This window comes from Bubalus bubalis, chromosome 4, assembly GCF_019923935.1.
Source record: "Bubalus bubalis isolate 160015118507 breed Murrah chromosome 4, NDDB_SH_1, whole genome shotgun sequence".
Classification (NCBI taxonomy): Eukaryota; Metazoa; Chordata; class Mammalia; order Artiodactyla; family Bovidae; genus Bubalus; species Bubalus bubalis.
Window position 1 is genome coordinate 89,058,295 of NC_059160.1, and position 72,089 is coordinate 89,130,383.

The 72,089-nt window shown below is 41.0% G+C and overlaps 2 protein-coding genes, 1 long non-coding RNA gene and 1 pseudogene across 4 annotated transcripts; 2 read left to right on the forward strand and 2 right to left on the reverse strand.

Moving 5' to 3' along the window:
• Nucleotides 1-1,890: 1,890 nt before the first annotated feature.
• Nucleotides 1,891-4,484, forward strand: LOC102390367 (annotated as a pseudogene).
• A 23,178-nt stretch (nucleotides 4,485-27,662) lies between these two features.
• Nucleotides 27,663-30,094, forward strand: LOC102411151 (olfactory receptor 8S1-like). The gene is made up of 2 exons (XM_006054568.4): nucleotides 27,663-28,507; nucleotides 29,932-30,094. The coding sequence occupies exons 1-2, from the start codon at nucleotides 27,735-27,737 to the stop codon at nucleotides 30,092-30,094; spliced, it is 936 nt and encodes a 311-aa protein (XP_006054630.4). The 5' UTR covers nucleotides 27,663-27,734.
• Nucleotides 30,095-37,222: 7,128 nt separating this feature from the next.
• On the reverse strand, nucleotides 37,223-42,451 carry LOC112584355. 2 transcript variants are annotated; one of them, XR_006550584.2, is made up of 3 exons: nucleotides 38,586-42,451; nucleotides 38,038-38,112; nucleotides 37,223-37,547 (listed from the first exon to the last, which is right to left on the reverse strand). It is a non-coding gene; the product is annotated as an uncharacterized LOC112584355 (long non-coding RNA). The 2 variants fall into 2 exon arrangements; XR_003108546.3 differs by lacking the exon at nucleotides 38,586-42,451 and having other exon boundaries at nucleotides 38,038-38,579.
• A 16,085-nt stretch (nucleotides 42,452-58,536) lies between these two features.
• On the reverse strand, nucleotides 58,537-60,265 carry LALBA (lactalbumin alpha). Its single transcript, NM_001290936.1, is given in 4 exon segments — nucleotides 58,537-58,597; nucleotides 59,103-59,178; nucleotides 59,648-59,806; nucleotides 60,133-60,265. Coding segments are annotated over 4 exon segments (429 nt in total).
• Nucleotides 60,266-72,089: the final 11,824 nt, after the last annotated feature.

The window sequence follows — 72,089 nt, forward strand, 5'->3', positions numbered from 1 at the left end:
AGGGTAGGAATTCCAAGCTTTGAAATAAGAAACCTTAGAACTCATTATATTTTTTCTTTAGAAATTATTGGCCACCCAAGGGTACCTGTTAGATGATGCAACTCTCTGAAACAAGACTAATACAGGGAAGAAATAGCTGGCCCTGGAGAACTCATTCAGATCAGAGCATGCCTCCTTCCTAAGGGCCTCTCCAGGGACCCTTTAGACACTCTCCAAGGTCTAAAGCTGACATAAAGTCCCTCTAGCCATTGTTATTCTGGAGGCAGAGTCAAAAGTCATCCCATTGGACAGAAGGATATAGGAATATTTCCTTGCTCAGAAGCCCCGCCTCTGCATCTTCTAAGGGAAAGTTGAAGGAACCACATGAAGCCTTACTTATATCTGTGGCTTTGCTCCAGTGTTAAAAAGAATGCCATTCAGGTATCCTCCTCTAAGAACATTTCTTGTTAGCCGAAGGAACCCAGGTGAAGAAAAATATCCTTCTCATTCAGCTACATCTTCTCCTAAAACTATCCAATCTGGGAACTTGTGAGTGTACAAGCCACAAATAGTAACTAGATCCTCATTCACCATCCTCTTGAGTTAGCCTCCAAGGGGAGAGAGGCCATCACTTGGTGTTCCTGTGGTCTGGACTAACCCCTCTCACTGTCCATCTTACCAGGTATTCTAGGGAGTCTTTTTTTCTCTGCTCTTTTTTTTACTGTCACATTACTGTCTCTGTGATGCACAGAAGGTGGTTCAAATTTGACTTGGCTTTATCCAAATCCTCTGGTACCAACTCAGAGAATTCATTGTTTCCATAGACTCTAGCGTTAAGTCCTGAGATTACAGTGCAAACAGTGAACATTATAAATGCACAGAAATCCTGGAATGGGAAACTGTTGGAATAACTGATGCGCACAGCCCTCGCCTCCAACTTGAGGGCTTCCTCATGCCTGGCTCCCATGAAACCAGACTATGACTCTGCCACTTCTGTATGGGTTGACACAGAAGGAGAGAAATTTCCATTTAGTACCAGAGATATCCAAGGAAGATTGTCTCCAATGTGTTTTGTTTAAATATTTGTTCATTTTTATTTATTTATTTGGCTGCACTGAGTCTTAGTTGTGACACTCAAGATCTTAAATTTTCGTTTTGAGGTATGGGGGATTTTTAGTGGTGCTGTGAGAACACTTAGTTGAGGCAGGTGGGATCTAGTCACCTGACCAAGGTTTGAGCCTTGGCTGCCTGCATTGGGAGGGCAGCGTCTCAGCCATTGGCCCATTAGGGAAGTTCATCCGCGTTCTTCAGAATTTCTAAGATGGTATGGACTTTAGAAACCATCTAAAGTTTTCCAAGACTGTTTTTTTTTTTAAATAAGAAGTGCAAATGACTTGTTCATGAACTTACAGTGAGAGAGAAAGGTCCTGTGCCACCATCAACTGCCACAATACTTCTATTAATCATTCAACATGCATCGTGGACTACCAGTCAGATGGCTGGCCAAAATCTTTATTGCTTACTCACTATGCCTGTGAGGCTTCCTGTGGTTTGAACTCTGTTGCTTTTGTAACGAGAACAGCACTTCTCAGTGCTCTGGAGACTATTTCCACTCCCTTTGTTTCCTTCTTCAGTCTGAATAATGTCCTTTCTCTTCTCCTTCCTTTCTAGGTTTGATTCTCTACACTCTTCCTTCTCACCTTCTCCACCTTATCCAATAGATTATTGCCCTGAGCTGGGCAGGGTTGATGAGATCTGACATGGCTAGGTTGTCCCTGCCACACGAACTGTCCTTGGTCAGTCCTAAAGCTTTATTCATGACACCTCATTCCCAGCCATGCTCTGAGACTATTAGCACCCTGGAACATTCTTTTCTGTTCTTGTCCCTCTGAAGGGAATCTCTAATGCTCCATGGAAGTTGGGAACACAACCAGAGTCACTGTGTTTGTTCTCCAAGGACTATCCAACAACCCTCAGATCTAGGCAGTACTCTTTGTAACATTCCTGGTGATTTACCTCCTGACTCTCATAGTGAACCTGCTGATGCTGCTGGTGATCAGGACTGACTCCCATCTCCACACCCCCATGTACTTCTTCCTCAGTCACCTCTCCTTCCTGGATGCTTTCTATGCTTCAGTCATTGTGCCTAAGCTGCTAGAGAACCTGCTTTCCAAGCAGAAGACTATATCCCTCCTAGAGTGTTTCACCCAGATCTCCTTGGTCATATTTTCAGGGGGCACTGAAACCTGCCTCCTTTCAGTCATGGCCTATGATCGGTACCAGGCTGTGTGCCACCCGCTGTCATATGTGGTGACTATGAACAAGAAGATATGTACTGGCCTCGTGGGAGCCTCCTGGGCCATAGGAATGGGGACTGGCCTACTTAACACCATCCTCCTGGCTCAGCAGGATTTCTGTGGCCCCAACCTCATCCGCAGTTTTGCCTGCGAGTTTCCTCCAGTGCTCCTGTTGGCCTGTTCTGACCCCTACATGAGCGTTGCCTCCATCCTGACCACCATGGTGGTCCTGGGCCTTGGCACCTTTGTCCTAGTGCTGGTTTCTTACACTCATATCATCACGACAGGCTTGGGGATCGACTCTGCCTCAGGTCAGAACAAGATCTTCTCTACCTGCTCATCTCATGTTCTTGTGGTCACCATCTTTTACGGTTCAGGAATTTTCAGGTATGTCATTGTTACACCTCCGAAATGTAAATGCAGGATATTTGTCACTCTAACGTAACCTTGATCTACAGAACAAAACATTGCAAAGTAGCAGGAAAAGAGTTGTACTGGAATTTCAGAAGTCCTGGGTCCTATTTATGGCTCTTTTGTGGACTAGATGTGTGAATTATAAAACATCCATTGTCTTTCTGAGAGTTGAATTTTCACACAGTTAAGCTCAATTTTAATATGTGCTGCTGCTAAGTCGCTTCAGTCGTGTCCGACTCTGTGCGACCCCATGGACTGCAGCCTACCAGGCTTCTCCGTCCATGGGATTCTCCAGGCAAGAATACTGGAATGGGTTGCCATTTCCTTCTCCAAATTTTAATATGTATTACATCACAAAAGAAATATTATTAACCTCATTTTCCATTTAGAAACCTGAGTTTCCAAAGTAACCAAGTACTTTATCAAAGTTGCCGGAACAAGCTAGGAATCAAATCAAACTATAAAACAAGTCTCACCGACTTGAAACCTCCACCCCTTTTCTACCAAGTTTCTCTCAAACATAAACAGCTGTAGTTGATGAATCCTCATTCCCAGGAAACAAAGTAACCAATGGCCTGTGCTCTTTCCAAGTGAACTGGAGATGGATTTGCACAAGTTACTCCATACTTTCTTCATCTGGTTGTTACTTGGAGAGAAGTCAGGAGTGGGAAAGGATAAGGAATGATCTAGAAGAGTTCACTTGAGCCTGAGAGCAAATCTCTCCAGCTTTCTTTGTCTCAGTTTCCTCATTTGCCATAAAGATATAATAAAGTTACTCCCACCCGCTTCACAGAAATGTTTGGAGGAATAAACTAAAAGATTAAAAATTAGAATAAAATGAGTATCTTTTTTAACTAAGCATGCAAAACCCACAAAGAAAATGGCACAATTGCAAAAAAAAAATAAAATTTAATGCTTCTTTGGGAAATACTCCTTGTGACACTTAAGATACACTAAAAATTTTAGTGTTACTATTTTGGATTCATATCTCATGCTGAACACATATTTATCTTTCATTTTTATTACATAGCTTGGGTTATTTTCTAAGCCAAAGACAAATGTGCTTAAAAGGACAAATGATTGTTCCACTAAGCATTAGAAAAATAATGTGCTGTGATTTGGGGGTATTTCTCAGAGTCATAAATGTTAGGAAAATGATAGCATTATTGGACTAGCATTTAGTTTTGTAAGGAACAATCATCACAAGATTGGAACATGCATATATAGGGAAAAGAAGAGGGAAAAAAATCCTCATATTATCATCATAACTATTAAGGAAAGTCACTTTGAAAACTGTGAAGTGCTACAGAAATGCCTGAAATTTTCTTTAGTTCTAGTCTAACCTGTACCATTTGATATGCTCAAGAACTTCCTTTTTCTTTGGAAACTCCTCTAACATTTTGCATAATATCACTCTTGTATGGAGGCATTTGAAGGCAAAAATAACTGACTTCTCACTAATAATACAGCCATGTCTAGTTGATAGTTGATAATACAGACATTTCGAGTTGATAGTTGACTCAGCTCTGGGACCCTCTGGGCCAGTCTGGGATGGGATGGACTTTGGCTGGCAATGGCATTGTGGCCACTGTCCTGAGCTCATTTTATTCCTTTGTGCAATTCCCTTCAAGGTACATGACTCCAGCTTCTGGCTCAGCCCTGGAGCAAGTGCTATCCATGCAGTACAGTGTGGTGACCCCACTACTGAACCCCCTTATCTACAGTCTGAAGAACCAGGAGGTGAAGGCAGCTCTTAAGAGGATGCTGGCCAGGAAGCCCAGGCTCACCTTCTAAGCCAGGCTCTACTGCCTCCTCGTAATCGAGGAAAAAGTCAAGAGAAGGAAGAGGAGATAGAGAGCTTCACTTTTAAGCTATCTCAGCATGAATTCTTCTCCACAACAGAAGCCTTAGTTCCTCTGACCCCTGTGCCCTCATCCAGTCAAGCAGGATGGGGAAACCTCCACAGAACTGATGGCACTCCTCCACAGATGACCCAGTCACCACACAGGAAAATCTTCTCAAAAACCATACAGAGGAATTCTCAAAAAACTAAAAACAGAACCACCCTATGCCCCAGCAATTCCACTTCTGGGAATATATTCAAAGGATATGAAAATACTAACTTAAAAAGATATCTACACACCCATGTTCATAGCAGCATTATTTACAACAGTCAACATATGGAAAAGAATCTAGGTTTTCTTAATGGGTGAATGGATAAAGAAGGCATGGAAAAGCAACTGAGTATTATCCAGCCATAAAAATGAGGAAATTCTACCGTTTGTGACAACATGGATGGACACTGAAGGCATTATACTCAGGGAAATAAGTCAAAGAAACACAAACACTGTATGATCTCACGTGCAGAACCTAGGGAGAAACCAAACTCACAGAAAACAAACATGTAGTTGTCAGGAGTGCAAAGTAGGAAGAAACGGAATTGGAGGAAGGTGATAAAAAGTACAAATTTTCAGTGTAAGGTAAGTACTAGGGATGTAAGTACAACATAATGACTAATTATCACCACTGTATGATACACAGGAAATATGTTAAGAGTAAATCCTAAGAGTTCTCATCACAAGGAAAAAAGTTTTTGTCTTTTGTTTTGCTTTTGCTTTTCTGTTTTTTATATATTTATTTTTTGGACATGATGGACTTTTTAGGAATAGAAAAGAGTTATATTTGAGTCCCAGTGAGGACTGTAGCCCAGGAGACAGCTTCTCAGATAACTCTGGGAAACTGCTCAGTGGAATCTTTTTTTTTTTTTTTTGAATAGTAATATAACTTATCGGAGCACAGAACATACGTCAAACGTGACAGGGGTGTATTCCTTCAAGTTTCCAAAAGAGAGAAGTTTAGTAAATATAGAGTGAGACAGCATGAAGGTCATGTCTGGAAATGGAACCTTATCTTTCAGGGAATGTTAATATGGATGTCATAAGGAGAGAGATTTTTATCCTTGTCTTCATAACAGACATTCTTTCTTTACCTTAATGATTGAAGCAGATATGCTGTGTATGGCTGACAGGCTCGCCACATAAAATTCAGGCTGAACAATGTATTAGTCCAAATGACTTCCCCAAAACTCAATGTGTGAAAATTTTCTCCATCAGAGGGAATCTTCAGGTTTTCCCAGTTTGGAGTTTTGTGATGATGGATATTAACTGAACCTATTGTCATACTCATTTATATATGTATGTCAGAACCTCCTGCTATATGCCTTGAAATTATACAGACTTATACAGTAATTTACGTCAGTTATCTCTCCATAAAACTGGAGGTCGGGAGAGTAAAGATTATCTTCACAGATCCCCAGCCGTCTCCACAGCTATTGCTTTCCCCTCTCATTTCCTGCCTATTCAGCCCCTCCCTTTTGCCTTGCTCTCACTCCTTTACTTTGTCTATAGACAAAGTTGAAATCTGACCACTAGAAAATTTACCACTTGCTTTCGGGAGAATTCCATCTTAGTAGTGAGAGCCAGCTCCTCCTTTGTTCCCATACTGAAAACTCCCTGCCAAAACCTACAGCTCCAGAGAAACTTGATTTCACAAAAGGCAGAGGAACCAGAGATCAAATTGCCAGCATCCACTGGATCATCAAAAAAGCAAGAGAGTTCCAGAAAAACATCTATTTCTGCTTCATTGACTATGCCAAAGCCTTTGACTGTGTGAATGACAATAAACTAGGGAAAATTCTTAAAGAGATGGGGATACCAGACCACCTGACCTGCCTCTTAAGAAACCTGTATGCAAGTCAGGAAGCAACAGTTAGAACTGGACATGGAACAACAGACTAGTTCCAAATAGGAAAAGGAGTACGTCAAGGCTGTATATTGTCACCCTGCTTATTTAACTTCTATGCAGAGTACATCATGAGAAATGCTGGGCTGGAAGAAGCACAAGCTGGAATCAAGATTTCTGGGAGAAATATCAATAAACTCAGATATGCAAATGACACTACCCTTATAGCAGAAAGTGAAGAAGAACTAAGGAGCCTCTTGATGGAAGTGAAAGAGGAGAGTGAAAAAGTTGGCTTAAAGCTCAACATTCAGAAAACTAAGATTGTGGCATCTGGTCCTGTCACTTCATGGCAAATAGATGGGGAAACAGTGGAAACAGTGGCTGACTTTATTTTGGGGGGCTCCAAAATCACTGCAGATGGTGATTGCAGCCATGAAATTAAAAGACGCTTACTCCTTGGAAGGAAAGTTATGACCAACCTAGACAGCATATTAAAAAGCAGAGTCATTACTTTGTCAACAAAGATCCGTCTAGTCAAGGCTATAGTAATGTATGGATGTGAGAGTTGAATCATAAAGAAAGCTGAGCACCGAAGAATTGATGCTTTTGAACTGTGGTGTTGGAGAAGACTCTTGAGAGTCCCTTGGACTGCAAAGAGATCCAACCAGTCCATCCTAAAGGAGATCAGTCCTGGGTGTTCATTGGAAGGACTGATGTTGAAGCTGAAACTCCAATATTTTGGTCACCTGATGCGAAAAGCTGACTCATTTGAAAAGACCCTGATGTTGAGAAAGATTGAAGGCAGGAGGAGAAGAGGACGACAGGTTATGAGATGGTTAGATGGCATCACCGACTCAATGGACATGAGTTTGGGTGAATTCTGGGAGTTGGTGATGGACGAGAGGCCTGGCGTGCTGTGGTTCATGGGGTCACAAAGAGTCGGACACGACTGAGCAACTGAACTGAACTGAAAGTAGAACATAGGAAACAGTAAATCCTCCATAACTATTTGTTGATTATGGAGTGAATGAAGGAATGAACGGTGGATCAGTCTGAGGAGTCCTTTCTCTTGTATGATCTTAGGATATAGAAGGGACTATCTACCTGTAAGCCTTGGAATATAGCAGACCAAGGTATGATATTTAGCAATCAGACAGAAACACATGGCATAAAAGGTCTTACAGAGTTCTGTCTCATCGCATTCATTTTAAACAAGGAACTAATATCCAGAAAGTTAATGTACACTGAAGTTGAAGTTATTAAAATAAAAAAATTTACCTAAATAAATAAATAAAATTTTAAAATGAAGTGTAAGTCTTGAGAGCAAAACCATGTCTAAGCCTTCCATATTCCCAGTGTCTAATAGGTCCTGTCACTTAATTGGCTAACAATTAGAGTGCAAAAAAAAAAAAAAATGAATAAGAGAGAAGGAACATATGAAAAGAAACATTTAATTTTGTTTAGTAAAATTGCTGCCTTCACAACAATACAGATGTCAGAGGAAAGTAGCATGGAGGAGAGATTGGGATAGAAAGGAAGAAAAAGGGTCCATATTTTGAGACATCATCCTGGGTGTTCCTCCCAAAAGCTCGCTGAAACCTGTGCACTGTGAGAACCCCTGACTTGAATCTCTCCACCACCCACCTGAGCCTGGACCACTTCAGATGCTTGACTGGTGTTCAGGCCTAAAGGAAGAAGTGGTTGGAGAAAGCAGAACAAATGTTCAGCTTCTACCCCATCTCCCCTTCAGCTCCAAAGAGTTCTCAGAAAGACAACAGCAATTGTTCCATCCAGATACTGACAGGTCAACATCAGCCAAGACCACTTTCATGCCAGCTCTCTGAATTCTATCTCTTCTTGATCCTTTGACCCTCAGGCTAAGATCCCCTCCTCAGTTGTCAGTTCCCTTCAGCAAAGCCCTCTGAAAATCATGGCCTCATATGAAGTACACGCCCAGGGGAAATTTCCAAGATGAGGATATTTCTCTGTAGATGAAGGCCAAGGATGTAGAGCCGAGCAAAACAGTCCCAGCTTCAGCTGCATTTCCCATTTGGAGAAGCTTATGCTTTACATTTTCCAGAGCATATGCCTTCTTGAGGCTGAAACTGAGGCAAAGTTCAGTAGATGTGTGAGATCAGTGGGAGGAAGGGCCATTCAATCCTGTCTTCACATACAACCCAACCACATACAGGGATTATTCCTACAACCCTGTAGACTTGGAGGAAAGTCTTTTACCCCATGACTAGGGAGGGAAATTATACAGTACCCTCTGGGAGATGTGTTACATTATGTTCAAATTCAGACTAAAATCGTAGGATGAATACCAAGTTATTTCTTGAGACTTACTTGTCATTAAGTATAGGAGAGGGATGTCCTGCCCACCATTTGCCCAGCCCTATATGTCCCTACACAGGCTATGGGGCCTTCATTAGGGAGCTGCTGGGCTCTGAGACAAGAGGAATATGGTCTAAATGCCAAAACTCCAGTGGGTATATAGGGTAAGAAGAGGGAATTAGAAAATATAACTTGGCTAATACAGAAATGGGCAATTTAAATTGAAGCTTTGGAATACTTGCTTTGGAATGTCGAAGCAGGAAGAGATCTCAGAAAAATGACTAGACCAAAACCTTCATTTAATAATGAGGAAACTGAGCCACAGAGGCAGAGATGACTTGCCCGGCTTTGGCCCACCAATGAGAAGCAGAAACAGATTTAGGACTCAAATCTCCTGATTACCCTTCTTTTGCATTTCTCATAATCAAATTAGAATAAAGTTCTGCAATCATCCTCCTTAATGATCAAACAAGAAGTAGCAGTAATGAAATTGAGTCCCAACAACAAGGCCCCAGGGGGTCCAGATTCTTCCATTGCTCAGCTCTCCTCCTCTATTGTTTTCAGAAAGAGTTCCTCTCACAGCAATTTGTGAAAGGTATTTTCTTATCTCAGAGGTAAGGAAATAACTCAAACCCCCTTCAAGTCATTCATTTCAAATACTTTGAGCTCCTGCCCTGGCTGTCTTTTTCCCATCACACATCTCTACTTGTCAGAATCCCACACCAATACTGCAAAGCAAACTGAAATGTCACTGTTACTCCCCTCATGAATCTTTCCTTGAGTGCTTTTTCCCACAGCTCCCCCACCAAATATAAATTATCTTCCCTCTTACGAACACTCAGGGCACATTTCTAATCTCTCTCATGATATTTATGACACTATAGCTTGCATTTTAATTAATTCTTAATGTTTATCTTATCTTCCCTACTATTCCTTGAGGAAGGAGATGATTTCAGCCAACTTTAGATCCCTTCCATCTAAGGTGGAGATGATGGAATTCCAGCTGAGCTATCTCAAATCCTAAAAGAAGGTGCTGTTAAAGTGCTGCACTCAATATGTCAGCAAATATGGAAAACTCAGCCGTCACCACAGGATTCGAAAAGGTCAGCTTTCATTCCAATCCCAATGAAAGGCAATGCCAAAGAATGTTCAAACTACTATAAAATTTTGCTCATTTCACATGCTAGTAAGGTTATGCTCGAAATTCTTCAAGCTAGGTTTCAGCCGTAGGTGAACTGAGAATTTCCAGATGTACCTGCTGGTTTAGAAAAGGCAGAGGAGCCAGAGATCAAATGGTCAACATTCACTGAATCTTGAGAAAGCAAAGGGATTCCAGAAAACCATCTACTTCTGCTTCATTGATTACGCTAAAGCCTTTGACTATGTGGAACACAAAAAACTATGGAAAGTTCTTAATGAGATGGGAATACCAGATCACCTTACCAGTCTTCTGAGAAACCTGTATGCAGGTCAAGAAGCAACAGTTAGAACCAGACATGGAACAACAGATTGGTTCAAAATTTGGAAAGGAGTACATCAAGTCTGTATATTGTTACCCTGCTTATTTAATTTCTATACAGAGTACATCATGTGAATTGTTGGGCTGGGTGAATCACAAACTGGAATCAAGATTGCCAGGAGAAATATCAACAATCTCAGATACGCATATGATATCACTCTAATGGCAGAAAATGAAGAGGAACTAAAGAGTTTGTTTATGGAGTAAAAGAGGAGAGTGAAAATACTGTCTTAAAACTCAACACTCAAAAGACTAATATCATAGCATTTGTCCCATCACTTCATGGCAAACAGATGGGGAAAAGTGGAAGTATGACAGGTTTTATTTTATTGGGCTCCAAAATCACTGCAGACAATGTCTGCAGCCATGAAATTAAAAATCGCTTGCCAACCTAGATGTCCATCAACAGATGCATGGATAAAGAAGCTGTGGTACATATATACAATGGAATACTGCTCAGCCATAAAGAGGAATGATGCACATGAATTATTTCTAATAAGAGGGACAAACTTAGAGCCTATTGTACAGAGTGAAGTAAGTCAGAGAAATATAAACATCATATACTGACACATATATATATGGACTCTAAAAAGATGGTACTGATGAATTTATTTTCAGGGCATCAGTGGAGAAACAGACATAGAGAACAGACCTATGGATATGGGGGGAGGGGAGGAGGGAGAAGATGAGATGTATGGAGAGAGTAACATGGAAACTTACAATACCATATGTAAAATAGATAGCCAATAAGAATTAGCTGTGTGACTCAGGGAAGTCAAACAGGGACTCTGTGACAGGCTGAAGGGAGGGGTGGGAAGGGAAATGGGAAAGAGGTTCAGGAGGGAGGGGACATGGGTGTACCTCTGGCTGATTCTTGTTGATGTGTGACAGAAAACCACAAAATTTGGTAAAACAATTATCCTTCAATTAAAATTTTTTTAAGTTGCTTGCTCCTTGGAAGGAAAGCTATGACAAACCTAGACAGTATATTAAAAAGCAGAAACATTACTTTCTGCCACCAAAGGTCCATATATTCAAAGCTATGGTTGTTCCAGGAGTCATGTATGGATATGAGAGTTGGACCATAAAGAAACCTGAGCGTTGAAGAATTGATGCTTTTTAATTGTGGTGCTGGAGAAGACTCCTGAGAGTCCCTTGGACTGCAAGGATATCAAACCAGTCAATCCTAAAGGAAATCAACCCTGAATATCCATTGGAAGAACTGATACTGAAGCTGAAGCTCAACCCTTTGGCCACTGATGTGAAGAACCGACTCATTGGAAAAGACCCTGATGCTGGGAAAGATCGAAAGCAAAAAGAGAAAGGGGAGGTGAAGGATGAGATGGTTAGATAACATCACCAACTCAATGGACATGAATTTGAGCAAACATCAGGAGACAGGGGAACAGAGGGGCTTGGCATGCTGCAGTCCATGGGGTCACAAAGAGTTAGATACTTCATATCAACTGAACAACAACACTGGAATCTATTTGTAACCTCCACCATATTATCATAAGAGATTTGATACTACTATCATCAGGATCATACCTGAATGGCCTAGTGGTTTTCCCTACTTTCTTCAATTTAAGTCTGAATTTTGCAATAAGGAGTTCATGATCTCAGCCACAGTCAGCTCTAGGTCTTGTTTTTGCTGACCATATAGAGCTTCTCCATCTTAAGCTGCAGAGACTATAATCAATTTCAGTATTGACCATCTGGTGATGTCCATGTATAGAGTTGTCTTGTGTTGTTGGAAGGAGCTGTTTGCTATAACCAGTGGGTTCTCTTGGCAAAACTTTGCCCTGCCCACTTTGTACTCCAAGGCCAAACTTGCCTGTTACGCCAGGTCTCTCTTGACTATCTACTTTTGCATTTCAATCCCTTATGATGAGAAGGACTTTTTTTTTTTTTTTGGTGTTAGTTCTAGAAAATCTTGTAGGTCTTCATAGAACCATTCAACTTAAGCTTCTTTGGCTCTAGTGTTGGCACATTAACTTGGATTACTGTGATGTTGAATGGTTTGCCTTGGAAAGGAACTGAGATCATCCTGTCGTTTTTAAGACTGCATCCAAGTACTGCATTTCAGGCTCTTTTGTTGACTATGAGAGCTACTCCATTTCTTCTAGGGAATTTTGCCCACAATAATAGATATAATGGTCATCTGAATTAAATTCACCCATTCCTGTTCATTTTAGTTCACTGTTTCCTAAAACGTTGATGTTCACTCTTGCCACATCCTGCTTCAGTTCAGTCGCTCAGTCATGTCCAACTCTTTGCGACCCCATGAATCACAGCACGCCAGACCTCCCTGTCCATCACCATCTCCTGGAGTTCACTCAGACTCACATCCATCGAGTCAGTGATGCCATCCAGCCATGTCATCCTCTGTCATCCCCTTCTCCTCTTGCCCCCAATCCCTCCCAGCATCAGAGTCTTTTCCAATGAGTCAACTCTTCGCATGAGGTGGCCAAAGTACTGGAGTTTCAGCTTTAGCATCATTCCTTCCAAACAATACCCAGGGCTGATCTCCTTTAGAATGGACTGGTTGGATCTCCTTGCAGTCCAACGGACTCTCAAGAGTCTTCTCCAACACCACAGTTCAAAAACATCAATTCTTCAGCACTCAGCTTTCTGCACAGTCCAACTCTCACATCCATACATGACCACTGGAAAAACCATGGCCTTGACTAGACGGACCTTTGTTGGCAAAGTGATGTCTCTGCTTTTCAATATGCTACCTAGCTTGGTTGACCATGTCCAATTACCTTGATTCATGGACGTAACATTCCAGGTCTCTATGCAATATTGCTCTTTATAGCATTGGACTTTACTTTCACCACCAGACACACACACAACTGTGCACCATTTCTGCTTTGGCCCAGCTCTCTTTCTGGACCTATTTTTCTACTCTTCCCCAGTGGTATATTGGACACATTCTGACCTAGGAGGCTCATCTTCTGGTGTCATATCTTTTTGCCTTTTTATACAGTTCATGGGGTTCTCAAGGCAAGAATACTGAAGTGGTTTGCCATTCCCTTCTCCAGTGGACCACGTTTTGTCATAGCTTCATTGAGTTACACAAGTCCCTTTGCCACAATACTGTGATCCATGTGATCATTTTGGTTAGCTTTCTGGGATTGTGGTTTTTATCCTGGAGGCTGTGGGATTGTAGTTCTTGTTTCTTCTGACTGCCTTCTGATGGATGAGAATTCAAGGCTTATGCAAGCTTCCAGGATGGGAGGGACTGGCTGTGTAGAAAGCTGAATCTTCTGGCGGGCAGAGCTATGCTCAGGAAAATTTTCGTCTAATTGCCTGCTGATGGGTGGGGTTGTGCTCCCTCCCTGTTAGTTGTTTGGCCTGAGGCAACTCAGTCTACAGAGTCTACAGGCTCTATGAAGTGAAGTCGCTCAGTCGTGTCCGACTCTTTGCGACCCCATGAACTGTAGCCTACCGGGCTCCTCTGTCCAAGGGATTTTCCAGGCATGAATACTGGAGTGGGTTGCCATTTCCTTCTCCAGGGGAACTTCCCAACCCAGGGATTGAACCTGGATCTCTCTCATTGTAGGCAGACGCTTTACCATCTGAGCCACAAGGGAAGCCCACAGGCTCTATAGTAGGGCTATTGGAGAACTTCAAGAGGACTTATGCCAACACATGCCTCCCAGGACTATTGCTGCCAGTGCCCCAGTCCCCAAGGCAGGCCACTGTTGACCCACACCTCTGCACGAGCTCCTCAAACATTCACAGGCAGGTCTGGCTCAGTCTCCTCTGTGGTCACTACTTTTTTCCCCTGGATCCTGACATACACAAGGTTTTGTTCATGCCCTCCAAGAGCCTCTGTTTCCCCCAGTCTAGTGAAAGTTCTGTAATCAAATCCTGCTGCCCTTAAAAGTCAGATTCCCTGGGGATTCTCAGTCCCTTTGTCAGATCATCAGGCTAGGAAGCCTGACATAGAGCTCAGAACTTTCACAACAGTGTGAGAACTTCTTTGGTATTATTATTCTCCAATTTGTGGGCCGCCCACCTGACTGGCATAGGATTTGATTTTAACTTGATTACACCCCTCCTAAAGTCTCATTTTGGCTTCTCCTTTCTCTTTGGGTATAAAGTATCTTTTTTTTGGTGGGTTCTTCCTGTATCATACATACAGCCTCTTCCTGTATCATAATATTTTACAAGACTCCTTGTGTTCCTCCTTCGGCCTCCTTCCTCGCAGGCTTGCCCTGGGCTCCTACTCAGTCTCTGCCAGCTTTTCCTGGTTCTCCTTGAGCTCCCTACTGCAGGCTCTAACCACCACTGTCGCTACCACCAATCAGCTGCCCAGCTGAGCACATCCAGCTTCAATCATGTGTGAAGTAAGCATGTTCCTGGCTGAGGCTGCTCACATGTCCACACGTTCCTGGCTGATCTTAAGAATGAGCACATACACATAGGTCACAGGAGAAGCCCAGCAGAAAGTCAAATCCAGAGCATCCCAACTTTGAATATGCTCTTTCGTACCTAATAGAGCACCTAATGTACCTCTCAAACATAACAGACTTGCTTCTTAAGACACTAAAAAAAAATACAAACTTATTTTTTGTAGTGGGAAGTTGGAGGTAACTGGTCAGTTAGGAAATCCGTTTTAGAAAGATAAAGGCTTAAGCTATTACAAAAGAGATCCCAAAATAGTGTATCTAACAAAATGAAAGATTATTTTTCTCTTAATCCCAGACATGTACTTGAGAGTCCAGAGTGAAAAATCCAAGTTCCTTCTATATTGTTCTTTGTTATCTCCTAGGGACATTTCATGCAAATATGGGCACAATAAAGGACAGAAATGGTATGGACCTAACAGAAGCAGAAGATATTAAGAAGAGGTGGTGAGAATACACAAAACAACTGTACAAAAAAGATCTTCATGACCCAGATAATCACGATGGTGTGATCACCAACCTAGAGCCAGACATCCTGGAAGGCGAAACCAAGTGGGCCTTAGGAAGCATCACTATGAACAAAGCTAGTGGAGGTGATGGAATTCCAGTTGAGCTATTTCAGATCCTAAAAGATGATGCTGTGAAAATGCTGCACTCAATATGCCAGCAAATTTAGAAAACTCAGCGGTGGCCACAGGACTGGGAAAGATCAGCTTTCATTCCAATCCCAAAGAAAGGCAATGCCAAAGAATGCTCAAAATACCTCACAATTGCACTCATCTCACATGAAAGTAATGCTCAAAATTCTCCAAGCTAGGCTTCAACAGTACCTGTACCGTGAACTTCCAGATGTTCAAGCTGGATTTAGAAAAGGCAGAGGAACCAGAGATCAAATTGCCAACATCTGTTGGATCATTGAAAAAGCAAGAGTGCTCCAGAAAAATATCTACTTCTGTTTAATTGACTATGCCAAAGCCTTTGACTATGTGGACCACAACAAACTGTGGAAAATTCTTAAAGAGATGGGAATACCAGACCACCTGACCTGCCTTTTGAGAAATTTGTATGCAGGTCAGGGAGAAACAGTTAGAACTGGACATGAAACAACAGACTGGTTCCAAATAGGAAAAGCTGTATACATCAAGGCTGTGTATTGTCATCCTGCTTATTTAACTTATATGCAGAGTATATCATGAGAAATGCTGGGATGGATGAAGCACAAACTGGAATCAAGATTGCCAGGAGAAATATCAATAACCTCAAATATGCAGATAACACTACCCTTATGGCAGAAAGTAAAGAAGAACTAAAGAGCCTCTTGATGAAAGTGAAAGAGAAGAGTGAAAAAGTTGGCTTAAAGCTCAACATTCAGAAAACGAAGATCATGGCATCTGGTCCCATCACTTCATGGCAAATAGATGGGGAAACAGTGGAAACAGTGGCTGACTTTATTTTGGGGTCTCAAAATCACTGCAGGTGGTGACTGCAGCCATGAAATTAAAAGATGCTTGCTCCTTGGAAGAAAAGTTATGAACAACCTAGACAGCTTATTAAAAAGCAGAGACATTACTTTGCCAACTAAGTTTCATCTAGTCAAAGCTTTGGTTTTTCCAGTAGTCATGTACGGATATGAGAGGTGGACTATAAAGAAAGCTGAGCGCCAAAGAGTTGATGCTTTTGAACTGTAGTATTGGAAAAGACTCTTGAGAGTCCCTTGGACTGCAAGGAGATCCAACCAGTCCATCCTAAAGGAAAACAGTCTTGAGTATTCATTGGAAGGACTGATGTTGAAGCTGAAACTCCAATACTTTGGCCACCTGATGTGAAGAGCTGACTCATTTGAAAAAACCCTGATGCTGAGAAAGGTTGAAGGCAGAAGGAAAAGGAAATGACAGAGGATGAGATGGTTGGATGGCATCACTGACTCAATGGACATGAGTTTGAGTAAACTCCAGGAATTGGCATCGGACAGGGAGGCCTGGCATGCTGCAGTCCATGGGGTCACAAAGAGTTGGACATGACTGAGCGACTGAACTGAACTGATCTCCTAGGGATTTATTCAGTCAACCATCATTAGGTCCTTATCCATGGCAAAGACTGATAATGGCTCTTCAATACCTATCCTTCCCTTCTTCCTTTGAACAGGTCCATGTTTTAGATGCTTGACTGTTCGTGTAGCATAGAGATCACGTTTTTCAGTCCATGTGGTCAAAGATGGATAATAGTCAATGAGTTGATTATTGTTGAAGCTGGATAATGGATGCAGAATTATTACAGTATTCTTTTTATTTTATATATGTCTAAATTTTTCCATAACAAAAAGTTTTAATCACAGTTTAAAAAAGTTTAAGATTTTTTTCCTTTTTTAATTGAAGGTAGATGATTTAAAATATTGAGTTAATTTCTGCTGTACATAAAAAAACTTCAGAGGGAGGAGCTAAGATGGTGGAGGAGTAGGACAGGGAGAACACTTTCTCCCCCACAAATTGATCAAAAGAACATTTAAATGCCGAGTAAATTCCACAAAACAACTTCTGAATGCCGGCAGAGGACATCAGGCACCCAGAAAAGCAACCCAAGTCTTCGAAAAGAGGTAGGAAAAAATATAAAAGACACAAAAAGAGACAAAAGAGGGAGGGACGGAGTTCCATCCCGGGAAGGGAGTCTTAAAAAGAGAGAAGTTTCCAAACACCAGGAAACCTTCTCACTGCCGAATCTGTGCCGAGCCTTGGAAGCACAGAGGGCAACATAACAGGGAGGAAAAATAAATAATCAATTAAAACCCGCAGATTACGAGCCCTACAGTAACTCCCCCAGTGGAGAAGCAGCGCAGACGCCTGCACACGCCACTAGCAAGTGGGGGCTGGGCAGGGAGGCGCGGCGCGGGCTGCATCGCTTAGAGTAAAGATCTGGCCTGAATACCCCGAGTGCTATCTGAACGAAATAATGTGGGTTAGCAAACCAGACTGTGGGATATCTACCACGCGAAAAGCCAGCCCTAACCTAAGACACCGCCAGGCCCGCACACGGAACAAAGGACTGAACAGAGATAGTCAGCGGCAGACCATCCCCCTCTGGTGACAGGCAGTCAGAGCCGGAAGGGGGCAATCGCAGCCCCAGAGAGACATTATCTATAAAACTGTAAGCAGGCTTCTTTGCTAACTAAGACTTCTTGGGTGTCTGGACGGTCAACATCCACCTGAGAAGGTGCGCTGGTTGTACACCTAGATAACCGAGCAGCGGGGAGGCGATAAGTCGCAGCAATTACGCTCGCCAAACACCTCATCACCTGAGCTGTTCAGACCTGGGAAGGGCACAAAACGCAGGCCCAACCGAGTCTGCGCCTCTGAGGACTACCCGAGTGCCTGAACCTGAGCGGCTTGGACCTGGGAGGTGCAAGCAGCCCAGGGCCGGCCACGGATAGTTCCCAGCGGATCAACCTAGAGCCTGAGCAGTGTGGACAGGGAGGCTACACGCGCCGTGAGCAGGGGCAGACCCAGTGTGGCTGAGGCACTGCGAGCACATGCCAGTGTTATTTGTTTGCAGCATCCCTCCCTCCCCACAGTGGGACTGAACAAGTGAGCCTAAAAAAAAAAAAAAAAAAGTGTCCTCCACCGTCCCCTTTGTGTCAGGGTGGAAACCAGACACTGAAGAGACCAGCAAACAGAAGAAGCTATAACAGAGGGAACCGCCTTGGAAGCTACAGGCAATAGATTAAAACCCTGTGGTTAGTACCGTCTACATTGGAAGGGGCCTATAGATCTTGAGAAGTATAAGTTGGACCAAGGAACTAGCCGAAAATGAACTGAACCCACAATACCCACAACAAAACCAGAGAAAGTCCTAGATATATTTTTACTATTTTTACGATCATTCTTTCTTTTTTTTTTAATTTTTTAAAAAATTTTAAGTCCTCTATTATTCCTTTAATTTTCACTTTTATAACCTACTATTACTTTGCAAAAAAAAAAAAAGACCCTATTTTTTTAAGCAAACTTCATATATATATTTTTTATAATTTTTTTGACCTTGTTTTTTTTTCTTCTTCTTTTCTTTAACATTGTATTTTTGAAATTCCAAACTGTACTCTAGATTTTTAATTTTAGCTTTTGGTATTTGTTATCAATTTTGTACCTATTTTTTATAATTTTTGTGACTTTTTTCTCTCTCTTTCTTTCTCTTCTTCGTTTATATAACATTGTATACCTGAAATTCCAAACTCTACTCTAGATTTTTAGTTTATGCTTTTTGGTATTTGTTATCAATTTTGTACCTATATTTTCTTTATAATTTTTGCAACTTTGTTTGGTTTTGTTTCTTTTTTTTCTCTCTTTCTTTTTCTTCTTCTTTTTTTTAACATTGTATTTTTGAAATTCCAAACTCCACTCTAGATTTTTAACTTTTGCTTTTTGGTATTTGTTATCAATTTTATACCTATATTTTCTTTATAATTTTTGCGACTTTGTTTTTGTTTGTTTTTTTTCTCTCTTTCTTTTCCTTCTTCTTTTCTTTAACATTGTATTTTTGAAATTCCAAACTCTACTCTAGATTTTTAATTTTTGCTTCTATGTATTTGTTACCAATTTTGTACCTTTAAGAACCCAATCTTCAGTACCCATTTTTCACTAGGGAGAAAGATCACTGGCTTGACTGCTCTCTCTCCCTTTGGACTCTCCTTTTTCTCCACCAGGTCGCCTGTGTCTCCTCCCTAACCCCTCTCTACTCTACCCAACTCTGTGAATTTCTGTGTGTTCCAGATGGTGGAGAACACTTAGGGAACTGATTACTGGCTGGATCTGTCTCCCTCCTTTTCACGCCCCCCTTTTATCCTCCTGGCCACCTCTGCCTCCTTCCTCCTTCTTCTCTTCTCTGTATAACTCCATGAACATCTCTGAGCGGTCCAGTCGTGGAGTGCACATAAGGAAGTGATTACTGGCTAGTCCACTCTCTCCTCTATTGATTCCACCTCATCTCATTCGGGTCACCTCTAACTCCCTCCTTCCTCTTCTTTTCTCCATGTAACGCTGTGAACCTCTCTGGGTGACCCTCACGGTGGAGAAACTTTTCATCTTTAACATAGATGTTTTATCAACGGTGCTGTATAGAAGGAGAAGTTTTGAAACTACTGTAAAAATAAGACCGATAACTGGAAGCAGGAGGCTTAAGTCCAAACCCTAACTCCAGGGGACTCCTGACTCCAGGGAACATTAATTTACAGGAGCTCATCAAACGCCTCCATACCTACACTGAAACCAAGCACCACACAAGGGCCAACAAGTTCCAGGGCAAGACATACCAAGCAAATTCTCCAGCAACAAAGGAACACAGCCCTGAGCTCCAAGATACAAGCTTCCCAAAGTCACCCCAAAACCATAGACATCTCAAAACTCATTACTGGACACTTCATTGCACTCCAGAGAGAAGAAATACAGCTCCACCCACCAGAACATCGACACAAGCTTCCCTAACCAAGAAACCTTGACAAGCCACCTGTACAAACCCACACACAGCGAGGAAACGCGACAATAAAGAGAACTCCACAAACTATCAGAATACAGAAAGGACACCCCAAACTCAGCAATTTAAACAAGATGAAGAGACAGAGGAATACCCAGCAGATAAAGGAACAGGATAAATGCCCACCAAACCAAACAAAAGAGGAAGAGATAGGGAGTCTACCTGATAAAGAATTCTGAATAATGATAGTGAAATCTTGAAATCAAAATGGAATCACAGATAAATAGCCTGGAGGCAAGGATTGAGAAGATGCAAGAAAGGTTTAACAAGGACCTAGAAGAAATAAAAAAGAGTCAATATATAATGAATAATGCAATAAATGAAATTAAAAACACTCTGGAGGCAACAAATAGTAGAATAACAGAGGCAGAAGATAGGATTAGTGAATTAGAAGATAGAATGGTAGAAATAAATGAATCAGAGAGGATAAAAGAAAAACAAATTAAAAGAAATGAGGACAATCTCAGAGACCTCCAGGACAATATTAAATGCTACAACATTCGAATCATAGGGGTCCCAGAAGAAGAAGACAAAAAGAAAGACCATGAGAAAATACTTGAGGAGATAATAGTTGAAAACTTCCCTAAAATGGGGAAGGAAATAATCACTCAAGACCAAGAAACCCAGAGAGTCCCAAACAGGATAAACCCAAGGCGAAACACCCCAAGATACGTATTAATCAAATTAACAAAGATCAAACACAAAGAACAAATATTAAAAGCAGCAAGGAAAAAACAACAAATAACACACAAGGGAATTCCCATAAGGATAACAGCTGATCTTTCAATAGAAACTCTTCAAGCCAGGAGGGAATGGCAAGACATACTTAAAGGGATGAAAGAAAATAACCTACAGCCCAGATTATTGTACCCAGCAAGGATCTCATTCAAGTATGAAGGAGAAATCAAAAGCTTTACAGACAAGCAAAAGCTGAGAGAATTCAGCACCACCAAACCAGCTCTCCAACAAATACTAAAGGATCTTCTCTAGACAGGAAACACAAAAACAGTGTATAAATTCGAACCCAAAACAATGAAGTAAATGGCAACGGGATCATACTTATCAGTAATTACCTTAAACGTAAATGGGTTGAATGCCCCAACTAAAAGACAAAGACTGGCTGAATGGATACAAAAACAAGACCCCTACATATGTTGTCTACAAGAGACCCACCTCAAAACAGGGGACACATACAGACTGAAAGTGAAGGGCTGGAAAAAGATTTTCCATGCAAATAGGGACCAAAAGAAAGCAGGAGTAGCAATACTCATATCAGATAAAATAGACTTTAAAACAAAGGCTGTGAAAAGAGACAAAGACGGTCACTACATAATGATCAAAGGATCAATCCAAGAAGATATAACAATTATAAATATGTATGCACCCAACACGGGAGCACCGCAGTATGTAAGACAAATGCTAACAAGTATGAAAGAAGAAATTAACAATAACACAATAATAGTGGGAGACTTTAATACCCCACTCACACTTATGGATAGATCAACTAAACAGAAAATTAACAAGGAAACACAAACTTTAAACGATACAATAGACCAGTTAGACCTAATTGATATCTATAGGACATTTCATCCCAAAACAATGAATTTCACCTTTTTCTCAAGCGCACATGGAACCTTCTCCAGGATAGATCACATCCTGGGCCATAAAGCTAGCCTTGGTAAATTCAAAAAAATAGAAATCATTCCAAGCATCTTTTCTGACCACAATGCAGTAAGATTAGATCTCAATTACAGAAGAAAAACTATTAAAAATTCCAACATATGGAGGCTGAACAACACGCTGCTGAATAACCAACAAATCACAGAAGAAATCAAAATTTGCATAGAAACGAGTGAAAATGAAAACACAACAACCCAAAACCTGTGGGACACTGTAAAAGCAGTCCTAAGGGGAAAGTTCATAGCAATACAGGCATACCTCAATAAACAAGAAGAAAGTCAAATAAATAAGCTAACTCTACACCTAAAGCAACTAGAAAAGGAAGAAATGAAGAACCCCAGGGTTAGTAGAAGGAAAGAAGTCTTAAAAATTAGGGCAGAAATAAATGCAAAAGAAACAAAAGAGACCATAGTAAAAATCAACAAAGCCAAAAGCTGGTTCTTTGAAAGGATAAATAAAATTGACAAACCATTAGCTGAACTCATCAAGAAACAAAGGGAGAAAAATCAAATCAATAAAATTAGAAATGAAAATGGAAAGATCACAACAGACAACACAGAAATACAAAGGCTCATAAGAGACTACTATCAACAATTATATGCCAATAAAATGGACAACGTGGAAGAAATGGACAAATTCTTAGAAAAGTACAACTTTCCAAAACTGGACCAGGAAGAAATAGAAAATCTTAACAGACCCATCACAAGCACGGAAATTGAAACTGTAATCAAAAATCTTCCAGCAAACAAAAGCCCAGGTCCAGACGGCTTCACAGCTGAATTCTACCAAAAATTTAGAGAAGAGCTAACACCTATCCTGCTCAAACTCTTCCAGAAAATTGCAGAGGAAGGTAAACTTCCAAACTCATTCTATGAGGCCACCATCACCCTAATACCAAAACCTGACAAAGATCCCATGAAAAAAGAAAACTACAGGCCAATATCACTGATGAACATAGATGCAAAAATCCTTAACAAAATTCTAGCAATCAGAATCCAACAACACATTAAAAAGATCATACACCAGGACCAAGTGGGCTTTATCCCAGGGATGCAAGGATTCTTCAATATCCGCAAATCAATCAATGTAATACACCACATTAACAAATTGAAAAATAAAAACCATATGATTATCTCAATAGATGCAGAGAAAGCCTTTGACAAAATTCAACTACCATTTATGATAAAAACTCTCCAGAAAGCAGGAATAGAAGGAACATACCTCAACATAATCAAAGCTATATATGACAAACCCACAGCACACATTATCCTCAATGGTGAAAAATTGAAAGCATTTCCTCTAAAGTCAGGAACAAGACAAGGGTGCCCACTTTCACCATTACTATTCAACATAGTTTTGGAAGTTTTGGCCACAGCAATCAGAGCAGAAAAAGAAATAAAAGGAATCCAAATTGGAAAAGAAGAAGTAAAACTCTTACTGTTTGCAGATGACATGATCCTCTACATAGAAAATCCTAAAGACTCCACCAGAAAATTACTAGAACTAATCAATGATTATAGTAAAGTTGCAGGATACAAAATCAACACACAGAAATTCCTTGCATTCCTATACACTAATAATGAGAAAACAGAAAGAGAAATTAAGGAAACAATTCCATTCACCATTGCAACGGAAAGAATAAAATACTTAGGAATATATCTACCTAAAGAAACTAAAGACCTATATATAGAAAACTATAAAACACTGGTGAAAGAAATCAAAGAGGACACTAATAGATGGAGAAATATACCATGTTCATGGATTGGAAGAATCAATATAGTGAAAATGAGTATACTACCCAAAGCAATTTATAGATTCAATGCAATCCCTATCAAGCTACCAACGGTATTCTTCACAGAGCTAGAACAAATAATTTCACAATTTGTATGGAAATACAAAAAACCTCGAATAGCCAAAGCGATCTTGAGAAAGAAGACTGGAACTGGAGGAATCAACCTACCTGACTTCAGGCTCTACTACAAAGCCACAGTCATCAAGACAGTATGGTACTGGCACAAAGACAGAAATATAGATCAATGGAACAAAATAGAAAGCCCAGAGATAAATCCACACACATATGGACACCTTATCTTTGACAAAGGAGGCAAGAATATACAATGGATTAAAGACAATCTCTTTAACAAGTGGTGCTGGGAAATCTGGTCAACCACTTGTAAAAGAATGAAACTAGAACACTTTATAACACTATACACAAAAATAAACTCAAAATGGATTAAAGATCTAAATGTAAGATCAGAAACTATAAAACTCCTAGAGGAGAACATAGGCAAAACACTCTCTGACATACATCACAGCAGGATCCTCTATGACCCACCTCCCAGAATATTGGAAATAAAAGCAAAAATAAACAAATGGGACCTAATTAAACTTAAAAGCTACTGCACATCAAAGGAAACTATTAGCAAGGTGAAGAGACAGCTTTCAGAATGGGAGAAAATAATAGCAAATGAAGCAACTGACAAACAACTAATCTCAAAAATATACAAGCAACTCCTACACCTCAATTCCAGGAAAATAAATGACCCAATCAAAAAATGGGCCAAAGAACTACATAGACATTTCTCCAAAGAAGACATACAGATGGCTAACAGACACATGAAAAGATGCTCAACATCACTCATTATCAGAGAAATGCAAATCAAAACCATTATGAGGTATCATTTCACACCAGTCAGAATGGCTGCGATCCAAAAGTCTACAAGCAATAAATGCTGGAGAGGGTGTGGAGAAAAGGGAACCCTCTTACACTGTTGGTGGGAATGCAAACTAGTACAGCCACTATGGAGAACAGTGTGGAGATTCCTTAAAAAACTGGAAATAGAACTGCCTTATGATCCAGCAATCCCACTGCTGGGCATATGCACTGAGGAAACCAGAAGGGAAAGAGACACATGTACCCCAATGTTCATCGCAGCACTGTTTATAATAGCCAGGACATGGAAGCAACCTAGATGCCCATCAGCAGATGAATGGATAAGAAAGCAGTGGTACATATACACAATGGAGTACTACTCAGCCATTAAAAAGAACACATTTGAATCAGTTCTAATGAGGTGGATGAAACTGGAGCCTATTATACAGAGTGAAATAAGCCAGAAAGAAAAACACCAATACAGTACACTAACACATATATATGGAATTTAGAAAGATGATAACAATAACCCTGTATACGAGACAGCAAAAGAGACACTGATGTATAGAACAGTCTTATGGACTCTGTGGGAGAGGGAGAGGGTGGGAAGATTTGGGAGAATGGCATTGAAACATGTATACTATCATGTATGAAATGAGTCGCCAGTCCAGTTCGACAATACTGGAGGCTTGGGGCTGGTGCACTGGGACGACCCAGAGGGATGGTATGGAGAGGGAGAAGGGAGGAAGGTTCAAGATGGGGAACACGAGTATATCTGTGGCGGATTCATTTTGATATTTGGCAAAACGAATATAATATTGTTAAGTTTAAAAATAAAATTAAATTTAAAAAAAACTTCAGCTATGCAATATATATATTTATTTTTTATATTCTTTTCCATCATGGTTTATGACAGTATATTAACAATACTTACCTGTGCTACACAGTAGGACCTTGTTGTTTATTCATTTTATACATACTCCTTTGCAACTGCTAACCCAAAACAGTTTTATGATTTTTAATCTATTTGGATTTTTTTTGAATTGCAATAAATAAAATAATTAATTTTGAATAACATAATAAAATTGTATTTTCTCTTGCTATCATGAAAATATCTTTAGTATACTTTTTTAATTTTATAATACCTAAAATATCTTTTCTCCTATTATATATATTATCATTATATTTCTATATCATAAATATTATTTAAAATTGAAAGAAAAAGAGGACATTCTTGGTGGTGCAATGCATGGGAGTCTGCCTGCCAATGAAGGGGACATGAGTTCTATCCCTAGTCCAGGATATTCCGCATGACAGGGAGCAACTCAGTTCCTGCACCACAACTTCTGAGTATTCATTCTAGAGCCTGCAAGCCACACAGCAATGAAGAGTAGCCCCCACTCAGTACATATAGACAAAGCACACACTCAGCAAGAGACCCACTGCAACTGAAAATAAATTTGAACAAATGAATGTATATGTATTTTTTTTTAACTTAACAGAAAGAGAAGGAAAGAAAGGAGGGAGGGAAGAGGAGAAGGAATTCCAACATTTAGAACTAAGAAAACTTAGGACTCTCTCTATATTTTTATTTTTAGAAATTATTGGCCACCCATGGGTAACTCTTGGATGATGCAACTCACTGAAACAAGAATAACACAGAGAAGGAATGTTGGCCCTGGAGAACTCATTCAGATCAGAGCAGACCTCCTGTTTAAGGGCCTCTCCAGGGACCACCAACACTCTCCAAGGTCTAGAGCTGAAATCAAGTCCCTCTGGTCATTGTTATTTTAGAGGCAAAGTCAAGAAAACTTCCCCTTGGACAGAAGGACTATAGGAATATTTCCTTGCTCAGAAGCACCACCTCTGCATCTTCTAAAGGAAGGACAAAGCTCAGGGAAGCTCATGAAGCCCTAGCCATATCGGTGGCTTTTGCTCCAGTGTTGGAAAGAATGACATTCAGGTGCCCTCAACTGAGAGCATCTCTTGTTGGCCTAGGGAGCCCAGGTGAAGACAAACATTATTCTCATTCAGCTCTATCTTATCTTAAAACTATCCGTTCTGAGAACCCATGACTGTACAAGGCATAAACAGAGATCATATTCTCATTTATCGCCCTCCTGAGTCACCGTTCAAGGGGAGAGAAGTGAATATTGTAACTTGCTTTGCTCTATACTAAATGCACTAACTCCCCGCTTAGCCACATGTTCTAGGCGGCCTTTTATCTCTCCTCTTTTTTTCTTTTACCATCTCTGTGATGCACAGAAGGTGCTCCAAATCTGATTTGGCTTCATCCAAATCCTCTAGTACCAACTCATAGAATAGCACAGTCTTCATGGAATCTCATGTTAAGCACAGAGATGACAGTGCAAACAGTGGACATTATAAATTCACAAAAATCCTGGAACGGGAAGCCCTTGGAGTCACTGCAGTACACAACTCTTGTCTCCCATTTGAGGGCTTCCTTCTACCAGGTTCCTGTGAAATGAGGCTACTACTGTGCTGCTTCTGCTTATGTTGACACAAGAGGGGGGAAATTTCCATTTAGTACCAGAGAAATCCGAAGAAGATTATCCTCCATTCCTTAGAATTTCTAAGCTGGAAAGAACTTTAGAAACCATCTAGTTTTCCTAGATTATTCTTTAATGAGAAACCCAAGTTACTTATTCATGAACTTATAGTGACAGAGAAAGCTTCTGTGCATCAACAGCTGTCACAGTACCTCTGCCAGTCATTCAAACGTGCATCATAGACTATCAGCCAGATGACCAGTCAATATCTTTATTGCTTACTCACTATGCCAGTGAGCCTTCCAGTTGTTTGAACTTTGTTCCTTTTGAAACTGGAGAATGACAGTTCTCAGTGCGTTGGCGTCTATTTTCATTCCCTTCATTTCCTTCTCCAGCCTGAATAATCTCTTTTCTCTTCTCCTTTCTTTTTAGGTTTGATTCTCTACGTATTTCTTTCCCATTTTACATCTCCACCTTAGCCAATAGATTACTGCCCTGAGCTGGGTGGCATGATGAGGTCTGACATGGCAAGGTTGCCTCTGCTACACAATCCATCCTGGGTCAGCCCTGAAGCTTTATTCATAGCATCTCATCTCCAGACATTCTCTGAGACTCATAGCACACTGGAACATTCTTTTCTGTTCTTGTCCCTCTGAAGGGAATCTCTAATGCTCCATGGAAGTTGGGAACACAACCAGAGTCACTGTGTTTGTTCTCCGAGGACTATCCAACAACCCTCAGATCCAGGCAGTACTGTTTGTAACATTCCTGGTGATTTACCTCCTGACCCTCACAGGGAACCTGCTGATGCTGCTGGTGATCAGGACTGACTCCCACCTCCACACCCCCATGTACTTCTTCCTCAGTCACCTCTCCTGCCTGGATGCTTTCTATTCCTCAGTCATTGTGCCTAAGCTGCTAGAGAACCTGCTTTCCAAGTGGAAGACTATATCCTTCCTTGAATGTTTCACCCAGATCTCTTTGGTCATATTTTCTGGGGCCACTGAAGCTTGCCTCCTTTCAGTCATGGCCTATGACCGGTACCAGGCTGTGTGCCGCCCGCTGATGTATGTGGTAACTATGAACAAGAAGGTGTGTGCTGGCCTGGCGGGAGCCTCCTGGGCCATAGGAATGGGGACTGGCCTGCTTAACACCATCCTCCTGGCTCAGCAGGATTTCTGTGGCCCCAACCTCATCCGCAGTTTTGCCTGCGAGTTTCCTCCAGTGCTCCTGTTGGCCTGTTCTAACCCCTACATTAGCGTTGCCTCCATCCTGACCACCATGGTGGTCCTGGGCCTTGGCACCCTTGTCCTACTCCTGGGATCCTACACCCATATCATCATGACAGCCTTGGGGATCAACTCTGCCTCAGGTCAGAATAAGATCTTTTCTACCTGCTCATCTCATTTTCTTGTGGTCACCATTTTTTATGGCTCAGGAGTTTTCAGGTATGTCATTGCTATACCTCCAGAATGTGGAAGTAGGATATTTTTCACTTGAAATTAATGGTGATCTGTAGAACAGAGCACTGCAAAGTAGTAAGAAAAGAACTGCACAAGAATTCAGAAGTCCTGAGTTCTAGTTCTGGCTCTGCTGTGTGGAGTATTAAAAATTTATTTTCTTTCCGAGACCTCAGTTGTCTAACTCTGAAAAATAAGCTTATACAAGGACTAAAGGATTTCCTAATTTCATTAACCTATGTTTTGGGAGTTTTGGAAGGGAATCAGAGAGACCTTAGTAGGCTTTTATTCAGAGTTTGACAAAATATATATATAATATATTGTACTTGAAACAGATGCCATTTCTCTTTCCTACTGAAAGATGATGATCCAAAGCCTATTTGTCCTATAACTATTAATTAGGCAGCTACTTACAATGACTGCTTTGCACAATCAAGATCAATGTTAGTATGTGTCATAGCACAAGGTAAATGTTATTAACTCATTTTCGGATTTAAAAAAACTGAGTTTCAGGAGTAACCAGGTGCTTTATCAAAGTTGCCTGAACAAGCTAAGAATGGAGGCAAAATATAAACTGAGTCTCACTGGCTTGAAAACCTCAAGCTCTTTTCTACCACCTTTCTCTCAAACATAAACAGCTCTAGGCAATGAGCCCTTGCTTCCCAGGAGATAGAGTCACTAGTGGCCTGTGCTCTCTACTAGTGAATCTGGAGATGGATTTGCACAATTAGTCTTACCATTATTGGATTCATTATCATTTAGCATTCATATCGTGCTAAACACAGTTTTATCTTTCACTTTATTTACAGATCTTAGCTTCTTTTCTAAGCCAAAGGTGCTAAATGTGCTAAAACGGACAAATGTTTGTTCCACTGAGCATTAGAAAAAAAATGTGCTGTCATTCTGGGGTAATTCCAAGAGCCATAAATGTTGGGGAAAATAACAGCATTATTGGACTAGCATATAGTTTTGTAAGGAACAATCATGACAAGATGGGAACATACAGTTGTACATATTAAAAAAAAAAAGAAGAGAAAACATTCTTCATATTCTCAACATAACTACTAAGGAAAGACACTTTGAAAAGTATGAAGTACTATAGAAATGTGTGAAATCATTTTTAGTTCTATTCTAACCTGGATCACTTCATATACTGCAGAACTTCCTTTTTCTCCTGAGGGCAGCTTCTATAATGTTCGGCATAAGATCACTCATGTATGGAGGTATTTGAAGGCAGAAATGACTGACTTCTCATGATAATACAGTCATTTCTAGATGCTTCTACCAGTGATAGCTAATTCAACCCAGAGGACCCTCTTTGCAGAGTCTGGGATGGGATAGACCCTGGCTGCCTACAGCCATGTGTCTGTTGTCCTGAGCTCATTTTATTTCTTTGTGCAATTCCCTTCAAGGTACATGACTCCAGCTTCTGGCTCAGCCCTGGAGCAAGTTCTATCTGTGCAGTACAGTGTGGTGACCCCACTACTGAACCCCCTTATCTACAGTCTGAAGAACCAGGAGGTGAAGGCGGCTCTTAGGAGGATGCTGGCCAGGAAGCCCAGGCTCACCTTCTAAGCCAGGCTCTACTGCCTCCTCATAATAAGAGGAAAAGTCATGGGAAAGAAGAGGAGATAGAGAGCTTCATTTCTAAGATATCTCAGCATGAATTCTTGTCCCAAATGGAAGTCTTAGTTCCTCTGACCCTTGTGCCCTTCCCTAGTCAAGCAAGATGGATAAACCTCCACAGAATTGATGGCATCCATCCACAGATGACCCAGTCACTACACAAGAAAATTTTCTCAAAAACCATATAGAGGAATTCTCAAAAAGTGAAAAATAGAACCACCAAATGTCCCAGCAACTCCACTTCTGGGAATAGAGCCAAAGGAAATGAAAATACTAACTCGAAAAGATATACGCAAGTACGTCTGTGGTGATCCAGTGGTAAAGAATCTGCCTTGCAATGCAGGGGACATAGGTTCAATCCCTGGTCAGGGAACTAAGATCCCACATACAGAGGAGCAACTAAGTCAACGAGCTACAGCTACTGAGCCTGCACACTCTAGAGCCCATGAAACCAGGCCCCTCAAGAAGCCTTTGGAGGGCAGTGAGAGAAGCCTGTGTGGGGCAACTAAATACACCCACAGCCACCTCAGCTAGAGAAATTTTGCACACCTCCATGAACCTAGGGGCCACAGCAAAGACCCAGCACAGCCAATAAGTAAATAAATAATAAATATCTTTTTAAAATATATGAGCTCCCATGTTGATACATGCATGCTCAGTCACATCTGACTCTGTGCGACCCTATGGATGGACTGTAGCCCTCCAGGCTCCTCTGTCCATGGGATTACCCACCCAAGAATACTGGAGTGGATTGCCATTTCCTCCTCCAAGAGATCTTCACAACCCAGGGATCAACCCCCTGTTTCCTGTGCCTCCTGCATTGCAGGCAAATTCTTTATCACTGAGCCATGCAGGAAGTCCCAAGTTCATAGCAGCATTATTTACAGTACCCAAGACATGGAAAGAACCTAGGTGTTCATTAATGGATGAATGGATTAAAAAAAGGTATGGATAAAGCAATGGAATATTATTCAGCCTTAAAAATGAGGAAATTATACCACTTGTGACAACATGGAAGTTCCTTGAAGGCATTATGCTGAGTGAAATGGGTCAGACATAGAAAGACAAACGCAATATGATGTCACATACATGTGGAACCTAGTGGTCAACCAAACTCATAGAAAAAGATATCAGACGTGTAGTTATCAGGAGTGGAGGGTGGGAGGAAGGTGATCAAAAGGTACAAATTTCCAGTGTAAAATAAGTACTAGGGATGTACACAACATGATGACTATAATTAACACCACTGTATGATATACAGGGAATCTGTTAAGAGAGTAAAGCCTAAGAGTTCTCATCACAAGGAGAAAAGATCTTCCTCTTTCTTCTTTCTTTTCTTTATATGATATCTTTATGAGCACTTCCCTGGTGGCTCAGACGGTAAAGCGTCTGCCTACAATGTGGGAGACCCAGGTTCAATCCCTGGGTCAGGAAGATCTCCTAGAGAAGGCAATGGCACCCCACTCCAGTATTCTTGCCTGGAAAATCACATGGATGGAGGAACCTGGTAGGCTACAGTCCACGGGGTCACAAAGAGTCGGACACGACTAAGCGACTTCACTTTCACTTTTATGAGATGATGGGAATTTTTTTAGGAATAGAGGAGTTTTATTTGAGCCAAATTTAGGGTTATAGCCCAGGAGACAGCCTCTCATATAATTCTGAGAAATTTCCCCACTGAAGCATGATTTTTAGCATGATCATCTACCTTAACAGAACAAAGAACATACATCAAACAAGACAGGGGTATATTCCTCAAGTGTCCAAAAACAAACAGGTATAATCCATATAGAGTGAAACAGCAGGACCCTAGTGTCTGGGAATGGAACCATATTTTTGAGGATGTTAATATGGATGTCATGTGAAGGGAGTTTGTTATCCTTATTTTCAAAACAGACATTCTTTATCTCAGTGGTTAGAACAGATATTCTCTGCGAGTTTGACAGACTGTTCTGGTTCAACAAAATTCAGGCTGAATCATGTATGGGCCAAAAATACTTCCCCTTACCTCAATGTGTAAAAATATTCTGCATCAGAGAGAACTCTCAGGATTTTCCCAATTAGTTGTTTTGAGATGATGCATATTAATTAAACCTATTGCAATGCATATATATATATACACATATATGTATATATACATATATATACATGTACACATATGTGTGTGTGTGTGTGTGTGTATATATATATATGCATGTGTGCTCAGTCGCTTCAGTCGTGTTCAACTCTTCGCAAGCTTATGGACTGTGGCCCACCAGGCTCCTCTGTCCACGGGATTCTCCAGGCAAGAATACTGCTGTGGATTGCCATTTCTTCCTCCAATATATATATCTGTAAAATGATCATGCTGTATGCCTAGAATTTACACATTAATTTATGTCAATTGCTGCTGCTGCTGCTAAGTCGCTTCAGTCGTGTCCGACTCTGTGCAACTCCATAGATGGCAGCCCACCAGGCTCCCCCGCCCCTGGGATTCTCCAGGCAAGAACACTGGAGTGGGTTGCCATTTCCTTCTCCAATGCATGAAAGTGGAAAGCGAAAGTGAAGTCGCTCAGTCATGTCCGACTCTTAGTGATCCCATGGACTGCAGCCCACCAGGCTGCTCCGTCCATGGGATTTTCCAGGCAAGAGTACTGGAGTGGGGTGCCACTGCCTTCTCCGTTATGTCAATTATCTCTCCCGAAAACTAGAGGGAAAAGGTAAAAAAGGTCTTTACAATTCCATCAGCCATTTCACAGCTTTTGCTTTTTCTCCCATTTCTTGCCCTTCCCACACCTCCTCTTTGCCTCTCCCTCACTTGTTTTACTTTTATCTATGCACAAAGTAGAAATATGACCACTAGTAAATATCCCACTTCATTCCAGGAGAGTCCCATCTCAGTACCGAGACCTTCTTTGTTCCCATACCAAAAACTGCCTGGCAAAATCTAAAGCTCCAGAGTAACTTGGAAAGAAATGAAATAAAATCAGTGTGTCTCCTCTTGTCTTTGTCCTTAATAAGTAACACATGGAGTAGAACATAGCAAATAGTAAATCTTCAATAACTATTTGTTGATTACAGAGTGAATGAAGGAATGAATAGTGGACCTGTGTGAGGAGTCCATTCTCTTATATGGTCCTAGGAAATAGGAGGGACGATCCACCTCTAAGGACTTTCTAGGTGGCACTGGTAGTAAAGTCAATGCAGGAGGCATAGGAGATGTGGGTTCAACACCTGGGTTGGGAAGATTCCCCTGTAGGAGGACATGGCAACTGACTCCAGTATTCTTGCCCAGGGAATTACATGAACAGAGGATCCTGGCAGGCTACAGTCCTTAGTGTCAGAAAGAGACACAATTGAGCAACTTAGCACATATCCTCCTTTAAAACCTTGTCTAACAGATTCTGTATCTCCAATATTTAGAATGTTCTGTTAGTGTTAATGAAGTGTGAAAGTATTTCAGTCCTGTCTGACTCTTTGCAACCCCCATGGGCTATACAGTCTATGGAATTCTTCAGGCCAGAATACTGGAGTGGGTAGCTTTTCTCTTCTCCAGGGGATCTTTCCAACCCAGGGATCAAACCCAGGTCTCCCTCATTGGAGGTGGATTCTTTACCAGCTGGGCTATAAGGGAATAGTGTGCAAAGAATGAATGAGAGAGAAGGGAGTGAGAGAAGGAGCATATGAAAAAAAAAAATGTGTGTCCTTCATGACAATACGGATGTCAGAGGGAAGTACTATAGGAGAGATCGGGATCCAAAGAGATAAGAGTCCAAATTTGGGTTCACCACCCAAGGTCATCATCACAAGAGCTTGCATGTGCACTCTGACCCCCTACCCAGAGCCTCTCCATCACCTATCTGAGCCTGGACCATTTCAGATCCCTGACTTGGTTCAAGACCTGTTCCAGGTGTAGAGGAAGGAGAAGGAGTTAGAGTATGCAGAACAAATGCTCAACTGCCACCCCATCTCCCATTCAGCTCTCAAGAGAGTTCTCAGAAATACAACAGCAATTGTTCTACCGAAAAACTGACAGGTCACGTCAGCCAAGACTGCTTCCATGCAGGCTCCCCGGCTTCTATCTGTTCTTGATCCTTTTACCCTCAAGCTAAGATCCTCTCTGCAATTGTCTGTTTCCTTCAGCAAAGCCCTCTGAAAATCATGGCCTCATAATGTGGTACACTCACAGGGGAAATTTCCAAGATGAGGCTTGGAAATTTGGAATGAGGCCTTGGAAATGAGGCTTCCTCTCCTTTCTCTGGAGAGGAAGGCTAGGGATGTGGAACTGAGCCAAACAGTCCAGCTTCAGCGGCATTTCTGCTCTGTACACTTGGTGGAGCTGGTCCTTTACATTTTCCAGAGCATATGCCTTCCTGAGGATGTAACTAAGGCAAAATAATAGTAGATGTGTGAGATCAGTGGAGGAATGCCGTTTAATCCTGCCCTCACACACACAAACACACACAGGGATTATTCCTAAAACCCTGTTGACTTGGGGGAAAGCCTTTTGTCCCATAATTAGGGAAGGAGGAGCATGGGAATACACTGGGTTCAAATTCAAACTAAAATTATGTGATGAATACCAAGTTGTTTCCTGAGTCTTAGTTTTCATTAAGAATGGGAGAGGAATGTCCTATTCCCCCCTTGCCTAGCACTATATGTCCCTAAACAGGCTATGGGGACTTTATTAGGGAGCTGCTGGGCTCTGAAACAAGAGAAATATGGTCTGAATGCCAAAAGCCCTATTGCATATATAGGGTAGGAAGAGGGAATTAGAAAATATAACTTGTCTAATACAGAAATGGGGTATAAATTGGAGTTTTGGTAGGCTGGATTGTCAAAGCAGGAAAAGCTCTCATAAAAATCACTAGACCAAAACCTTCATTTAAAAATGAGGATAGTGAGCCACAGAGACAAAGATGACTTGCCGAGGTTTAGACCATCAGTAAGAAGCAGAAACAGACTTTAGGGCTCATATCTCCTGCTTCTCCATCTTTCACATTCCTTATAATCAAATTAGAATAAAGCGCTGCAAACATCCTTCTGTAAATCAGAGAAGTAGCAAGGATGAGTAATACTGTGCAGGGTCCCAACCAAAAGGCCCCAAGTGTCCAGATTCTTCAGTTACCAAGCTGTTCTTATCTATTCTTTTTATTTATTTTTATTAATTAATTTTTATTGCAGTATAGTTGCTTTAAAATATTGTATTAGTTTCTACTTCATAGCAAAGTAATCAACCCTACATACACATATATCACTTCCCTTTGTGATTTCACCCCCATTCAGGATACCACAGTGCATTAATTGGAGTACCCTGTACTAACAGTATGTTCCCATCAGTTGTCTATTTTGTACACAGTATCCAAAGTGTTTATGTGTCAACCCCAATCTCCCAATTCCTCCCACCCTACCCCTTTCTCCCTTGAGCTCCATACATTCGTTCTCTAAGTCTCTATTTCTGCTTTGGAAATGTTGCAGTGAAAAGGAAAAAAAGAGGAATGAGTTTTTTTTTTCTTTCTCTTTCCTGAGAACAAAGAAGATAAAGAGAACAGTGAGCAGGACTGAACATTCCTAGTGTTTTGTTTTTTTCACTTTAACTGCTCCTAATTCTGCGTGTCTATAACTAAGTTTGTGTTTCTGCCCCTAACTGCAGGAGCTACACTTTGCACCTATTTTCCTTTGTCTCTATGCTCAATACATACTGTATATGGTGTTTACCCTTACAACACCCTTCCTCTTGTAGTTAAATATTAGAAAGAAGGCCACAGAGCCACTGAACTGCTACACTCAATTACTGCGTTACAGATGGCAGCCTATGGCTGCTTTTGACAAGATGCTAAAATCCTTGCTCCTCATCAAAGATTCCTGACTGGGAACCCTCATCTTACATAAGCCTCTAGACTCTTCATGGAGTGTGAGGCATGAATCTTCACGCCTCACAGTTCCTGAGGCATGAACCTACTATATTCCCCCCTCCACCAGTTGAGAATTAAATCAACTCTGTATTTCCAAACTCTGTCTCCATATTTTTTATTCAGCTTTGGTGGGCAGAGAAAGCCAAGATTTTGGCCAGCAACAGAAATAAGGTCATCTATACCATTTTTCTAGATGACAAACACATGAGAAGATGCTTAACGTCACTATTTACTAGAAAACTACTGTGAGGTATACCATTACACACGTCAGAATGGCCATCATCAAAAAATCTACAAACAATAAGCACTGGAGAGGGTGTGGAGAAAAGAGAAACTCTTGCACTGTTGGGGCTAATGTAAATTGATAGAGCCACTGTGGAAAACAATATGGAGTTTCCTTAAAAAACTAAAACTGGACCTACCATATGACCCAGCAACCCCACTCCTAGGCGTATATCCAGAGAAAATCATAATTCAAAAAGACACATGCACCCCTATGTTCATAGCCACAGTATTTACATAGCCAGGACATGGAAGCAACCTAAATTTGTATCAACAGAGAAACAGATAAAGAAGATATGGTAGATCTAGAAGGTAACCAATTTGTGAAGGGTATTTTCTTATCTTAGGGGTAAGGAAGTACCTCAACCCCCCTCAAGTCACCTATTTCAGATTCTTGGAGCCCCTGCTCTTCCTGTCCTTTTCCCACTCTGCATCTCTACCTATTAAAATCCCACCAATACTTAAAAACAAGCTTAAATTCACTCTTGTCATGAATCTTTTCTTGAGCCCTTTTGCTCACAGCCTCCCACCAAATATAAGTTATCTTTCCTCTTACCAATACTCAGGGCACATTTCTAACCTCTCTCATAATATTAATGATACTATATCTTGTATTATAAATATTCGTTAATGTTTATCTTATGATTCCTACTAGTCCATGAGGAAAGTGATGTTTTTAGCCAGCTTTAGATCCCCTCCAAAGTTCTTTGAATTATGCTAGGTGATCAATAAAACTTGGTTGAATTGAATTGATACAGAAAGGAATCTCCATCTTTGAGATGTTGTAAGTTCAGCCTATTTCCTCTCTGGTAGAGATGAAGGTGGCTGTGACCCTTGGCCATCTCTGCCTTTCACCCCATTTCCTCCCTCTCCCTCCAGGAAGAAAATAACAACCAGCCACTCAAAATCAAGCCCTTTATTTAGAACACAGGACACTGTTGTAGTGAAAGTGCCACTGGGGGCACTGAGCAAGAGTCAAAAGTCTCAGAGCACTGTTTACGGATCCCTGGAGAATAGTCCTTGTATGTCCAACAACATCACTAGAGGGCCCAGGCTCAGAGACAAATCCGCTTCAAGGCAGTACAAAGAAGCAAAATGAGGTAGCCAAAGGGCAGAGGAATTTCAGGAACAGAAAGACGGCAAAAGCAGCAAAGACAGCAGGTGTTCACAACTTCTCACAGAGCCACTGATCCAGCTTCTCAGAACAGAGTGCTTTATGGACCAACCTGATCATGAAGAAGGAGACAAGGATTTTAGCTCAAACTCCCAATCAGTTTTATCCCCAGGAGGGCTGAGGTGGAAGTGTGGGTGAAAATTATAGACACAGACATTCCTAGCCAGGTGGCAATGGACACTGAGCCACCTAGTGGAATAAGGTCCATTTTCTTAAACTCCAAGAAAATTGTAGGGCAGTGGTAACAAGGGTTTGTCTTAGAGCTTAGGACTAAACAAGTCAAATTAGATGTTCAAGTCCAGGTGAAGGAAATCCTGGGACTCAGCCTTTTATTAAGGAATCCTTGTTAGGAAAATTGCTAAACAGTGGTGGAGTAAGGGGGGCTTGAAAATTGGAAACCTGAGTCAGCTTGATGAGTTTTGTTTTGCAAACTATATTGTAGCTTAAAACCAGGAAATAGAGAGAAAGGGGTATGGTGCTGGGACTAAAGGGCTGAGAAGAGGGAGAGGAAGTGTAAAATAGAAAATAGAATGGAGACTCACCATAGTTAATTCCTACTTTATCCAGAATCTTCTTGACACACAGAATGTCATCAGTAAGGTCATCATCCAGGAACTCTGGCAGGAGTTATAGGTGGAAAAAAATGAGAGAGCTAAGTATTACCCAGTAAGATAATGAGTTTCCCTCTTCCCTGGTCCTTCTCTCAACCAGAGGCTTAAGCCTGTTTTCCTTTTATGTGAGCAATCCAATACAGTAATGCCTTCCCCTCGGTAAAGACTCCCTTCCCTTCTCTGAGGCATCTCTGGAGGAATTATCAACTTCATCAGCCAACTTCCCCTGAAAATGCAGAGTATTAGACTTCAAGATCCCCAAACAACTCAGATCATCTATCCATGAACTTTAAGGGACTGTCTGGGGATTTGATGATAATGAAAATTTCTAACAGCCTCTTAATATTATCAGTTCAAGTCCCACACTTGATGTAGAGTCCTAGGCAATGAAACCAGAGGTGCGCTTGACACCAAAAAAAGAATTTATCCCAGAAGTAGGCAGTCTTAAAAAAGAAAATCAAAGTTGGCTGCTGTCTCACTGTATTTCACTATGCACACTATTTGCTGAACGCATGGTAGGCAAGATGTGAGCTGGGAAGATGGAAGAAAACTGTAGGAGCTGTAGGAACTGCAGACACGTTTGTTCTCTCCTGGCTGGCACAGCAGCTGCAGCAGCAGACACACTCTATTCTCTCCTCTCATGGTTGATCCAGCAACATAACCATAGGCAGTCACACAGAGCCATAAGGCGGCCTCAAGGACTTCTCAGATGGTGTTTCTATAGGCATATCACACAAAGTAGCCCATGACCAAGTGAGTACCTCGTGACATGCTGTAAATTATCTCAGCTGTTACATAGCCATGTATTTACCAAATGTGGGGCGAGAGAGCCTGACCACCATCTTGGCTAATTTGCTCCCTCCCTACAGATACTCACACTTCCCATTTTTACATGTTAATACAAAAAACACTGAATAAAACACTATGAGACTGGAATAAAGATATACATAGAGATGAATGAAATTGAAGGGAGATCACAGAAATAAACCCACCCATCTATGGTGAACTCATTTTAGACAACAGTCCACAACATTAAATTGGGGGGAAAATGATGTTTTCAACAAACAGTGCTAGGCAATTGGTTATCCACATGCATAGCAATGAAATTGGACCCTCTCCTCCTTCCACATACAAAATGTAACCCAAAATACATAAAAGGCTTAAATGTAAGAAGTGAAATTACAGTCAACATCCAATATCCACAGGGTTCACATTTATAGAGTTCATTTAAAGCATACAGAATTTAAGAAAATATTTAGACATTATATATCTGATAAATCATTATCCAAAGTATCTCAAGCATGTTTACAACTCACCAACACAAAGACCAAAAAAGCAATTATAATAATGGATAAATGACTTCAATAGACTGTTCTCCACACAAGTCATACAAATGGTCACCGAACCATAAAAACATGTCAAAGATCATTAGTCATGATGGAGATGCAAATTAAAACCGCAATGCAGCAACTCCTTCATATATTCTAAAATGGTTAAAATAAAGAAATTTAAAAATAACAATGGTTCACAACAATGTAAAGAAATTGGAACCTTCAAACATTACTTGTAAAAATAGAAAAGGGTGAGACCTACATTTGCAATGTGATGTGTTAGCCTCTCATTCACGTCTGACCCTTTGGGACCCTATGGGCTGTATTTCATCAGGTTCTTCTGCCCATGGAAATCTCCAGGCAAGAATACGGGAGTGGGTAGCCAATCCCTTCTCCAGGGAATCTTCCCAACCCAGGGATCAAACTCAGGTCTCCTGCAATGCAGGCAGATTCTTTACCATCTGAGAAGATGGGCTTACCACCAGGGAAGTCCACATTTACAATATAAATATATAATTAGTATATTGTTCAACAACTCCATCCTAGAAATATACCCCAAAGAATTGATAACAGGTGTACACATATATTGACAGCAGCACTGTTCACAATAGCAACAGGCGGAAACAACGCAAAAGTCCATCAGCAGGTAAATGAATAAACAAAATTGTGTAGGTCTGCAAACAGACGTATTATTCAGCATAGAGGGAGTAAAATAAAAGAATAAAGTCTCTATGAAAAACAGTATGGCAGTTCTTCAAAAGCTTAAATATAAAATTAACATATGACCACGAATTTCACATCAGGGTACATACATAAAAGTTGAAAGCAGGGACTGGAACAGATATGGGTACACTCATACTCATAGCAGCATTAACCACAAGAGCAAAAGGAAGAAGCAACCCAAGTGTCCATCAGTAAATGAATGGATAACCTAAATGTGGCATTCACAAAGGAATATAATTCAGCCTCAAAAACAAAGGAAATATCAACACATGCTACAATATTAACCTTAAAGTCTTTATGATAAGTGAAATAACCCTGTCACAAAATTACAAAAATGTATGAATCCACTTGCATGAGATATCCATAGAAGTCAAAGACAGAAAGTAGAATGTCACTGCCAGGGACTCCGGGAATTAGTGTTTAATAGCTACAGAGTTTCACTAGTGAAAATTGGAATGCTCTGAATGTGCTTGTTGGGGATATGGTTGAACAACAATGTGAATGTAATTAATCCCAAAGAACTGTATATTTAAAATGGCTTGAATAGTAAATGTTTGTATATTTAGGCACAATGAAATAAATGAAAGAAATACTGATACATGTTACAACATGGATGAACGTTGAAAACACCCCATGTGAAAGAAGCCATACAGGAAGGACATCAGTGTTGCGGATGACCTGGATGTGATAGAAACAGTGGGATTTTTATAGGTAGAATCTACACCATCTCCTGCAGGAGACCCAGAGCCACGTCAGAAACCAAGGAGTGCCTGCTTTTATAGGAAATCCAGAGTCAGGTCAGGGGCCAAGATCCTCGCAGATTATTGCAGATTATTGTCCTCTGCAGCTGCTCCTGCAGAGGACACAGAGCCAGGTCAGAAACCAACACGGGGCAGGTTGAACCTGCTCTTGCTCTTGCAGGAGACGCAGACCAGGTCAGCATATAGAACTCCTCATGGAGAAGCTGCTCCTGCCCTGCATTAGACCCAGAGCCATATCAGGAACCTTCACCCCTGAAGACTGAAAACTGCTCCTGCAGAAGACCCATGTGGATTCACCAGTGCTGCAGGGGAACCTGCTCTGGCTCCTGCAGGAGACTCTGGGCCAGGTCAGGAGCCAGTGCCCTTGTGGGTTGAACTGCACCTCTGTAGGAGACCCAGAGCCATTTCAGGAATCAACACCCTCAAGGGCAGATTTGGATCTGCAGCCACCATCACTTCCGATACACAACGTCAACCCGCTCCCTCACCCAAACTTTACTTTCCGTCTCCGGTCATTGTTTGTGTTACAGTTTTTATTGTTTTGTCTTTCATGTTATTTACAGCATTGTACATTTTGTGTTTTAAGTTTATAACAATACAATTTAAGCCTTTTTAATATTGCCATTTAGGAGCATTAAATGCACTCATGATACTGTGCAACCATCACCGCTGCCTAGTTACTAGTTTCTACATTTTATTCCCCAAATAAAACCCTATATCCAAAGAATGCAGCTCCCAATTCCTCCTCCCCCAGACTCTGACAACCATAATCCTCTTTCTTTCTCTGTTTCTTTTTTTAACTCAGTTTATTTGTTTTTGGCTGCCCTGAGCGTTCATTGCTGTACGGGCTTTCTCCAGCTGCAGCACATGGGGGCTACTCTTCGTTGTGATGCACAGGCATCTTATTTCAGTGACTTCTCTTGTGGAGCACAGGCCCTAGGGCTTGCAGGCTTCAGTAGCTGCGGCACACAGGCTCTGTAGTGTGGCTTGTGGGCTGTAGAGCACAGACTCAGTAGTTGTGGTGCTCAGACTTAGTTGCTCCTTGGCATATGTAATCTTCACGGACCAGGTAATCACACCAGTGTCCCCTGCATTGACAGAATCTTATCCACTGTACCACCAGGGAATTCCTCTTTCTCTGTTTCTTTACCTATTGTCGATGTTTCCTATAAATGAAATGATTAAAAATGTGGCTTTTTGTGTCTGTCCACATATTTTGAGAAATAACTGATTAATTTTTATTTTTATTTTTATTTTTATCTGAAATAACATTTTTGTTACTTGAAAGAGGAATTCAGATGCATTACAGATGAGATGTACAAAATGAGATTTTAAACATAGGAAATATGGGCATAATTCCCATAATCCCCATATGGGGATACACACTGCTGTTCTAAGTGACACCAAATGATATGATGCATACTACTACTACTACTAAGTCGCTTCAGTCGTGTCCGACTCTGTGCGACCCCCTAGACCGCAGCCCACCAGGCCCCCTCGTCCCTGGGATTCTCCAGGCAAGAACACTGGAGTGGGTTGCCCTTTCCTTCTCCAATGCATGAAAGTGAAAAGTGAAAGTGAAGTCACTCAGTCGTGTCCGACTCTTCGCAACCCCATGGACTGCAGCCCACCAGGCTCCTCCGTCCATGGGATTTTCCAGGCAAGAGTACTGGAGTGGGGTGCCATTGCCTTCTCCGGATATGATGCATCAGATCAGATCAGTCGCTCAGTAGTGTCCGACTCTGTGACCCCATGAATTGCAGCATGCCAGGCCTCCCTGTCCATCACCAACTCCCGGAGTTCACCCAGACTCACGTCCATTGAGTCAGCGATGCCATCCAGCCATCTCATCCTCTGTCGTCCCCTTCTCCTCCTGCCCCCAATCCCTCCCAGCATCAGAGTCTTTTCCAATGAGTCAACTCTTCGCATGAGGTGGCCAAAGTACTGGAGTTTCAGCTTTAGAATCATTCCTTCCAAAGAAATCCCTGGGCTGATCTCCTTCAGAATGGACTGGTTGGATGTCCTTGCAGTCCAAGGGACTCTCAAGAGTCTTCTCCAACACCACAGTTCAAAAGCATCAATTCTTCGGCGCTCAGCCTTCTTCACAGTCCAACTCTCATATCCATACATGACCACTGGAAAAACCATAGCCTTGACTAGACAGACCTTTGTTGGCAAAGTAATGTCTCTGCTTTTCAATGTGCTATCTTTAGTAGACTTTTATTCAGTGTTGGACAAAAAAAGTAAATACATCATCCTTAAAACATGCCATTTCTCTTTCCTACTGGAAGATGATGTCTCCAAAGCTTATTTGTACTGTAACTATTGATTAGCTAGTTACTATACTACAGCTGCTTTACACAATCAAGATCAATTTTAGTATGTATCACACCACAAGATAAACATTATTAACCTCATTTTCCAAAAGAACACCGAGTTTCAGGAGTAACCAGGTACCTTACAAAAGCTGCCAGAACCGGCTAGGAATGGAGCCAAAATATAAACTAAGGCTCACTGACTTGGAACCTCAAGCTCTTTTCTACCGTGTTTCTCTCAGACACAAACAGCTCTAGCTGATGGGTCCTTGCTCCCAGGAAACAGAGTAACTAACGGCCTGTGCTCTCTAATAGTGAACTGGAGATGTATTTGCACAAATTGCCCTGAACTTTCCTCACCTGGTTGTTACTTGGTGAGAAGTAAGGGGTGGAAAATGATAAGGTCCAGGAGAGCCCACCTGTCCTGAAGACAAAACTCTTCAGCTCTCTTTTTCTCAGTTTCCTCGTATGCCATAAGGGGAATGATAAGACTTCTTCCAACCACTTCACAAAAATGTTAGGAGGGACAAATTTAAAAATAAAAATGACAGTAAAATGAGTATCTTTTTTAACCAAGTACATAAAACCCACAAAGATCATTCCAGTGATAATGACACAATTGCAAAAATAAAATTTGAATGCTTCTTTCAAAAATACTCACAATGACACTTAACAATGTACACCCATGAGGAGAAGACAATGGCACCCCACTCCAGTACTCTTGCCTGGCAAATCCCATGGACAGAGGAGCCTGGTAGGCTACAGTCCCTGGGGTCACTAAGAGTCGGACACGACTGAGCGACTTCACTTTCACTTTTCACTTTCATGCATTGGAGAAGGAAATGGCAACCCACTCCAGTGTTCTTGCCTGGAGAAACCCAGGGACGGGGGAGCCTGGTGGGCTGCCGTCTATGGGGTCGCACAGAGTCGGACGCAACTGAAGCGACTTAGCAGCAGCAGCAGCAACATACACCCACAATTTTAATCTTACTATTTTGGATTCATATCTCATGCTAGATACATTTGTATCTTTCACTTTATTTACAAAGCTTGGCTTCTTTTCCAAGCCAAAGACAAGTACGCTAAAAAGGACAAAATTTTGGTCCACTAAGCATTATAAAAATAATGGGCTGTGATTCTGAGGTAATTCCCAGAGCCATAAATGGTAGGAAAAAAATGACAACTTTATTAGACTATCATATAGTTTTTTTAGGAACAATCATCACAAGATAAGAACATGCAGTTGTATATATAGGGAAAAGAAAAGGCAAAAATCCTCAAATTATCATCATAACTACTAAGCAAAGACACTTTGAAAACTGTGAAGTGCTATAGAAGTGCATTACATTTTTTTTTTTAGTTTTATTCTAACCTGTAGCACTTAATATGCTGCAGAACTTCCTTTTTCTCCAGGGCTATGCTAAGTCACTTCAGTCATGTCCGACTCTGTGCAACACCATAGACGGCAGCCCACCAGGCTCCCCCGTCCCTGGGATTCTCCAGGCAAGAACACTGGAGTGGGTTGCCCTTTCCTTCTCCAATGCATGAAAGTGAAAAGTGAAAGTGAAGTCAAGTCGCTCAGTCGTGTCCGACTCTTAGCGACCCCATGGATTGCAGCCTAACAGGCTCCTCCGTCCATGGGATTTTCCAAGCAAGAGTACTGAAGTGGGGTGCCATTGCCATTCCTCTAATGTCTTGCATGTGATCACCCATGTATGGAGGCATTTGAAAGCAGAAATGACTGACTTCTCACTGATAATAGTCATTTCTAGATGCTTCTACCACTGATAGCTGACAATCCTGAGGACCATCCTTGCAGAATCTGGGATGAGATGGACCCTGACTGCCCAACAGCATTGTTGCCTTTGTCTGGACCTCATTTTATTCCTTTGTGCAATTACCTTCAAGGTACATGACTCCAGCTTCCGGATCAATCCTGGAGCAAGTCCTATCCTTACAGCACAGTGTGGTGACCCCACTACTGGACCCCCTTATCTACAGTCTGAAGAACCAGGAGGTGAAGGCAGCTCTAAGGAGGATGCCGGCCAGGAAGCCTAGGCTTACCTTCTAAGCCAGGCTCTACTGCCTCCTCATAACAGGAGGAAAATAGCAGGAAAAGTCATGAGAAAGAAGAGGAGACAAAAAGACTTCGCTCCTAAGCTATCTCAGCATGAGTTCTCCTCCACAACAGAAGTCTTTGTTTGTCTGATCCCTGTGCCCTCCCCCAGTCAAGCAAGATGGGGAAACCTCTAGAGAACTAATGGCACGCATCCACAGGGGACCCAGTCACTGCACAAGAAAATCTTCTCAATAAACATATGGAGGATCTTTGAGAAACTGAAAATAGAACCAACATATGATCCAGCAATTCTACTTCTGGGAGTATATCCAAAGTAAATGAAAATATTAACTCAAAAAGATATCTACAACCACCCATGTTCATAGTAGCATTATCTACAATAGCCAACACATGGAAAGATCCTATGTTTTCTTAATGGATGAATGGATAAAGAAGGCACAGATAAAGCAGTGGAATATTATTCACCCATAAAAATGAGGTGATTCTACCATTCATGATAACATGGATTGACATTGAAAACATTATGCTGGTTTGTCAATTTTATTTATCCTTTCAAAGAACCAGCTTTTGGCACCTCCCAGAATATTGGAAATAAAAGCAAAAATAAACAAGTGGGACCTAATTAAACTTAAAAGCTTCTACACAACAAAGGAAACTATAAGCAAGGTGAAAAGACAGCCTTCAGAATGGGGGAAAATAATAGCAAATGAAGCAACTGACAAACAACTAATCTCAAAAATATAAAAGCAACTCCTACAGCTCAATTCCAGAAAAATAAATGACCCAGTCAAAAAATGGGCCAACAGCAATCAGAGCAGAAAAAGAAATAAAAGGAATCCAAATTGGAAAAGAAGAAGTAAAGCTCTCACTGTTTGCAGATGACATGATCCTCTACATAGAAAACCCTAAAGACTCCACCAGAAAATTACTAGAACTAATCAAAGACTATAGTAAAGTTGCAGGATATAAAATCAACACACAGAAATCCCCTGCATTCCTATACACTAATAATGAGAAAATAGAAAGAGAAATTAAGGAAACAATTCCATTCACCATTGCAATGGAAAGAATAAAATACTTAGGAATATATCTACCTAAAGAAACTAAAGACCTATATATAGAAAACTATAAAACACTGGTGAAAGAAATCAAAGAGGACACTAACAGATGGAGAAATATACCATGTTCATGGATTGGAAGAATCAATATAGTGAAAATGAGTATACTACCCAACGCAATTTATAGATTCAATGCAATCCCTATCAAGCTACCAACGGTATTCTTCACAGAGCTAGAACAAATAATTTCACAATTTGTATGGAAATACAAAAAACCTCGAATAGCCAAAGCGATCTTGAGAAAGAAGAATGGAACTGGAGGAATCAACCTACCTGACTTCAGGCTCTACTACAAAGCCACAGTCATAAAAACAGTATGGTACTGGCACAAAGACAGAAATATAGATCAATGGAACAAAATAGAAAGCCCAGAGATAAATCCACACACATATGGACACCTTATCTTTGACAAAGGAGGCAAGAATATACAATGGATTAAAGACAATCTCTTTAACAAGTGGTGCTGGGAAATCTGGTCAACCACTTGTAAAAGAATGAAACTAGAACACTTTCTAACACCATACACAAAAATAAACTCAAAATGGATTAAAGATCTAAATGTAAGATCAGAAACTATAAAACTCCTATAGGAGAACATAGGCAAAACACTCTCTGACATACATCACAGCAGGATCCTCTATGACCCACCTCCCAGAATATTGGAAATAAAAGCAAAAATAAACAAATGGGACCTAATTAAACTTAAAAGCTTCTGCACATCAAAGGAAACTATTAGCAAGGTGAAAAGACAGCCTTCAGAATGGGAGAGAATAATTGCAAATGAAGCAACTGACAAACAACTGATCTCGAGAATACACAAGCAACTCCTACAGCTCAACTCCAGAAAAATAAATGACCTAATCAAAAAATGGGCCAAAGAACTACATAGACATTTCTCCAAAGAAGACATACAGATGGCTAACAAACACATGAAAAGATGCTCAACATCACTCATTATCAGAGAAATGCAAATCAAAACCACTATGAGGTACCATTTCACACCAGTCAGAATGGCTGCGATCCAAAAGTCTACAAGCAATAAATGCTGGAGAGGGTGTGGAGAAAAGGGAACCCTCTTGCACTGTTGGTGGGAATGCAAACTAGTACAGCCACTATGGAGAACAGTGTGGAGATTCCTTAAAAAACTGGAAATAGAACTGCCTTATGATCCAGCAATCCCACTGCTGGGCATACACACTAAGGAAACCAGAAGGGAAATAGACACATGTACCCCAATGTTCATCGCAGCACTGTTTATAATAGCCAGGACATGGAAGCAACCTAGATGTCCATCAGCAGATGAATGGATAAGAAAGCAGTGGTACATATACACAATGGAGTATTACTCAGCCATTAAAAAGAATACATTTGAATCAGTTCTAATGAGGTGGATGAAACTGGAGCCTATTATACAGAGTGAAGTAAGCCAGAAAGAAAAACACCAATACAGTATATTAATGCACATATATGGAATTTAGAAAGATGGTAACAATAACCCTGTGTACGAGACAGCAAAAGAGACACTGATGTATAGATCAGTCTTATGGACTCTGCGGGAGAGGAGAGGGTGGGGAGATTTGGGAGAATGGCATTGAAACATGTGTAATATCATGTATGAAATGAGTCGCCAGTCCAGGTTCGATGCACGATACTGGATGCTTGGGGCTGGTGCACTGGGACGACCCAGAGGGATGGTATGGGGCGGGAGGAGGGAGGAGGGTTCAGGATGGGAAACACATGTATACCTGTGGCAGATTCATTTTGATATATGGCAAAACCAAAACAATATTGTAAAGTTTAAAAATTAAATTAAATTAAAAAAAAGAAAAGAAAACATTATGCTGGGTGAAATGTCAGACAAATGCAATATGATCTCCCTTATTCGCAGAACAATGGGAAAAATCAAACTCATAGAAAACAAATGGTCATCAGAGGTAAAGGGGTGGGAAGAAGAGGGTTTGGAGGAAGGTGATCATAAGGTGATCATAAAATTTCCAGTGTAACATAAGCACTAGGGATGTGATGGACAATATGACTCTAGTTAACACCATTGTATGATATATAGAAAATCTGTTAAGAGAGTAAATATTAGGGATTTACATCACTAGGAGTAAAGTTTCCCTTTTTTTACTTCTTTGTTTCTTTATACTTATTTTTATAAGATAATTGATTTTTTTAGATATAGAAAAGAGTTATATTTGAGTCACATTGAGAACTATAGCCCAGAAGACAGCCTCTCAGATAACTCTGAGAAACTGCTCCGTTGAACCATTATTTTTTGCATAGTCATTTACATTACCAGAACACAGAACATACATCAAATGTGACAGGGGTGTATTCCATCCAGTTTCCAAAAGACACAGGTTAAGTATATAGACAGAGAGACAGCAGTGTTAACAGGGAAGAGTCAGTTTTGATTCTTCCATGCTGTATCTGTTTCCTTGGCCACTTTTATTATTATAATCACACATAATGGCCAGCCTCAGAAAATCCTGCCCCTCAACCTTACTGTTCAGCTCAAGTGCCTTTGTTCAGAACCCTGTCCACCTTAGATGACAGGAAGGGAGAAATTAATACACGTCCCTGCCTAAGACTTGCCAATCTAGGAGGTACTTACAAGGTTAAATGGCCTTTTTGTTTCCTCATCTCCCCCATCTCTGATCCATAAAAGAACTTGGCATCCAGACTCCAACAATATGGTTATTTTGAGACATTATTCTACCAAGACATCCTTTTGGTCAGCCAGCTTTCTGAATGAAGTTGTATTCCTTGCCTTAACACCTCGTCTCTCAGATTCATTGGCCTATTGTGCAGCGAGCAGAGCAAGCTTGGACTCTTTTTAACAGCAGGACCCTAGTGTCTAGGAACGGAACACAATCTTTCAGGGAATGTTAACATGGATGTCCTGAGAATGGAGTTTCTTTATCCCTATCTTCAAAACAGACATCCTTTACCTTAATGATTGAAGCAGACGTGCTGTACATGTTTACAAGCTGTTCAGGTTCACACAAAATTCAGGTTGAACCGTGTATGAGCCAAAATGACTTCCCCATACCTCAATGTGTGAAAATTTTCTCTATCAAAGGTAACTTTCAGGATTTTCTCAATTAGGAGTTTTGAGATGAATAATATTGACTGAACCTATTGCAATATTCATTTATATATGTATATCCAACCATCCTGCTCTACATCTTGCACTTATACAGATTTATGCAGTAATGTATGTCAGCTGTCTCTCCAATAATCTGGGGGTGGGTGGGGAAATAAAGAATATCTTCACAGCTCTACCAGCCATTTCCACAACTATTGCTTTTCCTTTTCATTGCTTACCCTTTTGACCTTCCCCTTTTGCCTCTCCCTCAATCGTTTACTTTTGTCTATGCACAAAGTAGAAATCTGACCACTAGCAAATTTACCACTTCATTCTGGAAGAGTCCCATCTTAGTACTGAGACCCAGCTCCCCCTGTGTTCCCATACCAAATACTGCCTGACAAAATCTAGAGGTCCAGAGTAACTTGGAAAGAAATGAAAATCAGTATATCTCCTCCTGTCTTTGTCCTTAACTATCAAAACCTAAAGTAGTCCAGGTTCGATGCACGATACTGGATGCTTGGGGCTGGTGCACTGGGACGGCCCAGAGGGATGGAATGGGGAGGGAGGAGGGAGGAGGGTTCAGGATGGGGAACACATGTATACCTGTGGCGGATTCATTTTGATATTTGGCAAAACTAATACAGTTATGTAAAGTTTAAAAATAAAATAAAATTTAAAAAAAAAATTTCATAGTAAAAAAAAAAAAAAAAAAACCTAAAGTAGAACATAGCAAATAGCAAATGCTCAGTAACTATTTGTTGATTATGGAGTGAGTGATGGAATGAATGGTGGATCTGTCTGAGCAGTCCTGTCTCTTACATGATCCTAGGAAACAGCACTGGGACGACACAGAGGGATGGTATGGGGAGGGAGGAGGGAGGAGGGTTCAGGATGGGGAACACATGTAGACCTGTGGTGGATTCATTTTGATATTTAGCAAAACTAATACAATTATGTAAAGTTTAAAAATAAAATAAAATTTTTTTAAAAAGTTAAAAAAATAAATAAATAAATGGGCACATTACATGTTAGTCATATAACTCATGCTAGGAGTATTTAGGGGAGAAGGATCTGTCATAAGGAACAGATGACAAACGCATAAAAATGTATGCATTTCAAGGCTAGTCATAGGATTATTATCTATAATAATAAAAAAATGGGAAACCTAAAAAAATAAAAATAAAGTGTAAGTCTTGGAAAATAGAAGACAGAGCTGTGATATTTAGCAATCACACAGAAACACAGGACTTAAAAGGTCTTATTGAGTTCTGGCTCATCACATCCATTTTAAACAAGGAACTAATATTCAGAAAGTTAATATACACTGAAGTTGAAGTTTAAAATAAACACGTTCACCTAAATAAATAAATAAAATTTTAAAATAAAGTGTAAGTCTTGACAGCAAAGCCCAGATTCTGTATCCCCAGTGTCTAGTAGATCCTATCACTTAATTGACTCTCAATTAGTGTGCAAAATAAAAAAGAATGAATGAGATTGAAGGGAGTGAGAGAAGGAATATATGAAAAAATCATTTAATTTTGTCCAGTAAAATTCCTGCCTTCATGACAATATAGATGTCAGAGAAAAGTAGCATGGAGGAGAGATCAGGACAGAAAGGGAGAAAAAAGTCCATATTTTGGGACACCAACCTGGGTCACCCTCACAGAGCTCACTGAATTGTGTGCAGTCTGGCCACCCTGCCCTGAGTATAAGAAAAAAAAGCTGAGCATAAAAACTACCACCCACCTGAGCCCAGATCACTTCAGATCTCTGTCTGCTTCAAGATCTGTTCCACAGGGTAGAAAACCCAGAAATAAGCCCATGCAACCTATGGCCAATTAATCTATGACAGCGGAGGCAAGACTACACAATGTTAGAAAGACAGTCTCTTCAACAAATGGTGCTGGGGAAACTGGACAGCCACATGTAAAAAAAAAAAAATTAAATTATTCCTTAACTCCATACACAAAAATAAGCTCAAAATGGATTAAAGAGCTAAAGGTGAGACCAGACACAATTAAACTCTTGGAGGAAAACACAGGCAGAACACTCTCTGACATAAATCACAGCAAGAGCTTTTTTGATCCATCTCCTAGAATAACAGAAATAACAACAAAAATATACAAATGGGACCTACTTAAACTCAAAAGGTTTTACACAGCAAAGAAAACAAAAAACAAAACAAAAAGACAACCCACAGACTGGGAGAAAATATTTGCAAATGATGTGACTAATAAGGGATGAGTTTCTAAAATGTACAAACAGCTTATGATGCTTCAGTTCAGTTCAGTTCAGTCGCTCAGTCGTGTCCGACTCTTTGCGACCCCATGAATTGCAGCACACCAGGCCTCCCTGTCCATCACCAACTCCCGGAGTTCACCCAGACTCACTTCCATCGAGTCAGTGATGCCATCCAGCCATCTCATCCTCTGTTGTCCCCTTCTCCTCCTGCCCCCAATCCCTCCAAGCATCAGGGTCTTTTCCAATGAGGCAACTCTTCGCATGAGGTGCCCAAAGTACTGGAGTTTCAGCTTTAGCATCAGTCCTTCCAAAGAAATCCCAGGCCTGATCTCCTTCAGAATGGACTGGTTGGATCTCCTTGCAGTCCAAGGGACTCTCAAGAGTCTTCTCCAACACCACAGTTCAAAAACATCAATTCTTCGGCTCTCAGCTTTCTTTACAGTCCAACTCTCACATCCATACATGACCACAGGAAAAACCATAGCCTTGACTAGATGAACCTTTGTTGGCAAAGTAATGTCTCTGCTTTTGAATATGCTATCTAGGTTGGTCATAACTTTCCTTCCAAGGAGTAAGTGTCTTTTAATTTCATGGCTGCAGTCACCATCTGCAGTGATTTTGAAGCCCAGAAAAATAAAGTCTGACACTGTTTCCACTGTTACCCCATCTATTTCCCATGAAATGATGGGACCGGATGCCATGATCTTGGTTTTCTGAATGTTGAGCTTTAAGCCAACTTTTTCACTCTCCACTTTCACTTTCATCAAGAGGCTTTTGAGTTCCTCTTCACTTTCTGCCATAAGGGTGGTGTCATCTGCATATCTGAGGTTATTGATATTTCTCCTGGCAATCTTGATTCCAGCTTGTTATGGGCAGAAGACCTGAATTGACATTTCTCCAAAGAGGACATACAGGTGGCCAATGGGTATGTGAAAAGATGTTCAGTGTCACTAGTTAGTAGAGAAATGCAAATTAAAACTACAATGACATATCACCTCACACTGGTCGAAATGGCTATCACCAAAAAATCCACAAACAACAAATGCTGGAGACAGTGGAGAGAAAAGGGAAACCTCCTACACTGTTGGTAGGAATATAAATCAGTACAGCCACTAGGAAACACAATATGGAGGTTCCTAAAACACCAATACAGTATACTAATGCATATATATGGAATTTAGAAAGATGGTAACGACAACCCTGTATGCAAGACAGCAAAAGAGACACAGATGTATAGAACAGTCTTTTGGACTCTGTGGGAGGGGGGGAGGGGGCGATGATTTGGGAGAATGGCATTAAAACATGTATAATATCATATAAGAAATGAATCACCAGTCCAGGTTCAATGCAGGATACAGGAAGCTTGGGGCTGGTGCACTGGGATGACCCAGAGGGATGGTATGGGGAGGGAGGTGGGAAGGGGGTTCAGGATGGGGAACACGTGTACACCCGTGGCAGATGCATGTTGATGTATGGCAAAACCAATACAATATTGTAAAGTAAAAATAATAATAATAAATTAAAAAAAAAACTAAAAATAGAGCTACCATATGACCCTGCAATCCCACTCCTGGGCATATACCATGAGAAAAACATCATCCAAAAAGATGCATGCACTCCGGTGTTTACTGCAGCACTGTTTGCAATGGCATGGAGCCAACATAGACGTCCCCCATCAGAGGAATGGATAAAGAAGATGTGGTACATATATAGAACGGAATATTACTCAGGCATTAAATAGAATGAAACAATGCTGTTTGCAATAACATGGATGGACCTAGAGAGTGTCATACTGAGTGAAGTAAGTCAGACAAAGAGAAATATCATATGACATCCATTATATGTGGAATCTAAAAATAGATTATACAAATCAGAAAGAGATTCATAGACTTAGAAAACAAACTTACAGTTGCTCAGGGGGAAGGGATAGTTAGGGAGTTTGGGGAGGTCATGTACACACTGCTATATTCAAAATGGATGACCAACAAGGAGCTGTGATATAGCACATGGAACTGTACTCAGTGTTATGTGCCAGCCTGGATGGAAGCGGGGTTTGGGGGAAAATGGATGCATATATATGTATAGCTGAGTCCCTTCGCTGCTCACCTGAAACTACCACAACGTTGCTAATCAGCTATACCTGAATACAAAATAAAAAGTCTAAAATTGGGGGAAAAAAAGACTTGTTCCAGGCCTAGAGGAAGAAGTAGTTGGAGAATGCAGAAAAAATGGCTCGGCTGCCGCCTCGTCTCTCATTCAGCTCCAAAGAGAGTTCTCAAAAAGAGAACAATAGCAGTTGCTCTACTCAAAGGCTGACAAGCCTGCAGCAGTCAAGACCACGCGGGCTCCCTGGTTTCTATCTATTCTCAATCTGTTGAGCCTAGGCTAAGATCCTCTCTGCAACTGTCAATTTCCTTTGGCAAAGCCCTCTGAAAATCATGGCCTCATATACGGTACACTCACAAGTGAGATTTCCAAGATGAAAATATTTCTCTATAGGATGAAGGCCAGGGATATGGAACTAAATGAAACAGTCCCAACTTTAGTTAAATTTCTGGTCTGCCCATCTGATGGAGCTGGTCCTTCACCTTTTCCAGACAAATTTAACTCAGATGACCATTATATCTACTACTGTGGGCAGGAATCCCTTAGAAGAAATGGAGTAGCCATCATAGTCAACAAAAGAGTCCAAAATGCAGTACTTGGATGCAATCTCAAAAACAACAGAATGATCTCTGTTCATTTCCAAGGCAAACCATTCAATATCATGGTAATCCAAGCCTGTGCCCCAACCAATAAGGCTGAAGAAGCTGAGGTTGAATGGTTTTATGAAGACCTACAAGACCTTTTAGAATTAACACCCCAAAAAGATGTCCTTTTCATTATAGGGGACTGGAATGCAAAAGTAGGAAGTCAAGAAACACCGGGAGTAAAAGGCAAATTTGGCATTGGAGTACAGAATGAAGCAGGGCAAAGGATAATAGAGTTTTGCGAAGAGAATGCACTGGTCATAGCAAACACCCTCTTCCAACAACACAAGAGAAGACTCTACACATGGACATCACCAGATGGCCAACAATGAAATCAGATTGATTATACTCTTTGCAGCCAGCGATGGAGAAGCTCTATACAGTCAGCAAAAACAAGACTGCAAGCTGACTGTGGCTCAGATCATGAACTCCTTACTGCCAATTCAGACTTAAATTGAAGAGAGTGGGGGAAACCACTAGACCATTCAGGTATGACCTAAATCAAATCCCTTATGATTATACAGTGGAAGTGAGAAATAGATTTAAGGGACTAGATCTGACAGACAGAGTGCCTGATGAACTATGAACAGAGGTTCATGACACTGTACAGGAGACAGGGATCAAGACCATTCCCAAGAATAAGAAATGCAAAAAGGCAAAATGGCTGTCTGTGGAAGCCTTACAAATAGCTGTGAAAAGAAGAGACATGAAAAGCAAAGCAGAAAAGGAAAGACATAAGCATCTGAATTCAGAGTTCCAAAGAAGAGCAAGGAGAGACAAGAAAGCCTTCCTCAGTGATCAGTGCAAAGAAATAGAGAAAAACAATAGAATGGGAAAGACTAGAGATCTCTTCAAGAAAATTAGAGATACCAAGGGAACATTTCATGCAAATATGGGCGCAATAAAGGACAGAAATGGTATGGCCCTAACAGAAGCAGAGGATATTAAGAAGAGGTGGCAAGAATACACAGAAGAACTGTACAAAAAAGCTCTTTACAACCCAGATAATCACGATGGTATGATCACTGACCTAGAGCCAGACATCCTGGAATGTGAAGTCAAGTGGGCCTTAGGAAGCATCACTATGAACAAAGCTAGTGGAGGTGATGGAATTCCAGTTGAGCTATTTCAAATCCTGAAAGATGATGCTGTGAAAGTGCTGCACTCACTATGCCAGCAAATTTGGAAAACTCAGCAATGGCCACAGGACTGAAAAAGGTCAGTTTTTATTCCAGTCCCAAAGAAAGGCAATGCCAAAGAATGCTCAAACTACAGCACAATTGCACTCATCTCACATGCTAGTAAAGTAATGCTCAAAATTCTCCAAGCCAGGCTTCAGCAATACATGAACCATGAACTTCCAGATGTTCAAGCTGGTTTTAGAAAAGGCAGAGGAACCAGAGATCAAATTGCCAACATCTGCTGGATCATCAAAAAAGCAAGAGAGTTCCAGAAAAACATCTATTTCTGCTTTATTGACTATGCCAAAGCTTTTGACTGTGTGGATCACAATAAACTGTGGAAAATTCTGAAAGAGATGGGAATACCAGAGCACCTGACCTGCCTCTTGAGAAACCTATATGCGGGTCAGGAAGCAACAGTTAGAACTGGACATGTAATAGTTGACTTGTTCCAAATAGGAAAAGGAGTGCATCAAGGATGTATATTGTGTGTATTGTGGCTGTATACTGCTTATTTAACTTCTATGCAGAGTACATCATGAGAAACGCTGGGCTGAAAGAAGCACAGGCTGGAGTCAAGGTTGCTGGGAGAAATATCAATAACCTCAGATATGCAGATGACACCACCCTTATGGCAGAAAGTGAAGAGGAACTAAAGAACCTCTTGATGGAAGTGAAAGAGGAGAGTGAAAAAGTTGGCTTAAAGCTCAACATTCAGAAAACGAAGATCATGGCATCCAGTCCCATCACTTCATGGCAAATAGATGGGGAAACAATGGAAACAGTGAGAGATTTTACTTTTGAGGGCTCAAAATCACTGCGGATGGTGATTGCAGCCATGAAATTAAAAGTTGCTTACTCCTTGGAAGGAAAGTTATGACCAACCTAGATAGCATATTCAAAAACAGAGACATTACTTTGCCAACAAAGGTTCATCTAGTCAAGGCTATGGTTTTTCCAGTAGTCATGTATGGATGTGAGAGTTGGACTATAAAGAAAGCTGAGCACTGAAGAATTGATGTTTTTGAACTGTGGTGTTGGAGAAGACTCTTGAGAGTCCCTTGGACTACAAGGAGATCCAACCAGTCCATCCTAAAGGAGATCAGTCCTGGGTGTTCATTAGAAGGACTGATGTTGAAGCTGAAACTCCAGTACTTTGGCCACCTGATATGAAGAGCTGACTCATTTGAAAAGACCCTGATGCTGGGAAAGATTGAGGGCAGGAGGAGAAGGGGACAATAGAGAGTGAGATGGTTGGATGGCATCACTGACTCAATCGACATGAGTTTGGGTGAACTCCAGGAGTTGGTGATGGGCAGGTAGGCCTTGCGTGCTAAGGTTCATGGGGTTGCAAAGAGTTGGACACGACTGAGTGACTGAACTGAACTGAAGTGATGCCTTCCTGAGACTGTAACCGAAGCATATAATAAGGAGATGTGTGCGTTTGGTTGGTGGAATGGTCATTCAATCCTGCCCTCCCACATAGAACTGTGAATAGCAATTATTCTAAAACCTTGTAGACTTGGGGGAAAGCATTTTGTCCCATAATTAGGGAAGGAATAGCATACAGTACCCCTGGGAGATGTGTCACATTGTGTTCAAATTCAGACTAAAATCATATGATGAATACCAAGTTATTTCCCGAGAGTTTGTTTTCATAAGTGTAAGAGAGGGATATCCTGTTCACTGCTCGACAGGGCCTATATGTCCCTAAACAGATTATGGCAGCTTCATTTGGGAGCTGCTAGTCTCTGAGACAAGACAAATATAGTCTGAATGCCAAAAGGCCCAGTGGGTATAGAGGTAAGAAGAGGGAATTAGAAGATATTGACAGTTTTCTAACCTCTCTAATAATACTTATGACACTATATCTTGTATTATGTTGCTGTTGTTGTTGCTGCTCAGTCACTATGTCATGTCTGAGTCTTTGTGACCCCATGGACTGCAGCCCACCAGGACTCCCTGTCCCCCACCATCTCCCAGTGTTTGCCCAAGCCCATGTCCATTGAATCTTGTATTATAACTATTTATTAATGTTTGTAGTATACTAGTTTAGGTAAGCGGAGAAGGCAATGGCACCCCACTCCAGTACTCGTGCCTGGAAAACCCCATGGGCGGAGGAGCCTGGTGGGCTGCAGTCCATGGGGTCACTGAGTCAGACACGACTGAGCGACTTCACTTTCACTTTTCACTTTCATGCACTGGAGAAGGAAATGGCAACCCACTCCATTGTTCTTGCCTGGAGAATCCCAGGGACATGGGAACCTTGTGGGCTGCCGTCTATGGGGTCACACAGAGTCAGACACTACTGAAGCGACTTAGCAGCAGTTTAGGTAAGAAATGCTTTTAGTCAACTTTAGATCCCCTCCATAGTTCTTTGAATTATGCTAGGTGATCAATAAAACTCTGTTGAATTGAATTAATACAGAAAGTAATCTCCATCTTTGAGTTGTTATAAGTTCAGTCTCTCTCTCCTCCTTAGTAGAGATAAAGGTGTCTGTGACCCATGGCCAACTACTCACCCTATTTCCTCCCTCTCCTACCAGGAAGAAAATACAGCCAGCCACTCAAAATCAGGCTTTTTATTCAGGACAGAAGTGGAATATGCACTGTTGCATTAAAAGTGCCATCAGGGACATTGAGCAAGGGTCAAAAGTCCAGAGCGCCATTCATGCATCCCTGGAGATTAGTCCTTACATGTCCATTGCCACTACAGGGCCCAGGGCTCAGAGACGAGTTAGCTTCAAGGGGCTACAAAGAAGCAAAACGAGGTAGCCATGGGGCAGAGGAGTTCCAGGAACAGAAAGAGGACAGAAGCAGCAAAGACAGCAGGTGTTCACAACTTCTCACAGAGCCACTGATCCAGCTTCTCAGAACAGAGTGCTTTATGGGCCAACCTGATCATGAAGAAGGAGACAAGGCAAATTACTGACAGGATCTTGGTTAGATTTACATCTAGCTTTATCCCCAGGAAGACTGAAGTGGAAGATTGTGGGTGAAAATTACAGACAGACTTTCCTAGCCACATGGCTAGAGACACTGAGCCACTTGGTGGAGTAAGGTCCATTTTTTAAAACTCCAAGAAAATTGTGGGGCAGTGGTACAAAGGGCGTGTCTTAGGATGTAGGACTGAACAAGTAGAATTAGATGTTCAAGTCCTGGTGAAGGAAATCCTGGATCTCAGCCCTCTATTAGGGAACCCTAGGTAAGAAAATTGTTAACGGGAGTGAAGTAAGTGAAGCTTCAAAATTGGAAACCGGAGTCTGCTTGATGATTTTTGTTTTTAAGATTACATTCTAGCTTAAAAGACCAGGAAATAGAGAGAAAGGAGTATAGTGCTGGGACGAAAGGACTGAGAAGAAAGAGGGGAAAGATTAAGTAAAAAATAGAGAGGTGACTCACCAGTAGTTAATTCCTACTTTATCCAGAATCTTCTTGACACACATAATGTCATCAGTAAGATCATCATCCAGGAACTCTGGCAGGAGTTACAGGTGGAAAAAATGAGAGAGCTAAGTATTACCCAGAAGGGTAATGAATTTCCCTCTTCTCTGGATTTCTCTAAACTAGAGGCTTATGCCTGTTGCCTTCTGGGTGAGAAATTTAATATAGTAATGCCTATCCCTAGGTAAGGACTCCCTTCTCTTCTCTTGGGCAGCTCCTTAGGAATTATCAACTTCAGCAACCAACTTAGTCTGAAAATACAGGGTATTATACATCAAGATCCCCAAACAGCTCAGGTCACCTACCCATGAACTTTAAGAAACTGGGGATTTGGTGTTAATGAAAAATTCTAAGAGCCTCTTACTCGGTATTATCAAGTCCCACAGTTAATTTGGAGTCCAAGGCAGTGAAGCCAGAGGTGTGCTTCACACCAAAAAAAAGGAGGTTATGCCAGGAGTAGGTTTCAGAAAAACACAGGAACAGGGTAAAAAGAAGTTACTCACTATCACAGGAGATGTTACAGATGTTGCTTGAGTGAGGGTTCTGGTCGTCTTTGCACCAAATTTTATTATTTATCTGGAAGAGTCCATATTCTGTGCTGTCATTGTTTTGTACTATGGCTTGTGTGTCATAACCACTGGTATGAAATGTGGTACAGACCCCTGAAAGAAAGACGAAAAAGAGATTTCACAAGGATGTTCGTGTATAGCATAAATGAGGACCTGTATTCCCAGACAGAAAAAGGCTCTCCAACCAATCTCCAAATATGGCAGACCACAGAGTATCTTGATAAGGCGAAAAGAGTTCCAAAGGATCAGACAATGGGAAAAAGGAGAGATAGATAAATAAATGTAATAAAAGAGTAAACAAATAAGAGAATTGTTCGATAATTAAATTAAAAGTAGAGGGGAAAAAGAGGATGAAGAGAATGGAGGGAAAGAGTGAAGAGGATGAATTATGGGACAAAGCAAAATAGCAGGGAACTCACATTCAGACAAACTGACACCTCCGTAGTCCTTCAAGTCTTTCAGCTCCCGGAACACCTCACATTTTGTTAATTGTTCAGCCTGGGTGGCATGGAATAGGATGCCTACCAGGAGCAGAGAGACAAAGGACATCATTTTGGTTACCCCCCAAGATCCTGAAATGGGGTCACCACACTGCTCACCTCCTTTTATTTGTGGAAAAAGCCTCAGGGGCCCTGGCATCAAGCCTTACATCCAGGAAGAGGATGACGAGAGAGGCCAGTAAAACCAACAAAGAAACATTGAGCCTGCTAGCTTCCTTCAGTAATTTCACCCCACTTTTCCTTTCCTCCCCAGAATCTCTAGTCCATACTAGGTATTGTTACCTGCCCAAGCAGTGTTACAAACATGATCCTGTTTCCCATTTGGCTTTATGTTGTTTCTGGTAGTGTTGGTTCTAGGAAGCAAGATGTGCCCAACATACTTCAGGAACAAAGGGGGCCTCAGGGGTAATACAAGTGAAGCAATCAGAAAATGAGAAAATGCACAAAGGGTCCATGGCCAACTCCTCCTTCCCCTTAGAGACATACAGAATATGGGAAAGGACTGTACATCATCGTATGTCATGGTCCCAGGATCAGAGCTGACACTGGCCCACTCAACCCAGGCATGAAACAAAAGAAGTGTCCCTTGATATCTTGGTTCCTTGTTGAGTGGTCAGGAATAGAAATAGAATATGACCACAGAGACTGAGAATCACATATAACTTGGATCCAGAGACTTTCTATTTCACAAAAATGGAGAACTTGAAAAGTGTGTATGACAGTATCTAGCTACCCTCTGAGATGTTATCAGCTTCCCCATCCCCAACCACCAATACCACTAAATAGCCAGATACCACATTGTAAATCTAAAACTAACAGCTTGCAATAAATGTGTTCATAAATATATAAACTTGTAGACAGCCTCAGAGTAGGCCACAGAAGGTTAAAAAAGAGTGACCCAACCTTTTTGGGAAAGGTGGGAAAACTGGACTTTAAGCACTTTAATATTGGAGTAGTATACACCTGGTAGTTCAGCTGGTGAAGAGTCCACCTGAAATGCAGGAGACTCCAGTTCAATTTCTGGGATAGGAAGATCCCCTGGAGAAGGAATAGGCTACCCACTCCAGTATTCTTGGGCTTCCCTGGTGGCTCAGATGGTAAAGAATCTTTCGGCAATTCAGGAGACCCTGCATTGAACCTTCACTTCACTTCACTTCACTTCACTTCACAGGTGTATACTGTACTGTGCTGTGCTTAGTTGCTCAGTCGTGTCCGACTCTTTGTGATCCCATGGACTGTAGCTTACAAGGCTCCTCTGTCCATGGAATTTTCCAGGCAAGAGTACTGGAGTGGGTTGCCATTCCCTTCTCCAGGAGATCTTCCCAAGCCAGGGATTGAACCCAGATCACCCACATTGCAGGCAGACCCTTTACCATCTGAGCCACCAGGGAAGCCCCACAATATACATTTAGAGCCTATAAAACAAGATTCTGAACCTGAGCTTTAAGATCAGTGTCCTGGAGCATGTAGAGTTTAGGATACTAGTTCTAAAAATTGCTGGCATCAAGCTTCATGCTATGGTACCAATAGCTGTTAGCTTCTTGTATGCCAGGGCTCATTCTCTCTACCTCAGTCTCTAAAACCTGATTTCTTATATTGCAGTGGGTACCCATCCTAAGTAAATAATTTAAGACTTCCAAACAAAGAATACCTAAAAGTTTAGGTATTCTAAACTTTTATATCCTACAACTCTATATGAAGTACTGAAACTAAACAGGACCCTGTGGGGCTTCTGAAAACAGAAGTCTTTTCAAGTCCCCCATTTATTCTTTGTAGGGAATAGACTCCAGCCTCCAAGACCTTACCTGAATTCCAAAGGGCAGATTCAAAAAACTGCCAATCAGGGAAAGTGGAGATGCAGAGACAGGAAGCAGCAGCCAAGAAACAACAGCACAGCCTTGGGGCAGGGTCCTAGTTTCACCTTAAGTGAAGTCGCTCAGTCATGTCAAACTCTTCACGACCCCATGGACTGTGCCTACAAGGCTCCTCTGTCCATGGAATTTTCCAGGAAAGAGTACTGGAGTGGGTTGCCATTTCCTTCTCCAGGGGATCTTCCCAACCCAGGGATTGAACCCAGGTCTCCAGCATTGCAGGCAGACGCTTTACCATCTGAGCCACCAGGGAAGCCCCAAGTTTCACCTTAAGGGATACACATAACAACATCTTTGAGCTCTTTGCAGAATTAAAACCTCCAACAAATGGAAGATGTTAGCATTCATTTCAGAGAAGACTACCTGAGGCCAGATTAAAGGAGTGAAGGCCCTGAACACATCCTACTCTTATCAACAACCCTGCCCTTGAATCATTGCAAAAAAATTCCTCACCAAATCTTCCCAGCTTGGGACACACAGTTTTGAAGGGCATGAGCCCATTGTGTCCTCCCTTTGCTTTGAAAAGCAATACAGCTATTATCTTCTACTTCACCCAAAACTCTGTCTCCAAGATTCAATTCAGTGCCCAGAGATCAAGTTTTTGGCATCAGCACCATGAGTGAAATGAGTGTAGAGGATCTTGGTGTTCCAAGAGAGATGAGCAGAAAGTCCTAATATCAGAAGTGCTTCCACTGCATTTCTCCTCCATTCCATTCAGAGACATTGGAAGAGTACATGGAGAACAGGAATAGAAATTCTAAGAGTACATGGAGAACAGGAATAGAAATTCTATCACCCTAAGCAAGTAACAACAGACTGGTTTGAAATAGGAAAAGGAGTATGTCAAGGCTGTATATTGTCACCCTGCTTATTTAACTTATATGCAGAGTACATCATGAGAAACGCTGGGTTGGAAGAAGCACAAGCTGGAATTAAGATTGCTGGGAGAAATATCAATAACCTCAGATATGCAGATGACACCACCCTTATGGCAGAAAGTGAAGAGGAACTAAAAAGCCTCTTGATGAAAGTGAAAGAGGAGAGTGGAAAAGTTGGCTTAAAGCTCAACAGTCAGAAAACGAAGATCATGGCATCTGTTCCCATCACTTCATGGGAAATAGATGGGGAAACAGTGGAAACAGTGTCAGACTTTATTTTGGGGGGCTCCAAAATCACTGCAGATGGTGACTGCAGCCATGAAATTAAAAGACACTTACTCCTTGGAAGGAAAGTTATGACCAACCTAGATAGCATATTCAAAAGCAGAGACATTACTTTGCCAACAAAGGTCCATCTGCTCAAGGCTATGGTTTTTCCAGTGGTCATGTATGGATGTGAGAGTTGGACTGTGAAGAAAGTTGAGCGCTGAAGACTTGATGCTTTTGAACTGTGGTGTTGGAGAAGACTCTTGAGAGTCACATGGACTGCAAGGAGATCCAACCAGTCCACTCTAAAGGAGATCAGCCCTGGGATTTCTTTGGAAGGAATGATGCTAAAGCTGAAACTCCAGTACTTTGGCCACCTCATGCGGAGAGTTGACTCATTGGAAAAGCCTCTGATGCTGGGAGGGATTGGGAGCAGGAGGAGAAGGGGACGACAGAGGATGAGATGGCTGGATGGCATCGCTGACTCAATGGACGTGAGTCTAAGTGAACTCCAGGAATTGGTAATGGACAGGGAGGCCTGGCGTGCTGTGATTCATGGGGTCGCAAAGAGTCGGACATGACTGAGCGACTGAACTGAACTGAAGCAAGTATGATTGAAAAAATGGCTGGGAGTGAGAGGATGACCTTGAACCATGTGGAAGAGGGATAGATGAGAAAATCTAGTCCTAAAGAATAGTCTTTCCAACAGAGGTGCCTGGTGTAAAATGTCTCCTTCCCAGGGCTGTGGTCTAAAAGTACCTGTAATAGAATAAAATGATGGGCCATGTGTCATGAATCACAGGGACTTTCTAACACCTCCAGACAAGTCAAGGTTTATGGCCGCAGCCTATTTGCCTGTAATTTGGTAGTATCTCTGCCCTTCCAAGAAGCAGCATACTAGGCAAGGAATCACAACTAAATGCAAAAAAGAAAAGAAATATACCCCAGGCAAGAGGAACCATTATTTCCTTAGAAATGTTTATAAAATAGCATATCTGGGTTGTCTGATAAAGAAGATAGGTATCTTTCGGAAACAATTACAAACTTTTCAGAGAAAGATGTCAGTTCTTAGAGATGGATCAAAGAAGAAGAACAAACAACAATCTCAGCATTGAGAAAGTGTATGGAAAGACGTGAGCATTGCTGATGAAGGAAAGCCCCTGCCAAAATCTCTCCGGAGACACAGGGTGCTCTCTGTGCAGGCCAAGATCTGGCTCAAGCAAGTGAAGAGATATTTACAAGATGCTGGATTTTTCAGAAATACGCTAGGAAGCTATGCTCATTCCCTTGGATGCTTTTGAGGGTAAAATTTTGATGGCAAAAATCAAAGTTTCTCAAACCAGTCCTATGAAGGACTTCCAGAGATTGAGGAATCAGAAGCACCTTCTTCAAAACACATTTGGCAGCAGCCATCCGACACTGTAGATGATTAGTAATTGATAGAGACCTCCGCCACCACTTGGAGGGAACACCCTGAGAGCCACAATAATATTGACCATTATTCCTTACTCCTTACAGGGGCTTCCCTGGTGGCCAAGACAGTAAAGAATCTGCCTGCTATGCAGAAGACCCATGTTCGATCCCTGGGTGGGGAAGATCCCCCGGAGAAGGGAATGGCAACCCACTCTAATATTCTTGCCTGGAGAATTCCATGGACAGAGGAGCCTTGTGAGCTACCATCCATGGGGTCGCAAAAAGTCAGACAAGACTGAGCGACTAACACACACACCTTACCATTAATATCCTCACCTTTTTCTGCTTCCTCATATAATTAAGGTAAGTTATCACTAGGTGAAAAATAAAATTAGATCTTAGAATTAAAACCCAAATTTAGACAAATTCCTAAATGAATTAGTTATTTAAAGCAAATAAAATTTGGGGAGTGAGTGTTTTTTCTGACTTAGTTCCTTTAGCATAATCAAGTTCCATCCATATTGTTGGACTGGCAGGATTTCTTCTTTTTTAAAGCTGAATAATATCCCATTGTGTACCTGATGCTATAGCAACATTATTTTTTTATTCTAATAAGCTATGCAGTTTATATTCTGAAATCTATTTTTAAAATAAGTTTCCTTTATAATTTTTATCATTTCAAGTCTTACATTTAACTCTTTAGTCTATTTTGAGTTAATATTTGTGAGTGGTATAAGATAGTCCAATTCACATTGTTTTGCATGTGAATATCCAGTTTTCTCAGCACCATTTATTAAGATACTGTTGTTTCTCCATTGAGTAATCTTGACTCCCTTCTCAAAGAGTAGTTGTGTATGCATTGGTTTATATTTGAGTTCTCTATTCTGTCCCATCAAACTGTATGTTTTTATGCCAGTACCATACTGTTTTGATTACTGTAGCTTTGTAACGTAGTTTGAGGTAAGGGAGTGTGACACCTCCAGCTTTGTTCTTTCACTGGATAGCTTTTGTTATTCAAGATCTTTTGTGATTTCACACAATCTAGTTTCCCAACTAGGGATCAAATCCAGACCCCTTGCAGTGGATGCACACAGTCCTAACCACTGGGCCATCAGGGAATTCCCTCCCCCTCCATTTTTTAATGTGGTGAATAACATTAATTAATTGTTGAGTATTAAACCAATCTTGCATTTCTGAAATAAACCACAGTTGGTCATAGCATATAAGCATATTTGAATATTGCTAGAATTAGTTTGCTAAAATTCTGTTAAGGACTTTTTTGTCTATGTTCACAATATACATTTGAGGCAAGAGGTAGATCTGCCCCCAGCCCCAGGGCGAGTAATTTTAATTCATTCCCTATGGACAGAAATTCCAAAACATCAATAGCAGAACAATTGAGAGAGGAACACCAATACAGTATACTAACGCATATATATAGAATTTAAAAAGATGGTAATGATAACCCTGTATGCGAGACAGCAAAAGAGACACGGATGTATCAAACAGTCTTTCGGACTCTGTGGGAGAGGGAGAGGGTTGGATGATTTGGGGGAATGGCATTGAAACGTGTATAATATCATATAAGAAACGAATCGCCAGTCCAGGTTCGATACAGGATGCTTGGGGCTGGTGCACTGGGGTGACCCGGAGGGATGGTATGGGGAGGGAGGTAGGAGGGAGGTTCAGGATGGGGAACACGTGTACACCCGTGGCAGATGCATGTTGATGTGTGGCAGAACCAATACAATATTGTAAAGTAATTAGCCTCCAATTAAAATAAATAAATTTAAATTAAAAAAAAAAAACAATTGAGAGAGGAGGCTGGACCTTGACCAGATAAAAAATAAGAAACCACATATTTCTCACTCTTGAAGTCAAGAAAACCTTCTCAACTAGAGAGTTTCTTGGAGGTCAAAGTGGGAGTGAGGTCAAAGCTACTCATAGGCCATCTTGGTTGAGAGACGCACATGCACATATGGGAGGATACTGAGATATACCAAATACAGGCAAATCAAAATGATAGCCAAAGGAAACTCAACAGAAATGCCCCACAAAAGTGATTCAAGCTACCACAAGGCATGATTCTCTGGGTCTACCTGCGTGTCTATTCACACATACTATACTCTTTTCCTTCTAGTAAGCACTTTACCTGTTTCACTACTTTCCATCTTTGTGGGAATTTTTTTCTGCAGGGCCAGGGCCTTGTCACTGACCACAAGTCTAGGAGCTTGGTTTCAGTTATCTCACTGCTACAACCTGACCTCAATCTCTGGCCAGAACCAAAACCCTGCTTTAAGCTGCTGCAGGCCGAGGCCATCCAAGATCTCATTGATCTGTGATTTTTTTCTTTTATAATATCTCTATTGGGTTTTGATGTTAGGATTATTCTGGTCCCACAAAACAAGTTATAAAATGTTCCCTCCTCCTCTAGTTTCTGAGAGAGTTTCTTAAAGTTTTATAGAATTCACTGCAGCACGCCCGGCTTCCCTCTCCTTCACCTTCTCCCAGAGCTTGCTCAAACTCATGTCCATTGAGTTGGTGATTGAGGGCGGAAGAGAAGGGGATGACAGAGGATGAGATGGTTGGATGGCATCACCAACTCAATGGACATGCTGCAGTCCATGGGGTCACAAACAGTCAGACATGACTGAGCAACTGAACAACAAAATTAATTCTTGTGCCAATTTTAGTAATTGGTATCTTTCAAAAAATTTGCCTATTTAATTTGTCAAGTTTATTGGCATGTTTGTTCATAATACTGTCTTTTTACTCTGTTAATATTTGTAGGGTCTGCAGTGATATCTCTTCTTTCACATCAATGTGTGTTTGTGCTCAGTTGCTCAGTCATGTCCAACTCTTTGCAGTCCCATGGACCATAGCCCACCAGGCTCCTGTGTCCATGGAAGTTTCCAGGCAAGTATACTGGAGTGGGTTGCCACTTCCTACTCCAGGGCATCTTCCTGACCCAGGGATCGAATCTGTGTCTCTTGCGTCTCCTGCATTTACAGGTAGATTCTTTACCACTAGTGCCACCTCATATTAATAATTTGTGCTTAATCTGTTTTTTAATCATCTAAAAGAATATTTATCAATTTTATTGGTTTGTCAAAGATGTAATTTGGTTTTATTTGTTTTTTGGTATTATTGGTTCTTTTTGTATTTCATTGTTTTCCATTATTTCATTTTGTATTCCATTATTTCCTTTGTTCTGTTTCTTTGAGATTACCTTGCTCTTCTTTATCTAGCTTCTCAAGGTGGAAGCTTAGATTACTGATTTTAAAAATTTATCTTTTCCTATATAGCCATTTAAAAATATAAAGTTCCTTCTATGGTGGCTCAGGTGGCAAAGAATCAGCCTGCAATGCAGGAGATTCAGGTTCAATCCCTGGGTCAGGAAGATCCCCTGGAGAAGAGAACGGCTACCCACTCCAGTATTCTTGCCTGGAGAATTCCATGGACAGAGGAATCTGTCAGGCTACAGTCCATGAAGTTGCAAAGAGTTAGACATGACTGAGAAACTAACACTTTCACTTTTTATATAGCCATTTAAAGATATAAATTTTCTTCTAAGCACTGCTTTAGCTGTATCACACAAATTTTTATATATTCTAATTTCCCTTGTGATTTCTTCCTTTACATTTCAGTTGTTGAACAGTATGTTGCTGTAATTAATAATACTGTATTGAATACTTGAAAGTTGCTAAGAGAGTAGATATTAAAAATTCTCCTGGGCACTCCCTGGTGATCCAGTGGTTAAAAATCTGCCTTGCGATGCAACGGACACCAGTCTGATCCCTGGTCCAGGGAGATACACATGCTGTGGAGCAACTAAGCACGAGTGCTCTGACTACTGAGCCTATGCTCTGGAGCCCACAAGTCACAACTACTGAGCCCACGCACTGCAACTACTGAAGCCTGGGTGACTAAGAGCCCATGGTCCCCAGCAAGAGAAGCCACCACAAGGAGAAGCCCACGCACCACAATGAAGAGCAACCCCTACTCCCCACAACTAGAGAAAGTCCACAACAAAGAACCAGCGCAGCCAAAGACAAAGAAAGAAAGAACTGTAATAAATAAATAAAATAAAAGTTCTCACGACACAAAAAATTTTTGCAATTGTGTATGGTGATGTATATTAACTAGATTACCACAGTGATCATTTTGCAATATATTCAAACATCAAATTTTTAAGTTGTACACCTGAAACTAATATAATGCTATATGCCAATTATATCTCAATTTTTTTAAGTATGTTGTTTAAATTCTCAATACTTAGAGCTGTTTCTAGATTTTTTTATTTTTTAATATAAATTTATTTATTTTAATTGGAGGTTAATTACTTTACAATATTGTATTGGTTTTGCCATACATCAACATGAATCTGCCACAGGTATACATGTGTTCCCCATCTTGAACCCCCCTCCCTCCTCCCTCCCCTTACCATCCCTCTGGGTCATCTCAGTGCACCAGCCCCAAGCATCCAGTATCGTGCATCGAACCTGGACTGGCAATTCGTTTCATATGTTTCTAGATATTTTAATGCTATTGATTTGTTAATTTACATTTCCTGTGGTCAAAGAAAATGTATCTTTTATATTGTATATCCAGTAACATAGATTTGTAATTACTTTTTGTGCTTTTGTACTTTAAGTTCTATACCAACTTTGAATGTGATTTACATGCCTACATTACAATACTGTAGGATTCTATGTTTGTCCATATATTTACCTTTATGAGAGTGTTTTATACTTTGGAACGGTTTTGTATTGCTGTTTATCATCCTTTTGTTTCAACTTGAAGGCACTTCTTCAGTATTTCTTGTAGGGCAGGTCTGCTGCTGCTGCTGCTGCTGCTGCTAAGTCGCTTCAGTTGTGTCCGACTCTGTGTGACCCCACAGACGGCAGCCCAACAGGCTCCCCCGTCCCTGGGATTCTCCAGGCAAGAACACTGGAGTGGGTTGCCATTTCCCTCCCCAATGCATGAAAGTGAAAAGTGAAAATGAAGTCACTCAGTCGTGTCCAACTCTTCACGACCCCATGGACTGCAGCCCACCAGGCTCCTCTGTCCATGGGATTTTCCAGGCAAGAGTACTGGAGTGGGGTGCCATCGCCTTCTCCGGTAGGGCAGGTCTAGTGGTAATGAATTTCTTCAGTTTTTGTTTATCTGGGGAAATCTTAATTTCTCCATTTTTGAAGGACATTTTTGCTTGATACGGTATTCTGGTTAGCAGGTTTTTTCTTTTAACACTTGAAATACATCATCCCACTTCCTCTGTCCTGCAAGGTGTCTGCTGAGAAATTGGATGATAATCTAGTAAGAGCCCCCTTGTAAGTGACAAGTCACTTTCCTCAAACTAGTTTTAAGATACTCTGTTTGTGACTTTTGACAGTTTGATTATAGTGTATTTTTTTATAGTGTATTTTAATGTAGGTCTCTTTAGTTTGATCCTACTGGAGTTTTTTTGAGCTTCTTGAAGTTGTATGTCCAAATCTCTCCTCAGATCTAGAAAGTTTTCATCTTTTATTTCTTCACATATGTTCTCTGCCCCTTTCTCTCTTTTTCCGCCTTCTGTGATTCCCATAATGCATATGTTTCTCTGCATGATGGCATCCCATGAGGCTATCTTCATGTTTCTTCTCTCCTTTTTCTTTCAGCTCCTCTGCCCCAGTAGTTTCAAAAATCCTAAATTTGCTGAATCATTCTTCTGCCTGGTAAAGTCTGCTGTTGATGCCCTATATTACATTAGTCAATCCAGTTATTACATTTTTCAGTTGCAGAATTTTGGTTTGGTTTTTCTTCTTTATATATATATATATGGTTTTTTTTTAATTTTGAAAGTATGACACTCATTTATAGAAGACATGGAAAATACAAAACAAGGTTATATATAGTTCCACTATATATTACAATTATTTTTTAAGTAGCTCGACAGAGGATGAGATGGCTGGATGGCATCACTGACTCAATGGACATGAGTCTGCATGAACTCTAGGAGTTGATGATAGACAGGGAGGCCGGGCGTGCTGCGATTCATGGGGTCGCAAAGAGTCGGACACGACTGAGCGACTGAACTGAACTGAACTGAAATTAAGATTTTTAGTTGAAGTTTCAATATCAAACTCTCAGAAATTAATAGAATGAATATACAGAGAAGTAGGAGTATATACTAGACCTGAAAAGCATTATGACCAATTCAGCATAATTAAGATTTATACAATTTCCACACAGTACTAGGATACAAATTCCATTCATGTTCCCATAGACTATAAACTAGTAGACACTGAAACATATCCAGGGACATAAAACAAGATGAAAAAATTTCATTGTGTAAAGGTATTGAAATCATGCACAGTCCATTCTCTTATCACAGTGGAATTAAGTTAGAAATCAATATAAAAATATATCTGAAAATTACCCACATATTTTTAAGTGCAATGTGACATTTACCAAGAGAGATTTTCAACTTAGCCATCAAAAGCCTCCATAAAGTTAGACTGAAAAAAACATAGAGGGTGATTGCAGAGAAGAAAGCATTTAAATGAGAAATTAATAATAAATTAATATTAAAGATACTTTACCATAAGGGTGGTGTCATCTGCATATCTGAGGTATTTGATATTTCTCCCAGCAATCTTTATTCCAGTTTGTGCTTCATCCAGCCCAGCACTTCTCATGATGTACTCTGCGTATAAGTTAAATAAGCAGGGTGACAATAAACAGCCTTGATGTGCTTCTTTCCCTATTTGGAACCAGTCTGTTGTTTCATGCCCAGTTCTCTTTTTTTTTAATTTTATTTTATTTTTAAACCTCAAACACTGTATTAGTTTTGCCAAACATCAAAACGAATCCACCACAGGTATACATGTGCTCCCCATCCTGAACCCTCCTCCCTCCTCCCTCCCCACACCATCCCTCTAGGTCGTCCCAGTGCACCAGCCCCAAGCATCCAGTATCGTGCATCGAACCTGGACTGGCAACTCGTTTCATACATGATATTACACATGTTTCAATGCCATTCTCCCAAATCTCCCCACCCTCTCCTCTCCCGCAGAGTCCATAAGACTGATCTATACATCAGTGTCTCTTTTGCTGTCTTGTACACAGGGTTATTGTTACCATCTTTCTAAATTCCATATATATGCGTTAGTATACTGTATTGGTGTTTTTCTTTCTGGCTTACTTCACTCTGTATAATAGGCTCCAGTTTCATCCACCTCATTAGAACTGATTCAAATGTGTTCTTTTTAATGGCTGAGTAGTACTCCATTGTGTATATGTACCACTGCTTTCTTATCCATTCATCTGCTGATGGACATCTAGGTTGCTTCCATGTCCTGGCTATTATAAACAGTGCTGCGATGAACATTGGGGTACACGTGTCTCTTTCCCTTCTGGTTTCCTCAGTGTGTATGCCCAGCAGTGGGATTGCTGGATCATAAGGCAG

What these genes read in the sequence shown, in the direction of transcription:
- LOC102411151 (XM_006054568.4), top strand. Translation starts at nt 27,735, where the DNA reads ATGGAAGTTGGGAACACAACCAGAGTCACTGTGTTTGTTCTCCGAGGA. An exon ending in TATGGCTCAGGAGTTTTCAG is followed by an intron (nt 28,508 to 29,931) that starts GTATGTCATTGC and finishes ATTCCCTTCAAG; the next exon opens with GTACATGACTCCAGCTTCTG.